Below are 72,089 nucleotides of genomic sequence, written 5' to 3' on the forward strand. Positions count from 1 at the left end.
GGTTGCTTGTTTGCTTTCTTCAAGAGGGGTTGTTGTGACCTTTGGAGAGTAGTGGTTTCAACTTCCATGAACCTTTGTATTTAGATGTGGTGTCGGTTCTTCCTTGAGGTCGAGAGTGTTAGTAGATGGAAATTGATGAGAGGGGGAGAGAAAGAATAGTTAGTAAATTTATTATCAATATTAACACTGTGTGATTCATCTTTCTTAGTATGATACAAAATTAGATGTTAGAGGGCATTTTTTTGATGGGATATGTTAGCTTGTCTTCCATGTTTCTCCTTTCTACATCATCATTCTTATGATCTGGTGGAGGTGAGGGTTTAGAGGGAGAGATAAAGAATAGTTAGTAAATTTATTTTATCAATTTTGACATTGTGTGATTCATCTTTTTTAGTATGATACAAAAATGGATGTTGATGGGATATATTAGCTTGTCTTCCCTCTCTCATTTCAACATCATCATTCTTATGATCTGGTAGAGGTGGGGGTTTAGTAGGATCAAAGAGTATACATACTACACTTGCTTCTCTTCTTTTTATAGTCTAGATAATACGTGCTCACTAGAGAAGTCTATTGAGAAATATGGTGCCATGGAGCAAAAGTCTGGGTAGGGAGTGGGAGTCAAACACCTAGCATGCTACCACATGGCAAGTAAGAACAAATCCCACATGAGCAAGCAAAGCCAAGTTGTACTCACCTCATATAAAAGGGGGTCATTTCAAGCAATGAGCAATGAAGCACATCTCAAGTTTCTTTATGAGTACAAATCTCAATCTTGTAACCTACTTGACTTAAGTTCATTTCAATTTAGCGCACGCACACACACACACACACACACACTCATGAGATGAGTTTGCTTCATTTCTACACACCTTAGATTAGTCGCGTTAAAACAAGTTCGTTAAATCAAGTTGAATTAATTTAGATTAATGTCATCATTAGATAGGATTAGTGCTTAATTATGTAGTTATCTTATTAGTAGGATTAGTGTTTAATTTGACAGTTATCTTATCAAGTAGGAGACTTCAATCCGTGTTTTTTTGACTTGGTATCAGAGCATAGGCAAGCTAGGGCATAGCAGTTCTTAGGGCATTCACTTAGTATTCATCTAAGCATTGTATATTTTATAAAACTTTGTTTAGTCGAGCTTTATTTAGTTTTAATTTGTTATTTCTTAATCTCTCTCACCATCATCAAGTGTTAAAGCTGCGAATAAAGAGCTGTGAGCTACATCAAAGGACACCTTCATAGAGCTAGAGCATTGGGCACTTTAAGTCCTGAAGCACAAGAGCTTGGCAAGGGGTCGTGGAGCAAAGATAACCATATGCACCAACATCAAACTATAAGCATGGGTGAGAAAGAAGCAGAGACATAGGAGAAAGGAGAGGAAGAAATTTGCAACATAACCATGCATGATCTTACATCAAGCTTGTGGAAGTATAGCACACCAGGCCAAGAAGGTGCAACCTGCAAGATAGCCTTCTTGCACTAGATGAGAAGAGATGTTGAAGTGCTACACCAAGCAGCCTAAGAGGAGGCAAGAAAAAGCAAGAAGGTGTAAAGCAGCAATGTCCCAACTGTTCCGCACACACAAGCTTGAGTACCAAGAGGCAAGTGTGGCATAGCCAGTTGTTGGAGAAGCAAAAACCGGAGACAAGTGTGCATAGTAATAGCAGCGTATAGATTAGAGAGGAGCATCACAATCACAAGAGATCACGCCCGACCCTAAGCTCGAGAAGCCATAGCCACGACTATGTTTAAAAGGGAGAAAGACAAGGCGTGAGGAGCAAACCCCATTGCATAAGAGCAGAGGAAGTGCAATAGGAAGAGAAGTAGTGCATATCTCATAGCAATAATAGGCCTCTTATAAGAGAGAGGCAAAGCTCAAGAAAGCACAAAGGGTAGTGCTATATAGCCACCAAAACTCTTATCTCAAAAGGTTTTTTTTTATAAATATAGGTTTGGTTTTTAAGGGGGCATTTATATGCAGAGCAAGGGAAAAGCATCAAACATCAGTGGAAACAATGATGAGGTCCTCATCAACGACAACATCAAGAAGAAGACAAAGGCAAACATTGGACACTCCATTGACACAAAGCTAGGAGAAGAAGAAGATTGCACAAGCTTGGATAAACATCAAAGAAGAAGCATGAAGCCAACACCATCAACAAGCAAGGAGAACTCTAGTGACTCACTTCACTAAAGTAAACAACCTACATCAACAAACCTCACTACCCAAGCCGTAGAAAATCAAGGACCCAGGAGGGGTATTGGAGTTGTATACTCACATCCCACCACCTTGTAGTAGCCTAAGAATATAGCACCAAGGAGGGGTGTTGACAAATATAGTGCCATGGAGCACAAGTCTTGGTAGGGAGTGAGATTCAAACCCCTAGCATGCTGCCCACATGGCAAGCAAGAACAAATCCCACATGAGAAAGTAAATCCAAGTTGTATTCACTTCATATAAAAGAGGGTCATTTCAAACAATAAGCAATGAAGCACATCTCAAGTTTCTTTATGAGAGTACGAGTCTCAATCTTGTAACCTATTATTTCTACCCACCTTAGATTAGTCACGTTAAATTAGTTTAGATTAGTGTTATTATTAGAGTAAGAATAGTGTTTGATTAGTTTAGATTAGTGTTATCATTAGAGTATGATTAGTGTTTGATTAGGTAGTCATCTTCTCACTAGGAGATCTCGATCCGTTAAATTAGTTTAGATTAGTGTTATCATTATAGTAGAATTAGTGTTTGATTAGTCAATCATCTTATTACTAGGAGAGCTAGATCTGTGTTTTTTAACTACGTCTAGATTATATGTGCTCACTAGAGAAGTCTAAATTATGTGCTCACTAGAGAAGTCATATACTTTTCTAAATGAGTATAAATATTATAGCATAAGACTAGAATACCCAGTGAGATAATATAATGAATTGTTAGGTAGCAGTAAATGATGATGGGTGTCATGAACTTCTATCCATCCCCTGTTTTGAACCAGTCAAAACTGTGCTATAGATTCTCAAGGGATGCTAATGTTGACAAAATGTTAGGCATCTGGAGCTCAAACATATCATCCTATCATCAAAGATGGTGGAGTTTTAGATAACTCGACACCATGACCTAAAACTTAACACTAGAAAGCATAGGAGATAAGTATATATAGTAGTAGTGTTAGAAAGCTCTATATATATATATATCAATAGCATCAATGAGCTCTATATCATGAAATATAGACATTATGACGGTGGGATCAGCTTACATATGGGTGTTCTGTTTAATGTTTTCTAGATCCCCTAATGCTTCTGGCTCCATAATGTCAATGTTAAATTCAATGAGCAAGAGGGTTGGTGTAGAAAAAATAAGGAAAATGTTTTAGGAGAGACTCAAGATGTCACCAACAACACAGCCTATGTCAATGCTCTTCGTATGAGCTGCTTTAATCTTTCATCATCCTCTTGCTCTTATGCTTCAAACCTTCCATTATAGTTAGAATACCTTAGGGGTAGCTTACGAGTTCTAAACTTCAATCATGATCTATAATTGCAGTGACAGATTCTCATCCTTGTAATTGATATATACTTGTGCGCTAAGCGCTTCAACATGGAATCATGATATGCAATGGTGTATGAAATCTAAAGGCAATTAAGTTGTTTGTGTCATGTTTTATAGTAAATCTTCTTTTTTTCATTCTATGTAATGTCTTCATTTTTTGAATCTAGTACATGTTTGTTCTATAATACTTTTGACTACTATATCGGCACATCTGGCAGCAACACTTTGGTGATCATGTAACTTGCATTCGATATTGCTCATACATCGATAAAATTCAAAATCTCAATGCTGAATACAAGATTACATGTTGTTTTAGACTTGGGAGATCTCAGTATCTCTTCCCTCTTATTGATGTTTTTGCATTTCATACTTGTGTGTGCTTTCTTATACTCTCATGTGTTCCTAATACTTGTGACTTACATTGTTGCTCTTGTGTCTATTGTATGTGCTTGAAGAAAGTGGTACCAGCTAAAGATAGAGACTTATGAGAGTGTGGGAAGATCATGAGTAGGCGATCACCTTCTAGGGACAAAATCTACACTAGACTGAAGTGAACCTAGTGGTGAGGATTGAATAAATCTTGAGAGATGTGAGGAAATGATCCATAAGAGAAAAAGAGAGGAAAACAAAAGAAGGTTTAGAGAAGGAAAACATACTTGGGAAATGATCAATAAGAGAGAAGAAGAGGCAAACAAAAGAAGGTGTAGAGAAGAACATACTCGGGAAAAGGGCTTGTAAGAGCTCATTAAGGGAGATTAGTTTGTTTTTTGTGGATCTCAGAGAAGGAGAAAATAAAAGGAACAATAGTCCTCACAAAGAAAAGGAGGGAGGAGAGAGTGGAGTGGGCTTGACTTACTCACCACACAAAGATGCAATTGTAGCCCAAGAATGCTTCCATATCCTTGATTTTCTTAATTCACACTAGCTAAGACAAGAGGCTAGCAAGTATTTTGTATTTCAACATCGGATTCTCCTTAGCATGGACTACTTATATGCTAAAAGACTCCATGATAATGGACTAGCTTAAAATAGATAGGAATAGAGAGCAATTGTAGGAGTATGATAAGTAGATTCTTGGTAGAGGCACAAATATCTTGTAAGTAGCCCAAGTATACACCCATGTGCACAGCTAGACATAATGAGCTTTGATGTTGCAACACGTTCAGAACCCCGAGGACTACTGTCAAGGGCGTACGATGAGACACTCCTACAAAGCTTTGATGTTGCAACACGCTTAGAACCCCGAGGACTACCGTCGAGGGCGTACAACGAGACACTCCTACAAAGAATACATTTTGTAAGTGCATGCACTCCACATATACATTACATTATCATTACTAATGAGTAAAATCATACTTGATAAATTCATTTGGATTGGTGTCAGAATACCTATTATGTCGCAATGGTGCATTTGGCACTTCACCTCTTGCCAAGCTTATCTGGATCCATAACTTATTCATCTACGTTAGTATTCCAACCCTATAAAATAATCAAACCCCTCACCTCTTGACAAGCATCTCTATGGACGTATAACTAAATCATGTACATTAGTATCCAAACTATTTAATAATAAAACTAATGAATCAAGAGTAAAAGAGTGTCATGCTTTGTTTTGCTACATAACCGACTTTGTCAACTTTTAGGGCTACCTCGATCCTTGAGTGCTATCCTCAAAATTGCTTTCGTCATACTCCGATGTAGAGACATCATAGTCATCTTCTTCCCCTCATGTCTTTGCTTTTTTCTCTTCCTTTGTGGCATCCTTCTTTGGCACTTTTGCCCCTTCATCATCATCATTCTCTTCATCTTCATCAGCCCCTTCATCTTTCATAAGACTTTTATTCCTTGTCTTAAACATGTGATTGGTCACGTAGAATTCTAATCTTCATAATAGAAATCACAATTTGAAAAGATATAAGAAACAATATTAAAAAAGAACTGAAACATCTAATTGTAAAGTACATACCATCTTTGATTGCTTTGATTTACAAGCCCGCGTATATATCTCCTTCTCGCTCTTAGAAAATTTTTCATTTAGAAAGTCAAAGAATAATGGACATCTCTTGTATATCCATGCATCCCAAAGGTCTCGAATTTGATGTCGTGTATACATCGTGCACTCATGTCATGGATCGCGCCAATAATTTATGATGGCACGCACAGCTACAATATATTTCTCGGCATGGCACTTACGAATCCATCTACACATAATTATTTCCGTTCAGTTTACAAATATAAGAGCACAATAAAGTAGTAAGTAGGCTTTCTAGAATGTTACGTACGTAAACACAGCATGCTTAGTAGCTTTAATGATATTAGAGTTTGAAGCTACCATGCCTTGTTTTTCTCGGGACTCCATCATTTCCTCAAATAGCTTCCCAAAATACAGTCTCTTGAGATCGGCGAGGTCCTCCCTTGAAATGTATCTGGAAAAATTATTTTGTACTTATCTGTTATTTCTACAAGTACGGCCACACCTTGTGCTCTAATCTCATGCTTTATGACTTCTCTTCTTAGCCAATCCCTAAATAAACTTGCATTTTTTGCATTGCCATTGAAATTGTTATTCATACAAAATATAGTGCTTTATATATATCAAGAAAATAGAGGAAGTAATTATTACTTACTTTTAGGGATTTGTAATTCCTTGAGCCTTCGTAAATTTCCATCAATCAAAATATCTAAAATCATTACTTTTTGTTCATTTGGCAATGAGCCAGATACTAAGCTATACAATCTATCCTCCATTAAACAATCTGGTTTCTCATCCCAATTTACTTGCACTAGTCATCTATAACACAACACCAAAATTAAACCGCAACATTAAAACCATAATATGTCATTGCCTACTAAAAATACAAAGAGAGAAGAGTGTAAGCTTTCTTACTCAAAGAAACCTTCTCCTTATGCAAGGTTTGCAATCACCGCCAGTCGTCTAGTAGCATCCTCCACTTTCTCTCATCTTTATAAAGTGCAGTTCTCCATTTGTCTTCAAACTCATTTGCAAGCAAGCTATCTACTAGGGGATCAATATCTCGGATGGCTACTACGAGGGGCTCATCCTATTATTCACAGGTTATTACACTAGTTTGACAATATGTAAATGCTAGTCATATATTGCAAGCTATCTACTAAGGGATCAATATCTCGGATGGCTGCAAGAGACTCATCCTATTATTCACAGGTTACTACATTAGTTTGACAATATGTAAATGTTAATCATATATTGCAAGTGTTAGAAGATAGAAGATTGTACCTGGAATACTATTTGGGATAGTTCTGAAAGCTCAGAGTTGTACCAGGATGGGTCGACCCTTTTTTCTTGCATCGAGGCATGCCTTGTTCATCGATCTTGTGTGCTTCATAAATATTTCTTTATTTGCTAATCCAAGTGCCCTAATGAGGCACACTCTGTCCACAAGAGACAACAAAAGATAGCCCACTTCATTCATCCTATGGTAAAAAAAATATAAGTTATGAAGAAAAATAACTGCACTTGTACCTTCCCAAGTCAAAGAGATTAAAGACATATATTCTCGTAATATGTACGTTCCCTTACCTCTTTAAGTGAGTTGTAATTGTGAGGACCTCCCCTTCACTATCCTCATTGAACTCAATAAGGAGATAACACCAACACATGGATATCTTGATACAACATTCTTGATTGAACGCTACATTCAGTGTAAATCTAATTAGTCCCAAAACTATTTTAAAAAACTTAACACCACGTTCAAAAAGTTAGCAATTTAAGATGACTTACATTTACTAATCTCCTCCATCCATGCCACAATGTGATGATTGCCGTCCCACATAAAACATCTTATTGGTCATAAAGGCACACTTCGTGTCTTTGATCACATTCTCGAACTCCTCATTTTTCACTCCCCATATGTCATCCCATGCACTAACATCATGTTGCGATACTTCTCTAACAGGATTGTGGGATGAGGAGATAGAGAAAATGAACTTGCATCGATCGGCAACATAGCCATTTGTGTAGAATTCCCTTGCCAGCTTCTTGTACCTAAATTGCACTCTTCATATAGAGGGGTTAGGCATAAAGTCTACACAAGGGAATAGGTGGCAAAGAAGGGGATTTCTTCACTTGCAATGTACACAACACAAAGGTTGTGCTTGCTAGTCATAAAAATACCTTATGCAAGATTACTTAAAAATTGGATAACAATTACCTTTACTCTATTTAGATTGTCCTACAGGAGTTCTAATCAAAAAAGAGTTGTATGTGTGACCATGTAGTGGTCTTCATTCTCACCTTCTTTTTCAGTTCCTTCTTCCACCTCTCCTACTTCCCTTGTTTCTTTCATGGATTTCAAAGAAGCACCTTTTTTGTAGACTTAGAAGATTGACTTGAATTTCTTCGTGGAGGAGCCCAATCTTCATCATCATCTTCTTGCACTGCTTTTCTCTTCTTCGTACTTGTTACTTCTTGGCTTGCTTGTCTGGCAGAGGTGTGCTCTTTAAGCATTGTGCACACCTTGGAGATTTAATTACAAGATGGGTTTCCATTGAATGTGGATCAATCTAAACACATCGACCTATACAAGACAAATTACTCTCAGTAAAACCACAACAAAAGAACATAATTGCAAAGGTAATAATACCTATAATAACACTTACGCAATCTCTTCCTGGCTATACAATGATGTAGCCTTTACTTTGATTTAAGGTGAGGATACGACCATCTTCAAGGAAAAAAAGGAAGGGATACTTCTCCCACTTTGACATCTTCAATAATCGACACGCAACTATACCCAAGCGGCAAAAGAATTCCATGGATGGTATCAACAGTGAGGTTTACATGCAACACAGTGCCAGCAACTACTTTCATACCGTTGAACGTTAAAAACACCTGTGTCCTTTTTTGTGTTGGAGAGGTGTTAAAAACACCCATGTCCCTTTTTTGAGTTGTGGAGATACCATGTAGAAAAGTGAACAAGCAAGAGACGAGATATAAAAGAGATTGCTAAATAAGATCGAAAAAAAGGAGATTGAAAGAGGAAAGAAAGAGAACAAGCAAAAAAAAAAGTAAACAATGATAGAGAGATCGAAAAAGAAAGAGAAGATAAACAAAAAGAAAAAAGAAAGATATAACAAAACAAACTTTTAAGATAAAAAGAGATTAAAAAAGAAAGAAAAAAAGAAACAAATTTTTAGGGTTTGGATAAAAATAGAGAGAAAGAGACAAGAATTAGAAAAGAGCTGAGAAGAAAAAGAAAAAGAAAACAAGAAAAAAAGAAGAGAGAAAAAGAGAGTAGAGCAAGCATTAGAGAGAGAGAGAGAGAGAGAGAGAGAGAGAGAGAGAGAGAGCAAAGGCTCAAAGAGAGAGAGAGAGAGAGAAGGAAGAGGTTGAGAGAGAGAGAAAGAGAAGAGACGAAATAGGGGAAGAAAAAGAGAGGCATTCGAGAAAGAGGAGAGAAGCGTTTGAGAGAGAGAGAGAGAGAGAGAGAGAGAGAGAGAGAGAGAGAGAGAAAAGGCAGAGAAGAGGAGAGATTATGCATAGAGAGAGAGAGAGAGAGAGAGAGAGAGAGGGACGTAGAGATTATGCATAGAGAGAGGAAGAGACAAAGAGAAAAGGAGAGGAGAGACTATATATAGGAAGGGACAGGGAGAGAGAAAGAGAGGGAAGGAGAGATTATGCATAGAGAGAGGGAGAGACAGAGGAGAGAGGAGAAGAGAGATTATGCATAGGGAGAGAGAGAGAGAGAGAGAGCGAGAGACAAGAGGTTGAAAAAGAGATAAGAGGAAAGGAGAGACGGAAGGATAGAAAGTGAGAGGGAGAGTGGATATAAGGAAGAAAGAGTGAAGAGAGGGAAGAGGGTGGGAGATAAAGAGAGAGAGAGAGAGAGAGAGAGAGAGAGAGAGAGAAGGGAGAAGCTAAGTTAGACTGAAGGAGAGAAAGTGGGTTGGGCTGAGAGGTGGTGGTGGAGGTTGTAGGAGATAGTGGTAGGCTGTGGGCTGGAGGTAATGGTGAAAGAACTAGAGAGAGAATGTCTACATTTTTAAGAGAAGAGTTGCCATTAAAAACTCCCTCCACTAAGCTCTCTCAAAAACACTCATTGTTGAGGGGCAAAGTTTGGATTGTCAAATAAATTAGGACTTAAATGGGAACAATGAAGTCAACCTATTATATTTGCATCTTTCAAGGAAATCTAGGTGATGGATCATACCATAGACCAAGCTTTCGCCCACCTCCTCTCTAGATATATACCTAGGACATCAATGGTGAGGCTATGGTGCATGCAAACCTTACATTTATTGTTTGCCAATGGTGAATAGGTACTTATGGTCGTACTCAAAAAATAGTTACTACAATAGCTAGCACTTACTGTGATGCATGCAAACCTTGCAGTTACTTTTCGCTAGTTACTACAATTAGCACTTACTATGGTATATTCAAACCTTGCATTTTCTTTATAATAGTGGTGAATAGGTATCTATGGTTACAACACAATTATTACTGCAATAGTTAGCCAAAAAACTTACCCATTGATATAGTTAAGTATTGAAGGTTTACGTGCTTTATAGATTGTTGATGAGGATATGAACAACGGCTATGTGGGAGGTTTTTGTGGGATTCTACCCTTTTTTTAGACAAACTATTCTTGTGGCTTCCTTGTTACCTTGCCTCCTTGTGAGCAACAAGTTCTTGTGTCCACCCTCCTTTTGGAGAGGGCATGTTCTTGTGTCTATTGAAGATCTTCTGCAACTACCAAAAAGCGGGTTGTTGTACATTATGTACTTAGACAACTTTGTTGTGGATGTGAGCAAGGATGTTGAGAAACTTAGAGAGTTGCAACTCTTTAAATGTAGAGGCAATAGGTGAGGTTTCATGTTGCTTGCACTTGTTAATTGTAGTGTAAGCAGGTTTGTGTGGCTTCTCCATCTTGTGGTGAGGGTTTTCCATTTTGGGGTCTACTTAAGCTGCTTTGGGTGCCACACCATTTGAGAATTTGGTGTGCTCCTTATAACTAAGGTTGGTGGTGAGGCTCTTCTCTCTCTAACTTCCTTAGGCACCCATATGATGTTATTTCCATCACACTGTCCTCCTTGAGAATGGAGTAGGCACCCATCATTTTTGAACTTTTTGGATTTGGGATTGGTGCTCGTTTCTAAACTTTTTGGATTTGGGATTGATGCCTTAGCTATTCTTATGTGCCTGCTTAGGGGTCTTGTGGGTTTCTTTGAAATCCACACTTTAGAATTATCTTATCTTCATAGTAGCGGTGACCTTACATAAGTTCTTTGGAACCCACAATTTTTAAGTTGGCAGATGTTTTTTTCGGACTTGTATAGGTTTTGGCGGAAGAGGTGTAGGGTGCCCTGTTTCCAAACTTCTAAGATTTGTGTTGTTGTTAGGGTGGCCTGGGTTGCCAAGGTAGTCAAATTAGATTGCTACCCTCATGGTAGTCCTAATCTACAAGAAGCAACTATTTTTCCATCCATCTTTTGATAGCTTGAAAATGGCCTACATGGTGGGTGTACCTTCTTTGGTGGGGCTAAAGGAAGTTTGATACCCTTTTTGGCATCAACCCATATCAATGGATTTATCTTAGTCAGTTTGCAATGAGTAAGATTGCACGTCCATCCTTGATGGCACCAGAGGCCTGGATGGCCTCTGTTGACAGGCCAGAGGCCAGGGTGGTTGTGTACCCAGCCTAAGATAACCATGGAGAGGCCATCACTGCAACTTTAACTTGATTTCATTAAATTTCACTAGTTCACTTCCACACTCTGAAAACAAAACACATGCTTTACAAGGTATACACAGGAGCTTCCCTCATTGTAATATATGACAAATCTCTTTAGCCACCTTTTTACAAAATCAACACATCACATACACCCATAAAGACCATCCCTCCTACTTTAATACAATGCCTCTTACTATGGATACTGAAACACCATTGCCTCTGCTATACTTACAGCCCTCTCCTCCCCAAAATACTTCTCAACTATGGAGAGTGCGAACTCCATGGCCGTTCCTGGGCCTCGACTTGTGATGCTAAGCCCATCCATCACAACCCGTGTCTCCGCTACACTCTGATCCGAAAGCTTTCCAACAAAAGAAGGATGGCAAGTGGCTTTCTTTTCCTGCCCACATGAGTTCAAAACATGAAACCAATGAAATCTGCAAGATGTTTTGTACTACTAGTAGCAATGATGGAGCAGGTGAAGTGCTGAAGCACAGTAAAGGCATTGGGCAGGAGAAAACCTTCAAGAGTCCATAGGCTTCAAGTACGACGGCTGGCGCTGCACAAATGGCACCAAACACTCTCTTCTCTTCTGCTTGTTTCTTCAGCAAGCCTTTCAATGCCTCGCAATCCCGCAGTCTTTCAGCTCCTGGCATCCCTCCCTGTAAATTTATAACATAGTTATACATCATGCTAATAACAGGCTTGAACTATTAACATGCACTAATTCCACTTACCAACCAGCTGCAAAGCTGCCATTCAACATTAAATACAAATCATGTAAATACAGAAGGATTTCCTAGTGTGTAAATACAGCTATGAGCCAATAATCATTCCTTGTGTGGGTTACAGCTGTCCAAGAGGTACCATAGAAGGTGCAGGAATACCTACCTTATTCCTTACACCGTACAATGTGCCGTGTGCAAGAAAACGTATCTGCTAGCCAAAGCTGGAGCTGCCTCCCCAATCTCACTATTTTGTCAAAAAAGGGGAGCCCTTGGTCAACTTTGTCTTCATTTGCCAATGCTACTTCTCTAGCTTGGTGTACTCACCAGAATTGTGCCTTGGTCAACTTTGTCTTCGTTTGCCAATCCTACTTCTCTAGCTTGAATCTCTCCAACATTCTGCAAGTCAATTCTCCCAATACTTCCAAAAATAATCATCCCTCTTGAATCCTCGCTACCTATTTGGCGAATCCAAGAGATCTTAAACTTGATCAATTACTCCGAGTACAACTAAAACTCAGCAGGTCTCCAACGTGAGACCATCTACCATGCCTGCTGTAACAAAAAACGCAAATTTCTCCCAAAAGAGAAAAAAGTAGATCTTGTTGCCTATTACCTAGACTTAGACTCTCCCTAGCACCTATAGAAGAAAACCTGAGCTGTATGCATAACCCCTCAGATCAAACCTAAACTCTGATACCATTGTTGCATGCTAATACAGAAGGGTGTTTCTTATCCACTAATTAAGGTGCACAACTGAATACACACATAGAGACAAGGAGAAGATTCAAAATCTACTAAATGTATTAACTACATGGATATCATAAATATTTACAATGATAACTCACTTCACAACTTGAGCTGGACTCCTAACTGACTTGCATTAAGCTACCAATGCATTGAAAGAAAATACAACTTGTGCGACGGATCACAACACAAAGAACTTAATGCAAGAGGATTGGACAATAATACTGAATTAAGCCAAAGTTATGAACTGATGGCATCAACCCACCCGTGCGCTTCGGCAAGGAGCTTTGTGTTGGGATTCGGAGTCTCGTGTGTGTGTGTGTGTGTGTGTGTGTGAACAGCCCCTAAAAGGGTCATTATCCTAGCAGTGTGCATTATCCTAGCAGTATGTGAACACACTCTTATAAGTGGATAAGATAAGTGTGCCACGTGCCATACACTTGTAAGTGTGTGATACTTGTATGGGTCAAAAGATAAGGCTGCAAGCCTACAAAAGTATTGTACTTGGTGAGTGAACAACACTTCCATCACATCAATAGAATCATCATTGAGTTGTGCAACACTGAGCATTCTCTCTCTCTCTCTCTCTCTCTCTCTCTCTCTCTCTCTCTCTCTCTCTCTCTCTCGCGGGCAGAGATTACCAAACTTATCAGGCAGGACTTGACTCAGCTGGACACTAGGAGGACATGGATACAGCCGACACACGAGCTTGGTGTACGAAGATGGCTTTCTATAGAGATCATCTTCTCCGGCTCACAGAGGATGGGTTTGTGATTAGACCCAGCTACATGGATACTCATCTTTCTCATGGGGTACGGTGTGCTATTGGTCAGATGCGCACATCCTCACACCAGCTAGAGATTGAGACTGGCAGATTCAGAGGAGTACCAGCTGAGGCCAAGATTTGTCAATTGTGCCAGATGGAGCCAGAGACAGAGTTACATTACATATGTCACTGTCCAGTATATTATGAGATACGAGGCCATTTTCACTACCTGTTCAGAGAGGGTTTCGGACCACTTTCCATAGTCATGAGATACCAGGATCAGAGATGCCTCGGATTATACATGCTAGAGCTGCGTAGACATAGAGAGGGTCTCTTGAGAGGGAGGGGATCAGAGAGGGAGAGACACCTACAGAGGTAGATTACAGACTTCTTTCGACCAGAGATTGAGCAGTCAGGCCAGCAGGCATTGCAGCTAGCCCCAGAGTATAGGCGCACCAGAGGTACACTGATTGATCGGGCTATAGAGCTGGGGCGGTCCAGGCGCCCCAAGATGAGAGGCCCATCCCGACACTGGCGGAGACTACAACAGAGGATCAGGACCATACTAGCACGGCATGGGAGACGTCCAGTCAGAGTACTCACCATGGAGGAGATTGAGGATATCCGCCATCGACCGATGAGAGACATCTTTGGATAGTGATGTATATGATGCTTACCTTTGTTGCTGGAGTTTTCCTTCCCAGATGTTATCCATTAGGAGCTCCTAGTACCTTACTTTTCCTCATAGTTGTTGTTTCAGTTTCAGTTAGTTGTTTAGTTGTTTTAGCTTTTCTTACACAGACATTGTATCAGATCCACCAATTGTTGTAACCTTTTTGGTCTCATAGGTCATTTTGGCCTTTGAGGACGTTAATATATCATTTCATCTCTCTCTCTCTCTCTCTCTCTCTCTCTCTCTCTCTCTCTCTCATTGTGCACTCACACCATGGTCCACCTTAGGTGCACTTCTATAACCCTAAACCCAAGCCAACACTTTGATGGTGATCTAGGTAGACTGGACAGAGGATGTCATGCACAACAAGGGCACACAATGCAGTGAAGATAGATCTAATCACAATGATCTAATCAAAATGCAGTGAAGATAGATCTAATCACAATGATCTTAAAATGACTAAGGTGGCTGCCGAACCAGTCTATATATGTAGTACCAAGGATTGGTCGTATCATAGGTATATCAGCCACACTAGGATTGGTCCAGATGGACTGAACCGACCACATCGCCCAATTGGGACCATATTAGACTAAACAACAGATCCACCGTCTGGGCACTGCTTCCAAACCCATCTGAGGTCATCTAGGGTGCCTGTTTGGGCCCTGCAACCCGAGGAATAGGTGTCCCGAGAAGATCTCCTTCTACCCAAGCATGCAGTCGAGCGACCCACACTTACATGCATCCTACTTAGCATGGTGCCAAGTCAACATAAGCTGTCTCCTACCGATCCAGCTACATATGGCCAACATCCTGTGTCTAAACAGGGCGCCCAGTGCTCAACACAACGGCTACTCATATAGGGGCCCTTACAAAATAGAGCAACCCACCACCCACACAATGACAATGAAGAGGGTGGAGCATTGATTTCCAACATGCATAGACTTGTATTTGCTACTCCAGCGCTGCAATCTGATGTCTCAAAACTGCCGACTGCTGATTCAGGGCTTTTCTCTGCTGCACGGGGCTTTAGCATAGCAGATCTAGAACTGAATTCTTGTATCCAACCCTAGCCCTGCTATTATAGGAGAAAATCTGCATTCAGCTGGTCAGCCTGCTTTAGGGACAGGTCATGAGCTGGTCGACCAACAAAAGACCTAATTATATATTATTAAATGACCCAAACCTTGGGTGCCAGTTTTAAGCATGTGTCAACACCTACAAGGCAATCAACCTTCCCCAAATATACCCCTAAACTTATGTCCAAATGCACCAAGTTATTGGTGCATGTGACAATTGCTCCCAAGTTTTAGACAGCTTTCCAGCCTCTCTTAAACTCATCCACCACCCACCACTAATCATGGAGCTTGAAATCTGTATAAACATAGTTGGGGGCCACCACCAATCATGGAGCTTCTTCATTAAGCCTTTGGACAGATGTCAAAAGCTTAGGGATTTGAGAGAATTGAGGACTAACAATTTACTAAGCGCCTCTGTCAATGACTTCAAAAAATCGTTGATCTCTTGCAACCGTTGTTTAATCGCAGTTGTGCAAGTCTCTAACCTTAGGCACTTGGCATAAAGACAGCATAATCTTCATCATTCTCTTCCTCCTGTTCTGTATGGACTGATCCTTGTGAAACATCTGTCAAAATGGGCAGCGGAAATGAGACAAAGTATTGAGAACAGAAAGTACAGAAATGCAAGAGAGGAGAAGGTATAAACTCTGCTATATACACCAGAATCCGCTTCAAGATGATGTGGGGGGAAGAGTGGCTATATATACTAACTGGGGCTGCTCGTCAGCCAGTGGGAACTGGGCCGACAGCCCCTGAGAATGCCCACGACCAGGCCTGGCCCAGTCGGCCAGTAACAGGTATGGTCGGCTGGCCCACGACCAGTACCACCTGGTCGGCCAGCCCCTCAATGGGCCCCTCCTGGCCAGCCACAAACTACAGCCGACCAGAACAGCAGAAAGAAAATAGACGCCCCCCCACAGTCCTACAAAACTGGGAAAATGGACAATGAGGAAAAATGGAGAAACTCCTGAACGGGCAGGCACACCCACAACAATGGCCCTCACTCCCTACTGAATAATATGGTACAGACAGGAGATGACTACTAACACCCCCTCTCAGCTCCTAGATGTGGAACCAACCCCAGTGAGCTGGAGTGCTGATGGAGCATCTATTGAGGTAGAGGCTTCGTGAAGAGGCCCACCGCATTGTCCTCCATCAAACAAAAGATAAGCAAGATGTCACCAGCCAAAATCTTCTCACGAACAAAGTGATATTGTATCTCTATGTGCTTGGTCCAGGCATGGAAGACCAGGTTCCGAGCAATAGCCATACAAGTCTAGTTGTCGCACAGGATGACCGTGGGTTCCTTCTGTGGAAACCCAATCTCGACAAGTAACCTCCGCAACCACACCACCTCGCAAGCAGCACCACAGGCAGCTCGATACTGCCTCAATAGAAGACAAGGCAATAGTTGGTTGCCTCTTGTTGCTCCAAGAAATAGCTCTTGAGCCAAGGATAAAGCCGTATCCTGAAGTAGATCTCCTCATGTCTCGATCTCCTCCCCAATCAGAGCCACTCTAACCTCAGAGACTGACTCGATCCTTCGTTCCCCCTCCAGTGTTATAAAAGAGGCCAAGATCCTTCGTACCCTGCAAATACCGTAAGATCCACGATCCTACGTCCCAACGAGTCTTCAAAGGTGTCTATATAAATGAGCTCAACAACCCCACGGAAAAACTCAAGTCTAATTTGGTGTTCAGCAACCAAATCAATGAACCAACAAGCTTCCGATACAAGGAGGCATCAACCTACTCACAAGGATCATGTATTGTAAGTTTGGTATTCGGGTCCATCGGAGATGAAATAGGCTTGCAGTTCTCCATCCCAAAGGCCTCCAACAACTCATGAACATACCACTGTTGAGAAACAAAGAACCCCCTTTGGGTCTGTCAAATCTCCAATTCCAAAAAGAAATGAAGTGCGCCTAAATCCGTCATCTCAAACTCCTCTGACAAGGCAGCCTTCGTCACAGCTATGTGCTCCACACGACCGCCAGTAAGAATAAGATCATCCACATAGAGGATAATCAAGGTGACCATACCACGTTCCCGAAAGAGATGCAAGTTCGGATCTGCAACTAATCTCTGGAAACCCTTTCTAAGAAAAATAGAGAATCAATCTTCTGGTTCAAAGCCCTGGGAGCCTGTTTAAGACCATACAAGGCCTTCCGTAACCTGTAAACCATATCTTTTGATCCCGGAACCTCAAAGCCTGGAGGTTGCTCAACATACACCTCCTCTTGCAAGTCACCATTCAGGAACGCAGATTTCACATCCATCTCGGCCACTGCTGAGAAGAGGCAAGGGCAAGAACTGTCCGAATCATGGTCATCCTAGCTGTCGGTGCAAAAGTGTCCTCATAGTCAATGCCAGGTCGCCGAGCATAGCCCTTGGCCACATGTCTGGCCCTATGCTTGTCCACGGACCCATCGGATGTATACTTGGTCTTGTAAACCCACTTGACACCAATGACCGACCGTTTTGACAACCTCGAAACCAACTCCCAAGTTTTATTCTTCTCTATGGCTTAAGTTCCACTTGCATGGCTTTCCTCCAAGTCTCCTAGGGAAGAGCTTCCTTAACTGAAGTAGGCTCTTTGTCTCGAATAATACAAGACATCAAAGCATAGTTCACATATAAAAGCTCCTCTGATTGAGTTTTATCATGAACTCTATGCGACCTTCGAGGTCCATCCTTTGTGGTCCGCTCGGAGGGGTACTCCGTAACACTTGACTCCCGAATGGTGTCCAACAACCACTTTGGTACTCGAATAGAACGTGAAGCATCCTGCTGCTGCTATGGCTCATCTCCAACCTCAGGCTCAACCTCTACAACTGACTGAGGCTGGCTAGCTGGAATAATAGCCTAGGAATCATCATCATACTCATCTAGTTCTCCAAGAAGTGGTGGCTCCTCAACAGTGGAAGCTGGAACATGCTCATCAAAGACAGCAACTCTGCTGACAACATCCTCATTCCGCTCTAGGTCATATAACCTGTAGCCTTTGGAAAGAGAGTTATATCCCACAAAAACAAGCTTCTAGGACTTTGAGTCAAGCTTCCCCCTCTACTTCTTTGGTATGTGAACATAGGCATCACTCCCAAAAACACGAAAATGGGAGACATCTGGTTTCCTACTAAAATAAGCCTCAAATGGAGTCATCTTAGGTACTGAAGTCGTTGGAGATCGGTGGAGGGTATGGACAATCGTAGCCACAACCTCTCCCCAAAGTGGACGAGGAAGATTACAATGCTCCAACATCGCCCTCGCCATCTCCACCAGAGTCCTATTCTTTCATTCAACTACTCCATTCTTTGAAGGCAACCCTATATTGGCCATCTCCCGCTTGATACCATGCTGCGCATAAAACCACACAAAAGCATTAGAAGAAAACTCCCCTTCTTTGTCAACCCGAACAATCTTCACTTGCAATCCAGACTCCTTTTCCACCATAACATACCAATCCTTGAACTGAGCAAAGGCTTAGTCCTTATGTGAAAGAAAATACACCCATGTGAATCTGCTACAATCATCCACAAGCAGCATGAAATACAAGGAACCTCCCAAGGATGGGGTCTGCATAGATCCACACAAGTCAGTGTGTACCAACTCCAACGGTTTTGAAGTTCGCCTAGTAGCCTGCTTTGGAAAAGACTCCCTGTGCTGCTTCCCACGAATGCAAGAACTGCAATGTCCTGCTTGCTGCCAACATTTGGCAAGCCATCCACCATCTGGTCTCGGAATGCCCGCCGCAACGCATCCACATTCAAGTGGCCAAAACGGAAATGCTACAAATAACCGAGCTCATTACCTGTAGTAAGAGAGCTCACCACGGAAGCTGTGGAGGCGGCGGCGGCCTTTGGAGGCTTCTTCGGACAATCCCGAGAAGTATGTCCTTTTGTATGACAAAAGAAACATCTACCCTCCTTCTTGTACTGAGAAAGCTCCTCGACACTCAACTTGCCACCTGTCTTGCCTGCCTCCGCTTTTTGGTCTGGAGTAAGCTTAGACGCATTGTTCGAGTTCTTGGAGCCAGAGGCTCCCGGGCTCTGTCCTGGGGAAGACCCCGTCTGGTTCTGGCTTTTGCCCCCCGAGGTGTTAGCCCTGGGAGAAGCCGGCTGGGAAGTCTTGGGCTTGCCACCATTGTGTTTCATTTCTGCACTCTGCGCAAGCTAGAGTGCGTCCTCAAAGGTGGCTGGCCTAAACATACGCACCTCTCGTTGGATTTGCGTGTCCAGGCCATACAAAAACTACCCTTTCTTGTCCGTATCAGATAAGCCTAATTGCAGACATAAGGTCGAAATTTTATTGGCAATCTGAAGGACTGGTTGCACGTTCTGACGCGCTCCCTTGAACTCGTCTTCGAGTCGCTCAAGGTAGTGGGGCGGTAGAAACCGCTGCTTAAGGTCGCGGACGAACTCGTCCCACACATAAGCTGCCATACCTGCTCTGGTGTGGGCATGAGCCCACTGAGTCCACCAAGGAATGGCCTCACCTTCCAAGTACCAACTGGCTAAGATCACTCTGTCAGTATCTGTTTTCCTCACTGCGGCAAAGTAAGCTTCAAATTGATGTAACCATGAATAAAGAGTTGTGGGATCGAGTTTACCATTATACTTACTGAAATTCATTTTCTTGGGAAAATGATTCGAGGGCGCCGCCGGTGTCAATCTGGCGTCCAAAGCTCTGAGGTAACGCTCATGTTCCACGCGTCGCATGGCGTCGTCTTCTCGTTGTCGGATCTCCAATGCACGCATCTGCAACTCAAGCAAGGAGCTTGGCTGCGGCTGTGACCCCACGAGAGGGTCCCTGTGACGAGGATCTGGTATCTGGGATACGGAAGGAGAGAGAGGAGGAGAAGGAAAACGCGACGCTGGAGAGCGGGTACGCTCCTCCAGAGCCAAGATCTGCGCCTTCTGCTCATCCAACTTGGTGGTCTGTTCTGCGATTGCTCGCATCATCTGCTGGAACATGTCTGTGACACTCAAGCCTGGTGTCCTAGCTAGGCTGCCTGGTGCACTCTGGTCCCATGGTTCTTGGTCTCTCTCGTTGCCGAAGCTCGCCATAGCAGGAAAATGCAATTCTTTTCCGGAATGCAATCTGACCATCCACTATCTGTGTGGGAGACTTCCGGAGGCTAAAAACCAACCGTCCTTCGAGGGACAGGAGTCACTCCGAAAGGGGTAGTCCACCGGCGTCTAAAAACCAACCACACAAGCGAGAAAAAAATTCTGGTTTCTTTGTTGAATCTTTGTACTTGAAGTAGGCTCTGATACCACTGTAATATGCGGAAGCTTCGGAGAAAGATCGGTAACTTCAAAACTCAGAATTCAGCACTCTTTTCGCGACGGAAATTAACGCACAACACTTGAAAGGAGAGAGAGAGAGATGGAGAGGACACAGTATTGGGTCCCAATTACCCTCTGTAGGGCCCCCACCACGGATGGTGTACTTGCTTTATTAGAATGATGTGAAAAACTCAAAGAAAATACAGCAATCTTGGACCTTTTCTTGGCTGGGAATACCCTGCCCTTGACCTGAATCCTTCACCCCTTTGCGTTAGCAAGCCCTTGGCTGTCTTGGCCCCTTGGTTTGCTTGAGCACTTGGTGAAAAATGAGATGAATGATTGGGATTATGGCTTCCACTATTTATACTTCCCATCAGGAGCAGTCGGCTGGTTTACTATACCTCCACGACTGGTTTTAATACTATTAAATGCTGAAAGTGCCACATTTCACACTGGACTGCCCTGGCTGCCCCTGTGGGCTGCTGTCCAGTCCAGCGCAGGCTGCTGGGCAGCGCCTGGGCACTGGCCGCCTGCAGTCCAGGCTGCCCTAAGGGCTAGCCAACTGGCTGGGCTGGCCCAAGAGCCAGTCGGCTGCTTGGCCAAGGCCTCTTGGGCTGGCCGACAGCCTGCCCAGCCCCTCCTTGGGCTGGCCGACAGCCTGCCCAGCCCTTCCTTGGGCTGGTGGGCATGTCCTGGGGCTGTTTGGCCCCATTTTTGGGTGGCCCAAAGCCTTCCCTGTGTCCAGATCTGCTGCCTACCTACATCTACACAGCTGTCTGATATCTGGTGGCAGACCAAACATTCAGAACAACTGACATCATTCCAGAGGGAGACTCACAGCGCGGACTGGCACTGTTTCATGTGCAGGACCGTGCACACCTGACCTTGGACTCATGTGCAGGACAATGCACACCTGACCTCGGACGACTGAGATGGATCCCTAGCTGACTCGTCCCGAACTTACATAGGACCAGTTCACCATCCCAGGTCCTGCACCTTCTGTACAGAAATGTCTCCGTGGCATCCAAGTGCGGGATGCACGTGACACCTAGGGTGTCCAGCAGAAGGAGCATCGTGACACTCCTTAAGAATCTTGGACCTAATGTCCGGGATCTGTGGTACACAAATTTTGTCATTACGGAATAGTAAACCATTCCGCCTCCTACAGCCTGAATGGTAGGCTATTCAGTCATCCAGTCTTGGTCAATCAATGAGCTCCCGTCCTGGATCTTCTGCCAAAATGGACCAAAATAACTATCAGTCCTGCAAAGCCCTCTCAATGATTGAAATAAGTCAGTAGAAATCTCGGTGAACAACAAAGTATTCACCTCTCTAATTCGACTAAGCGCATCTGCAACACTATTCATAGACCCTTTCCGATATAACGAATCTCAAAATCAAAATCTTGCATTAACTCAGTCCAACGAGCTTTCCTTCCTCTCAATCATCCACATCACACACATACTTGATTGACTGATGATCAGTCAATGTTGTGATTCATGCTCTCAAGGTTTGGAGACATCATCAGTCAATACCACAAACTTGGAGCCATATAAATAATGTCTCCAAACCTTGAGAGCATGAATCACAAAGTTTATGGTATTGACTGATGATCAGTCAATACCACAAACTTGGAGCCATATAAATAATGTCTCCAAACCTTGAGAGCATGAATCACAACATAAAGCTCTTTCTCAAGGGTTGGCCAACGAGATTGAGTGTCGTCTAGCTTTTTACTTTCAAAAGCAACAGGTCTACCATCTTGAAATAGAGCAGCCCCGATGGCATAGTCACTGGCATCAGTTTCAAGAACATAAGGCCGACTAGGATCGGGTAATGCTAAGATAGGTGCTTCCTTGACTTTATCTTTCAAAAGTTTGAAGGCCATATCCAAATCGTTATTCCAAGTGATAGGCTGATTTGACTTACGTCCACGACCTTTCAACAAGTCGGTCATCAGTAGTGTGAGCTGAGAGTACTCCCGCACAGTTTTCCGAAGAAAAACAACAAAACCAAGAAAAGAATGAAGTTGTTTCACTGTTCTTGGTATAGGCCAGTCCAGAACCTTCTGAACTCGGTCATAGTCAATGCTCAATCCATCTCTAGTGATCTTGTGTCCAAAGTAAATGATGTCTGTCATAAAAAAACTCACATTTACTTAATTTAGCATATAGTCGATTCTGTCTTAAAATAGATAAGACAATCGTGAGGTGTCTAACATGATCCTCAAGAGTAATAACAAATGCAAAACTTTGGACGAAGCCATTCATTCAGCTCGTATCTATGATGATACAATGGTCTCTTCCAAGTCTAAATCCGTAACTGGCAGGGGAACAAGCACAAAAGAAAGTTCTTCGCACCAATGGCTAACACGACTGAAGGAAAGTCTTCGGACCAACCTTTGAAGAATTCAAGTTCGACACCAGCAAAGAAGAAACGACTCCTTAAGGCTTTGAAGCTCAAGAAGGAGGGACGTTGTTTCATCTACGAAGAAAAAGGACACATTCGTAACGACTGCCTGAAGCAAAAGGGTGCAAAGACCAATGTAGGACCCAAGTCAAAGGCAGCTAATCAGTTGTCTTTGACAGGTACGTCAGTTACTGTACTTTCTCGCCCTAGTACATGTTCTGATTGTTTGTTCAACTCTAAAGTTTTTGGCTTGCATAATCTTCTCCGAGTTTATGGAGAAGGGAATGGCCATAGAATCCACGTTCTTCTAGACCCTGGCAGCTCACACAATTTTGTTAACTACAAACTTGTGCAGAAATTGAGTCTTGATACGTCACCCAGCGATCATACCTATGAGGTATGCCTACTTGCGGATCGGCAAGTATGGGATCGAAAGGTGGAGATGCTACCAATCCAGATTCAGGACTACAAAGATACTCTGGAATGCTATATTATGCACCTAGAACATGTAGACTTGTTATTAGGGATTGAGTGGTTTAAGACTCTTCAAGTCCAGATAGATTGGTCTAGTCATATTTTTTCTTTTCAGCATAGGAACACCCAGTATAGTATTTTAGGTGATTGTATACATCCCTCTCAGGGACCTCTTGTTTTTTTAACTTGTAATCGGTATGAGTCTGGTAAACCAGCTACGAAGAACCCCAAAAGAGTTGTGGGATCCATCTTTATAGCTTTCATCTGCTGCAAGTCCCTAAACTTCTGGAGGTAGACCTCGTAAGTGAGGTGCTGCGAGGTCATGGTCAAAGCGATAAACCGTGTAACAACATCATAATCATCCTCTTTCTTAAGGAATTCCTTCTTGAAGACGTCTTCAAATTGTGCCCAAGTTGTTGGCTTAGGGTTGAGTTCCTTCCACCAAAGCAAAGCTTTGCCTGAGAGGACACCTGCTGCTAACTGGATCTTTTTTCTATCATCATATGGATGAAACTGAAAATGGACTTGCCACTTATGTAGCCAAGTGTCCACAATCTCCTTGGTGAACCCGCTAGGAGTGGCAAGACTACTGGTTGAGGTACCTAAATAACCATAATATCCCCCGATCCCGAAGCTACAGGCCGAACGTAGGGCGCGAAGCACTCTACTTTTGCTCGCCCCCGAACTGTTCCGCAGTAATGTTGGGACCTAAAGCAGAGGCCAAGGTATCCATACCCGAAAGAGTAGATAGAGTAGTGGTCAAAAGAGAGATGGAGTTCTGCAAAGCTTGCATCTAGGCGGCGATTTGTGCCTGACATTCCGAAGAAGAAGCTTCGAGAGCTACTTTGAACTCTTGGAAATCAGATTTGGACACATAATCGTCAAAAAGATCGGCATCGATATCTTCCGTAGCCGGCAAGCCTTCGCGTTCGACAAGGGGCTCCAACTCGGATTCTTGGGTCGACATCATGAAGAGGGCAAGTGGAGAGAAAATTCGATCTTGCACAAGAAAAGTGCGAGAGAACTTGAGAGCTCGAGAGCTTGAAAACTTGAGAGATGTTGGGCAAGAAGCCCACTTAAGGGGTTTATATAATCTTTCCCAAAAGCAACTTGAGCTTTTGCTTTTATGTTTATATATATATATATATATATATATATATATATATATATATATATATATATATATATATATATATATATTCTGTTTTCTTTATAAAAAAAACACCTTTAAACCTTAGGGGGGGTCTTTAAACTCTTAAAAAAAAGTGTAATCCAAAAAAAAAACGAAAACAATCCAAATCGACGTTCGATTGCTTTTACTGTTTTATTTTTTTTCTCCCCCCTCCTGGATTAGCGCCGCCGGCCTGTCTGCTACCGTCGCCAAACTTGCTGTCGGCGCATGCCTTGCTGCCGGGTGTCCATGGCTACCTGCGCCAACCTGTGCCTGGGCTTGGCCGCCTGCGTAGGCCTGGGCACCTGTGTAGGCCTGGCTACCTGTACGCCTGGCCGCCTGCACGCTTGTGCCTCCCACAACCGGTAGCCCACGACCAGAACGCGACCACGCATAGTCAATCGATCACTTCTCTCGCTCTCTCTCTCTCTCTCTCTCTCTCTCTCTCGTACAAAAGCGAACATGCTTTTTTTTTCTCACACAATTGTTCATGTGACTGCACAAACACAACCAGCCTCCTTCTTGCAAAGCAAACAACCCTGCTAAACCACCTACTCCCTCATCACGGGTTTCTTTGATGAAAAAGCAACATACTATCTGAAAAAACAGTAGTATGCATAAACAAAATAGTAAGCTTCTTGAACACATACCTTTCTTCAACCTCATCTTCTCTACCTACCGACTTGCTCGTTCACGAGGCATGCTCTGATACCAATGTCAAATCCCCAAAGGATCTCCTCGTGGAACGTTCCTGGTACGAGACTCGAAACCTGCAAACAAACCAAACAAACAAGAAGGGGGTGCAAGCTTGACTCACCTCCCAACCATGACAGCCGTGGGCAAGCCCACAAGACCTGGCTGTCCCCACCGAGCCACGAGCTGAGCTAACTAGATGGACGTACCGACCAATCTCTACCTCGCGACGTCCCATACCGCCACGAAGCTACCCTCGCGGACCTTGAGACTGTTGCCGGCCTCGGCTGCATAAAGCAAGTGCACGTCTGCACTAGATCCAGGCTCCAGACCATAGAGCTCTCACAAATCACGCGAGATTCTATATCACTAATGACTAACCTTGGCCACCCTTTTATAGGCTCTTGGTCGGTCATCGGGCGTCCACACTTGGGCGCCCGCTCGTCCATACTTGGGTGCCCGCCCGTTAGTCTATCCCTCACTCAGCTCGCCAATCAGCCTGCCTAGCTCCAAGCTTCCCCAAACCTCGAAGCTAGTCTTGTGTGCGTGTAGCACACGGTAGATACACACTGTGCACATGACATAAATCCCTCGAGCCAGCATCATGTGTTTGATGTGGTTGATCACTTGGGGTGTGCAATTAAGGAAGATGAAAGAACGCACGCAGGCATTGACACAATCCCATAACTGTGCCTGAGCCTCCCGCACTTTCCTAGTAGTGAAAGCTGCTCCTCCACCTCTGGCCTTGGAACTCCAACCATAATGAAATCAACCAAATCATAAGACTCCAAGATAGACTCCATCATTACCTTCCAGATGTCATAGTTGTTACCATCCAACTGTCGGTCCACCGGGAACGTTGAGAGGGCGGGGATCTTCACATGTTTCTCTGCCATCTCGAGCAAATCTGCCATCTCGGGGGTTTACTTGGTCTTGTGAAGGGAGGGTGGGTGGAAAAAAATATATGAAGAGGAGGCTGCAAGGTGGCTGTCCAACAGTGATGCCACCTTCTACCTTCTTCTCCACGTCCCAAACAGCCCAACAATACTCCAATCATCACCAAACGCGGCAGTCCCGAATGCTCTCACCGTCTCCAAAGGTTCAAGCCACCTGGGGCTCTGATACCATGTCAAAATGGGCAGCGGAAATGAGACAAAGTACTGAGAGCAGAAAGTACAGAAATGCAAGATTGATGAGAGGAGAAGGTGGTATAAACTCTGCTATATACACCAGAATCCGGTACAAGATGATGTGGGGGGGAAGAGTGGCTATATATTCTAATTGGGGCTGCTGGTCGGCCAGTGGGAACTGGGCCGACAGCCCTTGAGAATGCCCATGACCAGGCCTGACCCAGTCGGCCAGCAACAGGCCTGGTCGGCTGGCCCATGACCAGTACCACCTGGTCGGCCAGCCCCTCAATGGGCCCCTCCTGGCCAGCCACAAACTACAGCCGACCAGAACAGCAGAAAGAAAATAGACGCCTCCCCACAGTCCTAAAAAACTGGAAAATGGACAATGAGGAAAAATGAACTCCTACAAGAGCGGGCACACCCACAACAATGGCCCTCACTCCCTACTGAATAATATGGTACAGACAGGAGATGACTGCTAACAACATCCACATTTACTTCTCCCTTCCCCAATTTCCCTAATTTAATTTGTTTTTCTTGTCCTTGTTTTTTAACCTTTCCCACTAACAATCGTCTGCTTATACTGTGTATTTTCAACATCCAATTTTTATTTTCTAATTTTAAGAACAGTATTTAAATGAGGATTTGCTGAAAATAAACTAAGTACTTCCTCCGGATTTGCAAGTCAACAAATCTTCCCACAATTGAGTTTAGATCAATGGAATTGGCTACAAATCAGTGTCAGGGCTGATTGACTGTTAACATGTCAAGGTTGAGGCTGAGGTGAGCACTTTGATTTGCTAGATTAGGTCGAAATCAGTGTGCCCTATGTAGGTTGTCCGCACACGTTTACTTGCAAGCCAACATTATAGCCGTAATGGGCTAGTTAATCAAGCCTATAAACCTCCATAATCAGCCCTATTAAGCTTGCAGTTAACTCAGCATAAACAGAAAGAAGACAAGACAAAATCCCTTCACAAGGCAGAGAGCTCCGTCCAAGGGAGAATGGACTCCCAGTGTCCATTTTCTTATTCTTTCATTTCTTCTTGAATCCTTTCCTTTCCACTCTCTCTTCTCGTCCTCCCCAACTGGTATGTCCATTCTCTAATTCTTCCACTCTCAAATCCTCTCTTCTCCTCCTCCCCAACTGATATGTCCATTCTCTAATTCCTCAATTTCTCTCGAATCCCTTCTTTCCCTTCTTCTTCTCCTCCTTTCTTCTCCCCACCTGGTACCTCCATCCCTTATGTGGCATTTCCCTGTTTCGCCCCTCTCAAAAATGCCATTTCTATTTCATTTTCCCCATTTTCCAAAAATATGCTCAGAATGCATCCACATAACCGTACTGACTCTGGTCAGTAAAGAGACTCGTTCATGCTCAATTACAAGAACTTTTGAGATAGTGAGGACACTACACACCCATTTTGCAGGATGAATAATGATTTGCATTAGTTAAATAGACCATAGTCTGTATACCTCTTTGGTGTACCTCTTATTTTATGCCTCAATGAATCCACTGGGATTGGACTTAACACCCAAACCTTGGCCACATGTGCACACATTGGCAAGCCCTCTAGGTTTCCTAATTATGTAATCGCTTTGGGTCATTACAAGTTATGTAACTTCTTCTTTGGTGTACCTCTTATTTTATGCCTCAATTAATCCACTGGGATTGGACTTAACACCCAAACCTTGGCCACATGTGCACACATTGGCAAGCCCTCTAGGTTTCCTAATTATGTAATCGCTTTGGGTCATTACAAGCTATGTAACAGTCAACTTCTCATGTAAATGTCAAGTCCTAAAAGCTGATCTGTCAGCAGCAAATGTTCCCCTGTCTGTGCCACAGCCAGAAAGTTTGTCTCCCCGTGACTATGATGTTAGAGAACGGATGCTGAGAGTCCACTCTCCTCTTGGCCCCCACTGCTTTGTCCAAGGGAGAATGGACTTCCAGCGTCGATTTTCTTATTCTTCCATTTTTTCTTAAATCATTTCTTTTCCCCTCTCTCTTCTCCTCCTCCCCAACTGATATTTCATATTTCCATTCTCTAATTCTTCCATTTCTCTTAAATCCTCTCTCTTCTTCTCCTCCCCAGCTGGTATGTCTATTTTCTAATTCTTTTCCCCTCTCTCTTCTCCTCCTCCCCAACTGATATTTCATATTTCCATTCTCTAATTCTTCCATTTCTCTTAAATCCTCTCTCTTCTTCTCCTCCCCAGCTGGTATGTCTATTTTCTAATTCTTCCATTTTTCTCAAATCCCTTCCTTTCCCCTCTCTTCTTCTCCTCCATTCTTCTCCCCAACTGGTACCTCCCTCTCTTATGTGGAATTTCCCTGTTTCACCCCTCTCAAAGATACCATTTCTATTTTTGTTTCCCCGTTTTCCAAATATACACTCCTCATAACAGAGGTAACTCTGGTCAATAAAGAGACTCGCTCATGCTCAACTACAAGCTCTTTTGAGATAGTGAGGACACCACACCCATTTTTTAGAATGAGAATAACAATGTTTGTCTTAGTCAAAGAACAGAGAACTGACTTAAGAAGCAAAAAAGTGACAATCAGAGGTGTGTTGTCAACCAAAAAACTACCACACGGCACGACCCAGGCTTGAGGTATAAGCGAAGAATCTCACTGGCAAAACGATGAGATCAAACAACGAGCTTTGTACATCCTGAATAAGCTTATCCGCAACAATCTTTACTTTCCTTGAGGCCACAATCTGCAAATCATTCTCCACCGAAGCTACCACTACACTCATACCAGCTCTCCGAAGGATATCAATAGTTATAACAGCTTCCATTTCCTCTGAGCCATTAGCAATGGGAACCAGAACCTGAAATACAAATCATGATCAAAACCCCCAAAAAATGTCATGCATGTGAAAAGGAGTCCATGGACAACAAAACTTAAGGGTTAGCCAAAGTAGAGATCATTAGCATGGCACGCTTTTAAAAAACCACACAGATTAGCAGGACAATAATAAAATCTATCATGTTAACTCACTGTCTATCACATCAATCACACCCTTTTCCCTGTTCTTAAGACAACTCTACAGTATATGTGATCAAGAGCAGCATCTTGGGGTTAGAACCCTTTCTTCTTCCACTCCTATTAAGCTCCTTTCGCATCATCGCATTTCTGGTTGCGCTGACAACATTTGTACTGCATGAGGATATAAGCTTCTATGTGGTGTAGCAACTTAAATGTCACAAAAGGTGTTTCTACACACCATGCATAGCATAATAGTCTCACTAGATTCTCCAAAGCTCTCCACGTGTTACATCCCTAACTGGGCTAAGTCAGTATTAACCATGGGTCGAGGACCTAGGATTAAGGAGATGTACTAACCCAAAGCCAGCTAGGCTGAGCATTAGGGTTAGGGTTAGGGTTAAAAAGCTAACCAAAACTTAGGGGGTTTAGCTCGGATATGTCCTCATGGTATGAGACGCCAAGAAATATTGCATGTAAGGTCTCTTAATGCTTCTACATCTCTATACTACGGTGTCCTATCTCTCTATGGATAGCTAACCTCAAATGGCTCTTCGCATGATCCTAGTGTTGACACAATGATAGTACAATACCAAGTATATTATTGGAGTATTTTATTTGTACAATGTTCCACGGGCTATGATAGCCAAATTTGCCATAAACAAAGAAATGAATACAAATACCAAACAATGGTTATCAGAGAAGAATTCCGTCGAAGAAGACTTTCAACAATTCCCTATCCCTCACTTGAGACAAGCAAACACGTCCTTGGTGTTCCGGATTCACACACGACATTGTTGTGCTTGTACTAGCACCTAGCTTGCCCTCTCACAACGCGGGAATGCTGAAAATGGGAAACTTGCACCCATGGACATTCTCGGGCACGATTTCAAGCCGGCTGCAACAGTGACGTTGTTGATGAATTTATGTCGTGTAAACTTCAAACGGTTGGTCCTGGGCACCGCCCACAAGCACAAACAGGCAATAAGGACAAGGAAGATTGTTTTTTAATTTCACATGTTGGTGCTTCAAACGCAGCCAGACAGGAGTGGAAGAGGGCGCATCTAGGGGGTCCAACGGTGGGCACTCAAAGGCTAGATCTAGGACAGCATAAGGGCAGCCAGATTTTTTTTTTTAAACGCAGCCAACGCAGGCTGCAGGACAGCATACAGTAGGCAACCAAATTCAGCAAAAACGCAGCCTATTCATTCGGGCTGCAGGCATAGTCACAAGAAATGTTTCGAGGTTTTTTTCATTTCGAGGTTTTTGGGGTTTTGTTTCGAAAGGTTTCGTCCCTCGGCTAAGAAACCGCGAGGTTTCGAAAAATCAATAATCTCATAGAGTATAAATACTTAAAGAACTTATAGTAGCCATCTAAAAGCATAGTGTAATGATGAAAAATTTGTCTCTTCTCACACATCTCGGGGAACCATTGTTATTTTGGTGAGGTATTATGGCAATTTTACTTGATTAGATGCCACAAGTGGTTCAATCAAGGACTCTTAAGAAATTGAAGAAGAGAAGGTAGAAATTGGGAAAGATTTAAGACATTGAAGGAAGAAAAAGGGGAAATAAGAGAGGAGAAGAAGAGAAAAGGAGAAGAAGAGCAAGGGAGAAGAAGAGGAGAGAAGAAGAGAAAGGAAGAAGAAGAGGAGAGAAGAAGAGAATGAAGGAAGGAGGAGTAGAGGTGAAAGAAGTAGCAGATGATGGAAAAGGGGCAACAGAACTTCAGAAGGCGCCTCAAAGGGGGTGCTACAGGCCAGCTAGTTCTTGGAGGGAGGGGGCAAATAGGGCAGCACTTTATACATCTGGGTATATGTGGCTTGCTTGCCCAAGCCAATTGGGTGCACCCACCCTTCCTCCATCACACAAGGATGAAACCTTCACCCAATCCTTGACAACAAATGTGTGTTTGTTTTCTTGAAGTACATCTTCGACAGCTACAGATGGGAGAAAGCATGGTCCACCAACTTCTCTACAAGAGCATAAGGGCACCATATAGGATAGAGGGGAGTGAGGAGAGTATCCAGCTGTGGGAGAGCCAATTGGAAAGTTGCCAACAAGAGATCCAAACAAGAAGGTAGCACATACAATGGTAAGTCCATCCATAGATGAAGCTCAACAGGAGGACGCGTCCAAGGATGCTGGAAAGCTTTCAAGAGAGGAAGTGGTATCAATGACAGAGTCCCCAAGAAAGGAGCAGATTCTAGTGGATAAGTTGTTGCATGTGCGGAAGCCTTGCTGTACTGATCCACAGCCCTAAGCTTGATTAAGAACAGTGATGCTAATTACTGAGGTAATTAAGACAGAGGAGAGAGAAGAAGAGAGATTGTTGTTAGGGTTTTCTTTATTTCATATGGTACAAAAAGGTTGCTTTGGCCTTGGTCGGTCCCGTAGGGGTGACCCTGGCCCCTTTCTACATGGGAACTGATGATGAATGAATGACTGAAATGACTTGATCCTTTGATGAATTATGAGGACTGCTTATATATGCTGAGAGGGGCTGGTCCGCCAGCTTAGGCTGCTGTCGGCATGCTTCTAGACAAAGAATTCATGGAATAATTGCTAAAATGCTGCGCTTATCATTAATGCTGCCCATACTGCGACCCGACCTGTGAGCTGATTAGATGCTCCAAAAGGCTGTCGACTACATTGCAGGCTACCGACTGAGCATCCATGCCCTCTACACTGCTAGGGTTGATGATGATGATGATGCTTATGTTACTGATGATGATGTGGCTACTGATGAGGATGATTCTAATGATGACTAACTACTGACTAATGAGGGATTAAGAATGTTCAACCGAAGATTAGCCATGGCACGGGCACGCACGTGACATTCCCTTCTGCTAAACTTGATGTCAGGGTGGATACTCTATCATCCTTCCTCCGTAGACTACGACGACTGACTTTGACTTGACTGATCTTTTCGTCTGAACACCTTGACTCTTGATCTCCACTTCCAAGTCTTGCTGAAGAAGAACTGAGCATATGTTCACTGTTGTCCCCATACCTGCTTTCCCTTACCCTTAACACAACATCGAGTGACCTGCTGAAACTGATCATGCATGTTGCTAGGCCTTTGGACTAATCTGAGAGCTTAATGATGTAGTGGTTCCCATGCGGCAACATCCCATGATGCTTCACAAGAAGACGTCACGCGACACGTAGGGCATAAAAGATTTCTTGCAGATTTAGATGCAAGAGCGACACCAGCCAGGCGACACGTGGAGCATGAAAGATTTCTTGTGGCTTTAGACACAATAGAGCGACACCAACTACTTCCTGGAGTCATCCTCCCGAGAGGATGAACTTCAGTAAGTATAATGGTAAACTCGTCCCCACAACGTTTATTCCTAGTTGCATCAATTTGAAGCTTAGTTCACTGCTGTTAGAAAAAATGATCCTGAGAGAGTGATCTTGGCTAGTTGGTATTTAGAAGGCGAGGCCATTCTAGGTGGACCCAGTAAGCTTATGCCCACACCAAATTAGGTATGGCAGCTTATGTCTCGGATGAGTTTGTCCTCAATCTTAAGCGGCGGTTTCTACCACCCCATTACCTTGAGCAACTCGAAGACGAGTTCAGGGGGCACGTCAAAATGTGCAACCAGTCCTACAATTTGCCGATAAAATTTCGAACTTATGTTTGCAATTGGGCATATCTGATAAGGACAAGAAAGGGCAATTCCTTTATGGCCTTAACACGCAAATCCAGTGGGAAGTGCGTATGTTTCAACTAGCCACCTTCGAGGATGCACTCTCGCTTGTGCAGAGTACTGAAATGAGTACAATGGCGGAAAGCGCAAGACTTCCCAACCTTCCACTCCCAAGACACCTGCCTCAAGGGGAAAAAGGCCTGAACAAGATAAGGCCTTCCCTAGGACAGAGCACGGGAGCCTCTGGCTCCAAGATCTCAACTAATGCACCCAAACTTACTCCAGACCAGAAAGCTCAAGCAAGCAAGATCGGTGGAAAACCAAGTGCCGAAGAGGAAGCTCAGTACAAGAAGGAAGGTAGGTGTTTCTTTTGTCACACAAAAGGACACAGTTCTAAGGATTGTCCAAAGAAGACTACCACCCCAGCCTCCACAACTTCCATGGTGAGCCCTGTCCCCAGACATACCACAGCGGCCGTCCCTAGTTCTTTGGACCCTAGTTCTTCGGTTGGTGCAATCGTTAGCCAGAAGCTCGAAGATAAGCAGACTAGCGCCCACGACCAGGAGTATAAGTGCAACGAACTGCTCAAGACCTTTGGCTACATAGGTGGCCAGAGCATTGTCTTGTTTGGCAGCAGCAACATGGAGGATGTGGTTTTTGGAACAGGCCGCTCGGCGAGCCCATTTCTTGCTGACTTTGGTGTTTTATAACAATGAACATCAACATTGTTGAGGGTTTTAGCACATACATGACGATGAGCATCAACTTTGAAGCTCAAGGTGCCAAGCTAGTGATTCAAGGCATAGAGTTTCTGCGAGACTTTATGGTTGCCCCTCTAGACATAATTCTAGGAATTCAATGGTTTCACAAGTTCCAGCCAGCAGACATTGATTGGGATAGGCACACTTTTCACATTACCTGGAATGTGTCCAAAGCCCTAGTGACCATTAAGTGTGAGCCAGGGATCCCGAGCTTTCCTCTCATAAGCCACTTATAGGCTAAGCAAGAAATACGGAAAGGTGCACATTGTGCCATGATTTATATCCAGACTGCCCAAACGGTGGCCAGTGCTTCCGGGAAGTACCAGGTTCTCCATGACAAGTTCCAACACATTTTTCTTTGGAACAATCTCCCTCCCCAGCTTCCCCCGTCTAGACGGAGGACCACAAGATAGACCTCCTCCCAAGCTTGGATCCCCCAAGCAAATTTCCATACCGCCAATCCAAGGCAATGGAATCAAAGTTGGACCGCCAACTCCAAGAACTGCTGCAATCTGGCTTTATACGCCCTAGTGTGTCACCATTTGCAGCCCCGATCCTGTTCATCAAGAAAAAAGATGGTTCTTCTCGATTGTGTTTCGATTATCGTGCACTCAATAAGCTGAATATCAAGAGCAAGTTCCCGATGCCTCAAATAGATTACATTCTCGAGAGGCTGAATGGAGCCAAGGTGTTCTCGAAACTGGATTTGAAGAGTGGGTACCACAAAGTTAAGATTGTTTGAGAGGGACATCCCCAAGATACCCTTTCGAACGGAATGGGCTCACTATGAATTTGTGGTCATGCCTTTTGGCTTGACAAGTGTCCTAGGCTCCCAACCACATTCAACCGCATGATGATGCAGATATTCAAGGACTGGATTGGAAAGTGTGTTCATATTTTTGGGACGACATATTGGTATTTTTAGCTACGGTTGAGCAACATGACATTGATGTGGAGAAAGTTTTGAAGTTGTTGGAAAGCAACGAGCTCTATGTCAATGAGAAGAAGTCGGAATTTTGTCTGTTCGAGGTTGTAGCATGCGCGGAGCTAGGACCGTGTGAAACAACGAAGCCTTTCTTTAAACCTAAGTTTAGTGAATCTTTAGCAATCCTTTAAAACAACATACATGAATCTAAAAGAGATGTAGTAGAGACAACACCAGATGGGGTCCCGAATTGCCCATTGAAGGGCCCCCCCTGCAAGCAGGAGTATTTGCTTTATTTCTTCTTCTAGAGAACTGTAAACAAGCTGAACTATGTCCACAAGACTGAGCGTACAAACTGACTGACTGACCGCCAAACGCAACGACAAAGCGAACAAACACTGGGCAGAACTGTGCATAAGCTTTAGGCGTCTATGAAGGTATCTTCGAGAGTAATACACCGGCCCGAGACTAAGGGAAGGTGTGCTGGAAACTCCTAAAGAAGTTTGTCACGTGCATGCACATGTACATGCTAATCTCAGGACTAATCCTAGCGTGCAGCCAGATAAAGAAGGATTAAAGAACCACATAGAACCAGGATTTTGGAGCATTGATGTGCAGGTTATGGCAAGGGATGGACTGGAGTGGACAAGCAGACCTGTCGACTAAGTGGAATACATGAAGAGGCTGTCGGCTGCAGTAAAATAGGTTGAGTACTTCCATGATGAAAAAGATGTCCAAGCGGCTAGCCGACGCAGTCGGCCAGTTACTCTAGTTGGTCCAAGGCCCATAAAAGGCTCTTTTGCTCATCGTTTTTTATCATTCAGCCCCTTGTTGGCTGGGTCATAGAACTAGGAGTTTGTTTAGGTATTTTACTACCTTTTCAAGGCAACCCATGGCTACAAGGATTTATGTACCTTTTTGTACCATATGATATACTGAATTTCCAGCTCTCTCTCTCTCTCTACTCTCCCTTCTGTTTGCGTTTTTGCATCAGCATGTTGTAGATGGTGTTTACGGCTGAAAGAAGACTCTCACGCCTTCCGCATGTAACATTGGTATCAAAGCATCAGGCTCAGCAAGGCTAATCACTGATTCAGTCCCATATGAAGGTGTACAAGTCCAAGGTACAGGAAAGTGCACAAGTATGAGGCCCAAGGCAAGGAACACAAGACCGGGAAGAACTCCCAGGAGGTTGGTTGGTGGTGTTCCACAAAGCCCAAAGGGGATGGCAGTCATGTGAGTCAGGAAAGGCTTTCGGGCAATGGTTCCAAGGGAGGATGATCCTCCAAGGGGTGGAGTGAGAGTGCCAGACTCATTTCTCAAGAATGAAGACCAAGACGATGTTCAAAGACAGGGTAAGAACGGAATGGGAGCTGGATGGAACAAATGCATAGATCTTCTTCAGAGTTAGAGTGGATTTGGAGACCGGCGGGCCGGGTATTCAGTGAAAAGGTTGCCAGGGCAGGAAGGATGACAGAGGGACTCCAGAAATAGAATGGGATGATGACAATCATCCAAGAAGCAAATTGAAATCCTGTCATTAAGTTTAGCAAAGGGGGATGTCATGTGCATGCACATGTACATGCTAGTCTCAAGACTAATCCTAGAGTGCAGCCAGATAAAGAAGGATTAAAGAACCACATAGAACCAGGATTTTGGATAATTGATGTGCAGGTTATGGGAAGGGATGGACTGGAGTGGACAAGCAGACCTGTCGACTGAGTGGAATACATGAAGAGGCTGTCAGCTGCAGTAAACCAGCTCGGGTACTTCCATGATGAAAAAGATGTCCAGGCGGCTGGCTGAACAGCAATCTGCCAGTTACTCTAGTTGGTCCAAGGCCTATAAAAGGCTCTTTTGCTCATCGTTTTTGATCATTCAGCCCCTTGTTGGCTCGGTCATAGAACTAGGAGATTGTTTAGGTATTTTACTACCTTTTCAAGGCAGCCCATGGCTGCAAGGATTTATGTACCTTTTTGTACCATATGATATACTGAATTTCCAGCTCTCTCTCTCTCTCTCTCTCTCTACTCCCCCTTCTATTTGCATTTTTGCATCAGCATGTTCTAGATGCTGTTTAGGGCTGAAAGAAGACTGTCAGGCCTTCCGCATGTAACAAGGTTGAGCTTCTTTGCCTTGGGCTGAGAGCACAAGTAGGCTGAAAGTATGCACAAACACAAGCCTAAGCATACATGCTTGAGTGCTGATGTTGATCTCTGATTTTATGACTCATGTTTTTGGGACTGAACTGCTCTTGCCTTTTTATATGGTCTATGGGGGCTGGTCAGCTGCCTGAAGAGGCTGGGGCTGTCGGCTGCTCTTGCCTTTTTATATGGTCTATGGGGGCTGGTCAGCTGCCTGAAGAGGCTGGGGCTGTCGGCCTGCAAGAGATGCTCACGACTGGCTGAAGATGGCATTAAATGCCTTATTTGCACAGTCGGCTGGTGCAAGACTTCGTCGGGCTGCTAGGGCTGGTCGGGCTGCTGGCCGACACGGTCGGGCCTAGCTGACAAGCTGTCTGGCCTGGCCGACACCAAGCCCATAAGGGGCTGCCGATAGGTCTTATGTGGCATGACAAGGGGCTTGGCTACCCCTTGCAAGGCTAGCCACCACTTGGGGCTGCCTTGGGGCTGGCCCCTTCTACGTGTGCAGTGTTGCCAGGCGTTTCTGAAACGGCACGGGTTTCATACGTTTTGAAACGTTTCATAAAAGGTAAGAAACGGGCACAAAAAGGTTTCATACAAAATAGAAAAAACATGTATATTTTTAACTTGAAATATACAAAAGAAAAAACTGTTGACATAACTTATAAGAGACCACATTGAATTCATTTCAATAAAAACAAAATACATGTAAGATATGATGATATCACAAATCACGTGGGTGATCACTGATGACTAAACAGAAATCAAAAGGATCACCACGTGGGTGATGACTCATGAGTCATGACTCAAAATCCAAGATCAAAATAAATAACATGTCCAAAGTTCAACCTAAATAACATGTCCAAATAAAATGATACTGGCAGAGCTGCTAGCTACTATCTGCATCCTCATGCTCATCCTCATCTGCATCTTCTGCCTCTGCAGCCTCACTCCAAGGTCACAGCTGGTAGCGGAGTCCTCAAATGCCTCATCCTCTAGAGGTGCAGGTGCACCACTAGTACTAGCCTCTCAAGAAGATCGTGTAGTGCGAGCCGGAGCCATGATCTCCTCATAGGGGGATACCCAGCTGCATGGCCTTCCAAGCCTTGAGGATATCATAGATTTCTTGTGGCACATGCTTACATGGCCCAATGCCAAAACCCTTTGTTTGTGACAAATGTGCCTTCAGCCTGGTGACACTGCCATGGTGCTTATCAGCACAAAAGTTGCATTTCCACTTTCTGGAGCCCGAGCCACCATATCTAGACTCGAAGGTGACATTGTTCCAAAGAGAATCACCTGTTCGAGGCATCCTACAAGGCGGGGATAAATGCAGATTGTTGGCCCTGCAAGTGCGACACAGAACATAAACTAATCTCATTATATGATTCATGATTTTAACTGAAGGTAGATAGCCTTAGAAGTCAGGCCTCAATAGAGCAAGGGTGGACCGTGGAAGATATGCCATAAATATTGATGGAAGAGAAAAAAGTGTGCTGCTTTGTGAGTTGTGCAGAGAAAACCAACATAAAGCAAAACATGACATTACCCCTTTGGAAGACCTCCACAAGGCCCAAGGACACCAAGGAGCAGGCGGGCTGACACGAGTGATGGAAGGCTGGCACACAAATCGGCAAAGTCACAGGCGGCCGCCACTGGGAAACATGAACGAAGTGCGCCGTACGATTCACGAAACGATTCGTTTTTTTAGGTTTTTAAAATATGCATGATGAAAAAAACGCGTTTCGTACAGGACGAAACGTTTCGTACGTTTCGAACCTGTACGAAACGCGTTTCTATGCAACTGTGTACATGTGATGCAACTTATATGCCTAACATGCAACTACTGCTACGGCTGACCTCCACATGCTTCTGAATGATGAACACTTGCTGAATTCTCCACAATGGGTTAAGAGGACTGACCTGACACTCTAAGGCTAGGAGACTGACCTATGTAGCTCGTGCCTGACATGTCCTAGACTGGGCTCACAAAGGGGTCACGGCGTACGACAAATAAATCATAAAAGGTACTACTTCTGTACATGATTCTTGCTTTGTTGATGAGCCAGGTTGTCACCATGTACCACAGTGCATGGGTGCAAGTGGCATTCCCTCCTCTTTAGCTTAGTGGCAGGTTCATAGCTTCGAGGTAGTCCACCAATGACTGTGGATACTCGAGGAAGAATTCTTCATCTAGCCAAACGGCTTCATGGGTCCCTCGATCTTTGAACTTTCCATAAAATTGGCAAAGACATCGTCCCAAACCATGCTTCCAGCGATGTAGAAGGATCTGCTCAGGCTCTATCACCTCTGCTTCATCAACCATTTCTGGCTGCTGCTCTTTTGGAACATTCTGCAATGAAGGTCCAATATAAAGCTTTAACCAAGAGATGTGGAAGATGTTGTGCATCATCCAACTGTCTGGCAATCTGAGTTGTATGGCAATGTCGCTTATCTTCTTTATGATGGGAAAAGAACCAAAACTCCTAAATGACAACTTTGGACAGCGCTTGCCTACTTGCTTGAGTCTTAGCTTCATGATTCATTCACCTTCTTTGAAATTGACGTCTCTCCGTGACTTGTTTGCCTATGTGGTGTAAGCCTTTTAAGCTTTGGTAAGACGCTCTTTGACGGACTCAATGATGGCTGAAAAAGTTTGTTGTCTTGTTGGCTTCCAAGGAAGGAGAGATTATCCTCGTGAAAAGGGATGAAAAACTTCAACCAAAGGCTGCCTTGTACGGAGTTCTGCCAACATTGGATGAGTGAGTGTCATTGGGAATCGCCTGTACCAATGGGAGATGAAGCTCCCACTTCGACTCCTGATCATGGCAGTACACTTTAAGCACATCGAAAGCCAATTGATTATAAATCTCAATTTGGCCATCGGTCTGGGGATGGAATGCATTGGACAATTGCAATTTGGTACCAAAGTTGTCAAATAGAGTTCGCCAGAAGTGAGATGTAAACTTTGGGTCCCGATCTGAAGTAATGGTCCGTGGCAAACCACAAACTGGATACCAATGTCGGAGAAAGAGCCGAGCTATATCTTCTATTGTGGCCGTTTGTTTGCATGGTATAAGCATACAAAATTTACTGAACCTGTCAACTATCGTCATACACTAAGTATTCCGAGATCTAGTAGATGCGGGAAGGGGTCCAACAAAATCCATCGAAATGTCGTGAAACGAACCCTCAGGAACGAGAAATGGTTGACGCAACCCTGCCTGTTTGGTATGAGGTACTTTCACTTTTTGACATATGGGACACTGAGAAACATAGTTGTACACATCCCTGCACATCTTCGGCCAATAAAACGATCTTCCTAACTTCACCAATGTACTTTGATCCCGCGATGACCACCAACAAGTGAGTCATGGGCATCATGGAGGAGTGCCGGTCTTTTCTCCTCGAGAACACATAGTCGACCCTTGTAAAAGAGCCAACTGTCCTGAATGGTGTAATGACCCGGTTCTTTCTGAAACAAAGAGACCACCCATTGCTAATGCAGACTCTCCACGATGTATATTCAAAGCTTGGCTGGAACTAGCCCTTGTTCTACCTGTGAATGGAGCTGCAAGTTTGCTTTCTTGCAAAGTTTTCAGCAACCATCTTGGCACTAACTTGGCTGTGTCTATGGCTGTTTGCTCTTCCCTGACAAGATCTTCCACTTCTTCCATAGAGGGGGGCTGAATGGCTGGCTGTTCCACATGTTCTACATGAGGATTTTCTTGTGTAGGGGCTGGCTGATCTTAACCCCCCCTAATTGCAATGGATAAAAGTCCATCAAACATGTCCTGCATGCTGTATCATTGCTTTTATACAAGCTGTACATGGGCTGTTCTGAATTTTCAGCAAATACCACATCTCTACTCACAAAAATCCTTCGTGTAGTTGGATTATAAAGACGGTAACCTTTGCTCTCATTGCTGTAGCCCACAAAAATGCATTTCATTGCTTTGTCATCTAGCTTTGTTCGGAGTTGTTCTGGCACATGTGCATATGCCAAACACCCAAATGTACGCATATAATCCACTGTTGGCTTTCGGCTATACCAAGCCTCAAATGGTGTTATGGTTTTCAAAGCTTTTGTTGGACACCTATTCAACACATGAGTTGCACACATTATAGCTTCCATCCAAAATTTGTGAGGCAACTTTTGTGCTTTCACCATGCATCTTGCCATCTCCATGAGAGATCTATTTTTCCTTTCAGCTACACCATTCTGCTGCGGTGTATAAGGCACAGTACATTGGTGTTTGATGCCCTTTTGAAGCATATAATCCTTGAATGCATTTGACATATATTCTCCACCTCTATCTGAGCGGAGTGTTTGGACTTTACATCCACACATATTTTCAGCCATTGCTACAAAGTGTCGAAAGCATGTAAACACATCTGCTTTCGCTTTCAAGGGGTAAGCCCAAGCAAACCTGGAGTAGTCATCAATGAATGTGACGAAGTAAAGATGCCCCCCTATGGATGGTGTCCACATTGGACCACATACATCACTATGTATAAGCTGTAATTTACTTTCAGCTCTAGCAGCTCCATCTTTGGGGAATGGTTTTCGTTGCATCTTTCCCAAAATATACCCCTCACATACATGTCTTGGTGGAGACTCAAGAGGCGGCATATTATCAACCATATGATGCTTCTGCAAAAGCATCAAACTCTGAAAATTTACATGCCCAAAACAAGCATGCCATAGCTCTGCATCATGCATAGCAGGAGTGTGGGCAGCCACTGTATTTGCATCATAAGTACGCTTGTCATAGCTGTCCAGCTTATACAAGCCTTTGTATCGTGTCCCAGAAGTGACTATTTCATAACCCTTTGATGGGTCTTTTACCAAACACTTCCCATCTTCAAATTCAACCTTTAAACCTTGGTCGTTTATGGCTGAGACGGAGAGCAGATTTTTCTTTATCCCTGGAACATACAATACATTTTTCATACATATATTGGCACCATTGGCTGCAATAAGTATGACATTGCCAATTCCCTTTACTGGATATATGGTATGATCTGCACATGATACAATGCGGCCATTTGAAGCATAGACCAAGTGCTGAAATACATCTTTGCATGAAGTGATGTGGCTCGAAGCACCACTATCAAAATACCATGATGCATTCTGTCTGTCAGATGCAATGCAAGACATATCAGTGTCTGAAGCACTTGGTGTGCCACTAGTGCATGTGACCAAAAAAGTGTACTCTTCCTGGATTACATTAGCTGATTGCTGTGCTTTGTCATCAGAAGAGTCTGCTACTGCATTGCCTGCTTCTTTCCTTTTCTCTTTTGCAATCCGCTTCCTACATTCACCGATGTAGTGTCCAGGCTTATGGCAGTAGTGACATTTGCCCTTCTTTTTGGGCTTGTTTGCATCCCCTTTGTCAGACTTTTCACCACCAGAAGAGGGCTGTCCATGACCAGCCTTGCTAGACTGTTGTCCCCCATGCTTAAAGCTCTTTGCTTTACCCTTATCCTTGGCTGTAAATGCCTCGTCTCCACCACGGTTGCTCGATAAGTTTGCTCTTGTTTGCTCTTCCTGCAAGAGTAAACCCACCAGCTCTTCAAAAGTGACGGGATCACCACCTCCTCTCATTGAGAGGTTGAGAGAGGTGTGAAAGCCCAAGTAGGAAGGTGGTAAAGAATGAAGAGTGTTGGTGACCATCTGTTTGTCTGGGATAACCTCATCAATGTTGAGCAATTGTTCCTGCAAATCTTTCACTTTGGTGAGATGATCTGCCATGGAGTCACCCTCATCCATAGAAAGAAGATCCAATTGCCTCTTCAAGTAGGCAACTCTTGCCTCGTTGCGTACCTGATACATTGCTTTCAAGGTGTCCCATGCAAGCTTTGATGTCTTGCAAGAACGAATTGCCTCTTCAAGTAGGCAACTCTTGTCTCGTTGCGTACCTGATACATTGCTTCCAATGTGTCCCATGCAAGCTTCGATGTCTTGCAAGAACGAATGTGCGGAATAATAGTCCTTTTCACTGAAAGGGCTATCAATGACATGGCCTGTGCATCTCTAGAGTCCCATCTCTTGTGCTCTTGTGTGGGAGCAGGTTCTACATCAGGAGCTCTTTGAGCACCTCCCCTTTGAGGCGTGGCTGGCTGTATGGTAAGTGGGCGTGTGTCATCACCACACACGATGCCCCAAAGCCCTTTGGCTACCAGCAAATTACGGATCATGAAACTCCAAAGGGAGTAGTTAGATCCATCCAACTTGTCCTCCTGGGTGAGCACACCAAATACATCTGTAGCATTATGTGCCATGTCAACAAAATATACCTGCAAGCAAACCAAGCACCTATGTGCACTGCCAGGCAACCAAATGTCTTGTGCAAATGTATGCCTGCAAACCAAAGCAAGTGTAAACCTGCACCAAATTGTCCAATTACACACAATGTGTATACATACGTGACAAATCACAGCTGTAATGCCCAATTACATGCTCCAATCTGAAAATCCCCAATTACACACAATGTGTATACATACGTGACAAATCACAACTGTAATGCCCAATTACATGCTCCAATCTGAAAATCCCCAATTTTTTTGCACTCCAATCGCTTCAATGTGCATTTAATTGGCCAATTTTCACAAAAGCCCCAAATTTCTGCAACTGAAAGAGGTTCAATTTGCTGATTTTGACCTCAATTTTGAAAACCCCCAAATTCCAAACCAAACAAATTGAATGGCACCACCTGCAATTTTTCTGGTAGAGGGCAACTTCTGGCAATTCCCCAGAATTTTGTTTGAATCTAACCTGCCCTGAAATGGCTGCAAAAATTGTATTTGTGTTTGAACAAAAATGTGTACAGAGAATACCTTTAGGCAAGGGCACCACGTGTGAAGCAGGTGGTAGGCGGGGAGCATACAGGCGCAAATGTTGACCGGACAGCAGCGAGGCGAAGGCGTGCAGAGGGTGAAGATGGAGCGAGGGAGCCGCCGGAGCTGCAGGTCGATGAGGAGCTGGCGCGCAGGGTCGACGGCGGCACACAGAGCTGACACGACAGGCGGAGGCGGGGCGGCGCCACGGACCCGGCGTCGGCGGAGGGCTGCCCGCTATCGCAGCCGGCCGGGCTGGGCGGAGGCGGGTCTCTACGCACTATGAGCGCCGGCGTGGCTGGGCGTTGGTGGCTCGCTGCGCAGTAGAAGCGCCGGCGCGGCTGGGTGGTGGCGGCGAGCGCAGCACCGGAAGCCAGCGGGGCTGAGCGGCGGCGGCGGGACGCGCGGTGAAAACCAGGAAACGCCCCAAAGGTTAGTTTTCCACCACGGAATTTCGCCGGGTTTGCTGCAGAATCTCCACGGGGAGAATTCCAGGGCCAGCTCCCAGCTCTGATACCAATTGTTGGTGTTGGACTCACACATTCACACACACAAACCTGCACATTAGGGTTAGGTGCAGGATGGAGAAGCTCACACACAGAAAAGAGAGAGAGAGAGAGAGAGAGAGAGAGAGAGAGAGAGAGAGAGAGAGCCAAAAGTGTGGTATCCACAAAATGCAAGTCAACCCTTGCATGTGTGCCACACCATATAATATAGAAGTACAAAATATTATATGTTAAGAGTGTCCTTTCACACTTGATATCCAAGGGGAAAAACCACATGGGAAAAAGTGCCCTTGGTTAAGCCCTGTTCACACATAGCACTACCATAAGTGAGCGTATGCCTACATTCTTCCCGGGCCACTGTTTTATGTTTGCTATTTTCAAGTTCATGTGAAAACTTGGTGATCCTTTGGGACACCCCAGTGCTTGTACTAGAAACTCCTGAGTAATCATTACTTAAGGGGGCTGGCCATTCCAGTCCAGTGTGGTGTCTATATCTCATTATGTTGTTTCTTTCTTGATCTATGAGTGAATGAATGGTTTATAAATTTGTCATTTCCACTTAATTCCTTGTTTAATAGCGGAGTTAAATTCCTTAAATCCCCTACCCGGGCTACAAATGGAGGTCTGAGAAGCATCCCAGTGGCTGCGACCCCCTAGTGGCATCTGAGAAGGGCTTCTTGATATGAGGACGCAGCTCTAGTGGATACACATCTAAGCGTCGTTGATCTGCATACTGCTTAATCCGTGAGAAAGGACCGAATCCATCTCAAAAAAGACAGCAGATCTCCCATGAATCTCAAAATAGGGTGGGCATCTACATAAAAAGTACTCCTCTGTCTCTACTTCCCTGGTTGTGCATACCCTACATATCTGTCCCTCTCCGGGGATGCCCTCTGCTCTGCCAGACTCAACACGTAGACAGTGTTATGATACTCTCAGCTGGCCAATGGCAATACCCATGGGAGGAGAGAGAGAGAGAGAGAGAGATTTTTAGAGAAATCTCCTCTATATTTATTGATGCTTCTTATGTATTTTCAACTATGCTGGTGTTATTTTTTAAGCCTTTACCTTAGTCTCCACCGAGAATATTCTCTACTTTGTATTGGACTGAACCATTTAAATCATCGTACCACCCATAATCAGTCGAACATACGGATAAATAGATCAAGCCAGTCACCTAAGAATCTCATGAGAAATTGAGTAGTTGTGAATCTTGTGATCTGAAATGAGGTGCCTTCAGTTGATCACAAGGATGTACATCGATAAACAATCAAGGTGGAAGTCAAGGTTACCTCTGCAATACACCTTGACAGGACCTTGAGCAGCTCTAGGAAACTATATAAGCTCAAAGATGTACAAAAATCTCCTCTTATATGTTCGGTAAGCTAGAAAGAGTGATGAATCAAAGGATTAGAAAGTGACTTCAAGTATCACCAGGTGCGTGTTAGGCCTGATGATGTACCTACCTACAACACTTGTAATGGACATTGTCAGATATTGTCAACTCCCACAGAAGATGTACGATGGCCTTCAAAGGCCCCCTGAGGCCTGACCAGGAAAGGCTTACTGTAGGTCTTAGCAGAGGTTAAAAGAGGATTTTACAGGTAGTCTCTGCCATCTTCTAGCCTTTATAAAGCATATCAAAAAGAAACTTTTAAAAAGCATGGGAGTTCAAAGAGCAGTACACGAGGAGCTCCACTTGCTTTCCAGTCTTGGGGGTTGAAATTCTCCTTTGACAGTTCGCTCCCAGTTTTTGATCTAAGCACCTGTAAGAAGCCCCCTACTTGGTATCAATAAACCCATGCACATCTACACAAAGCCATTACTAAGATCCTAGAAGAAACAAACTCGTCAAAAAGAAGGACAAAGTCTCCATAGTTGTCAAAAACTGCATGACTGCAAGAACATTACCAAGGGATTAAAAACTTCATCATACTTCTCTTTCCCATATAGTTGTTCTACTAATGCTAGGGCAAAGTCCATAGCCGTGCCCGGCCCCCGACTGGTGGTTATATGGCCATCCTTCTGAACCCTTGAGCCCACTGTTAAAGAGGAGTTCAATTTGTCGATAAAAAAGGGGTGGCAAGTTGCCTGCAAATATAAAGAGGCACAAAGACGGAACAGGATAGGTGAGATGATGCAAACACAAAACACATAGCTCTACACCCTACAATTTGCAAAAAGAGAAAACAGAGAGGAAAACACCTATTTGAAAAATGAAAATGTCAGGAAACCCATAGTGTGCGGGTGAGAAGTAAAGGAAGGACCAGCTTAAGAAAAAGCCCACATAGTCGGTTTATGATTCACACCTTGCGTCCTTCCAAAAGGCCCCATTCTTGCAACACCACCGCCGGAGCGGCACAAATGGCACCCACGAGCCTTCCTTGGTCGGCTTGAGCAATGGTCAATTTTTTCAATTGGACACAGTCTCGCAACCGTGATGAGCCCGGCATACCTCCCTGAGTAAGGCAACCGAAGTTTCTTTAAAAATCATCCCTCATCAAAGCCACAAAGTCCACTAAAAGAGGTTCGCAAGCGTACTGGCAATGCTATCAGATCGAATGTTTTGCCATCACAAGACTCTATCTTGTCGTCTGCCACCAGCTTCACACGCCTCGAAGCCTCAATTTGAAGGTCTTGCTCTACAGATGCTACCAGAACATCAGCTCCAGCTCTCCTCAAAATGTCCACAATCACGACTGCTTCAATTTCCTCAGTGCCAAAACCGACCGGCACAAGTACCTGCAAAAACCAATGGTGGAAAAATAACTGTGTAATTAGAACGCACCTACTGAAAGGACGGTAGAATAGAATCTATTGCCACTGCGCATGCATTGAAAATGATTTGTACTTCCATAAGTCAACTAAATCGAATGGTAAAGAGGGCACGGATCTAACCACCATTGGTTGAACAATAAGTACATTCAAACATAACATTCAACGAGAGGAGAAAAGAAAGAGGGGAGAGGAGTTAAGACAAAATGTCCATTGGACCTCATGAACACCGCTAAACCTACCTCCCTAAACACACCTGCCTACCTCCCTACACACTTTTTCTTGAAGAACACACACACAAGTTAAAAACAATGAAAAAAGAAAACCAACTGGCCATCATCAATCTGATGCAGATGGATGATGGCCTGTCTTTGTTTGACAGCCTACCACCCTACACACGCACGCACAAAAGCATGCATACATACAAACATGTGTGTGTGTAATATATACAGGTTAGGTTTGCCTTAGGATAAGCTACAGCATGCATGCACACACAAAGTCCTGCAGTTACACAAAGAAGCGTGAAGAAGATAATGAGTGGTGCCAAGCACAAGGGATAAAATACGCCCAAATACGAGTTGTTCCCATGCTAGGGGGAAAAACCACCTAGTGAGGGAAAAAGTGGCCTGCTCTTAGGTATTCAAACTACATCAATACCATAATGATAGATAGCTACAAATCCCCCCTAAGTGATGATGTGAACATGTACAAGGATATGGCTGATCAATCGCCAAAAAGGCAATAAGCTCAAAGTTTTGCGAAAACAACTTTTCACAAGGAAAAGCCTTCGTAAATAAATTTCTCATGTTGTCATGTGTAGACACATGGTTGATCTCTCTTGCAAACAAGTCTCTCCCTGACAACATAATGATAGTGCACCTCACTGTGCTTAGTGCGAGCAAGAAACACAAGGCTCCTATATAAATTGGTTGGGGTGATTAATGTTAAAAATTACGATAACAGTTTTTACAATTTAATGTTCACATAGTATACTAGATGTTTGTTTTTCTGCAGTATATGAGTCATACATTGAATTCAAGCATTGAAACGTCACAGAAAATATAATTGCAAATATACATTAAAATTAGCTGCATCCTAGCGCAAATTTACGCATAAGTCAAAATATTAAAACATAATAAAGTGGTTAGAAATGTCACAGAAAAGACTAATTCAAAGCAAAGGTAAATCTTTTGCTAACCTTCTTCTGGCTAACCGGAGAAGATGCTGCTGCTGCAGAAGACGCCATTGAAGCTGAAGAGGAAGAAGCTCCGAGGATGATGGGGCGATGGAAGGCGCGGAGGAAGGGTGCGCGGGAGATCGAACAAAAAGAATAAGGAGATGAGAATGGAAGTCTGGCTGCTGCCAAAGCTTTCACGGCCATAATTCATGTGTGAAGCTGAACTTTGATATTCCATAGTATAGTTACATATGTATATGTAGCTTGTATACATAAAGTTACATATGTATATGTGTGTACATCCATACATGTGTTTTTTTTTTAAAACCAACAAGCGCAAGATTTAATTAAGAAAGACAAAAATTACAAAGTCTGGCTGGGAAACAGCACCACAATCATAACAATTACAACTCTCAAAATTCCTTATCGTATAGCTTCAATTCTGGATTGCAGAAGAGATACAAAACGGATGGCCTCCTCCGTCTTCATTTGGAGCGCAAGCTGCTGTGCCTGGACCCGATTGCTTGGATGAAATGGAGGTTCTCGAAGTACTGCATCTTGCGTGGAATACAGTCTCATCTGTACCAAGTGGAAGTCATAAATCTGCACATGAAAATCAGCAAATAGAGTTCTCAGATTTGGAACCTGGTAAGCAGCCTCAAAAGCAGTCGCACATCTATCTTTCCAAATCAACCAAAGGAATTCAGCTCTGACTCTGGCCCAACACCGTGAGAGTACCCCAACCGTATCCCCTAGAAGTAGTTGTTTAGTAGAGGGCAGGCAGCCCAGAGCAAACCAAACCGGTGACAGTATGTCAACAGATCTCTGACAATTTCTGAACAAATGCCCAATATCTTCAATGCTAAGTTTACATCTAGCACATACCCCATCTGAGAGCCCACATTTCCTACACTTGTCACTTGTCCAAATGGCTTTATGCATAATCAACCACAATAACACAGATTTCTTAGGCTGAATCTCTTTAGACCAAATTGAGCGGAATTTGAAGTTCCATTGGCGTCTGTCATAAAGGACTGACCATCTCTTGTTGAGAGCCACATGTACAGGGGTAGACGGTACTGCTTGCACACGAGGGGGGTGAACGAAAGCTGTGCCTCCTCTCCAGCATAAACCTTTGAGGGAAACGGGCTCGGAGACTGATATCTGCCATGCCTCATTTTCAGGAAAGATGTTGATACGATCCCGCACCAGCTTCACTTCCCAAGGAAGGAGCGAGAATTTTAACAGCAGTTCATCATTGGTCATCCACCTATGGGAGGGAGATTGCCACACATCTGCCCATACTCTGATGCCCTTCTTGTGAATACGTAGAGCAGTATGCATTGAAATGCTGGGCATCGGAGGAACTGGACTAAGAGGAAACCACAGAGAGTCCGAAGCTCTGATAGAGTAGCTGTGTCTGCTTTCCCACACAACCCCTACCTTGTCACGATATTTGTTCCAGGCTTTCCATAAAGAGCAAAGAAGCTCAGACCCTTTAGGTTTGATAATTTCATGTCCTAGCAAAATAGTAATCCAAGGCAGATCCTTCCAACCTGAGAAGTTTTCAAAGGAGAATTGGTCAAAGTTTCTGAATAGCAGAAGGGAAGAGCATTCCTCAGGGTGAGAGATAGCTCTAATAATGGTTTTAACAGCAAGACGGTCAGCCCAAGCGAGAATATCTACTACCCCCAATCCCCCTTTGTCCCTGGGAAGGCAGCAGAATTCCCATCTAACTTTGGCAGCTCCTCTCCTGAAAGGGTCTCCTGACCAAAGGAAGTTCCTACATAATTTTTCAATTTCCTTTAGATGAGTGTCTGGGGGTCTCCAACAGGTAAGGAAGAAAAGGACGTAAGCAGCTAAAAAATGATTGATTACTAGCACTCTGCCCGCTAACGATAGCTGCATACCCATCCATCTATTCAGCTTGCCCCTGAATTTATCAACTACCCATTCCCACCTTTGCTTCAAGGTAACTCCGAAACCCATCGGAATGCCTAGCAACCGAAATATTTCACTAGCCCGAATACTCTGACATCCCTGCTGAACCAGCCAAATGGGGAGATTTCCTTCAACAGAGAACACTCCCGTTTTTGTGTGATTGACCCTAGAGCCAGATGCTAAAGCCCGAATACTCTGACATCCCTGCTGAACCAGCCAAATGGGGAGATTTCCTTCAACAGAGAACACTCCCGTTTTTGTGTGATTGACCCTAGAGCCAGATGCTAAACAAAAGGTGTCCAGCACCTTCCAGAAGGTCAGGAGAGAATTCTGATCATTGATGAGCAAAGCATTGGTGTCGTCCGCAAACTGAGACAGAATCTGAACACCATTTGAGCTAGGTAAGGGAATACCTTTAATTAGCCCCAAACTCTGGGATCTTTGCACCATACAATTCAAACTATCCACAGATAACACAAACAACAGAGGAGCAAGAGGACAACCCTGTCTGACCGACCTGGCCAGGGGAAAAACATCTGACATTGAGTTATTTAGCGCCACTCTAGCTGAAGCATTGTCGAAGAGGGTTTTAACAAACTGGATCAAGCTCGGGCCAAACCCCATCTTCTCCAAACTGAGTAATACAAAACTCCACTCCAGCCTGTCATCATAGGCTTTGTCAAAATCAACTTTGGCAAAAATAAAGTCAATCCCTTTCTCCTAAGCATACTCTACTCCTTCCCAAATTGTAATTACAGCTTCAATGAGTCTTCTTCCATGAATGAATCCTTTCTGCTCTGCTGAGATGTGTCTCATTAAGCTGGGAGTGATCCTGCAGGCTATTACTTTGGCGAGCACTTTGTATACAGAATTCAGCATAGTCAGAGGCCTCCAGTTCTCTAGGAGATCCTTAGGCCCTCGTTTGTGGATAAGTTTTATCACTCCCGTATTGATAATAGTGGGCAAAGCAGAGTACTTCACCGATTCTTCCCAAACCCTCTATATGAAAGGGGCAATCCAATCTTTAAAGGCAAGGAAAAACTCACCCGGCATTCCATCCAATCCGGGAGTTTTGTTTGGTTTCAAACTCTCTATGGCCATCTTAATTTCTGAGATTGAAATAGGTACATCAAGTTGACTTGCCAGCTCTGCAGAGATGACATTATATCTAGCCTCCCAGACTGAATCGCGGGCCTTAGCCTTCAGCTCACTAAACTGTTCAGGTGTACTAAAGAGCTTTTGAAAGTGATTGTGGACCAGCACACAGTTCTCCTCCTCAGTCCTGGCCGTGCCATCATTGGTGGTCAGCAAAGGTACAAGATCCCTCACTTGTTTCTTTCTCAGGATCTTGAACATTTCTTTAGACGGGCAATCGATCATGCCAGCCCACCACTCTCTGAAGAAAACCGTAGCATGCTTGAAGGCCAGCTCCTCCTCAGATCTAATATGGGCCCTTAGCTTGGTGATCTCTTCTTGGTCCTTAGCTACAGCATTGTTCTTGGCTTCAAGTTCCATAAGATAGCTTCTCTCCTTTTCCTTCTTATGATAGTAACCTCTTTCCTAAAACCAGTGAGAGCTTTTTGGGACTCCCTCAGAGCTTGAGACCAGGCCGCGGCAGGGGAGTGCGCTTTACTGAATGCATTCACCCAGATCTTCTTGAGTTCTTTTTGCACCACCTTAAGCTGAAAGAGGGAAGCGTCAGTGTGAAACCAAGAGTTTCTAACTTTGGTGGCTTTGTCATCCAAGGTGACTACCAGAGGATAATGATCCGACAAGCAAGAGGAGTATTTAGGTTTTGACTTGACCCTGGAATAGATATTGGCTAATTCCGAAGAAATGTAACATCTGTCTAATCTAGCCTTCTTGGCGTTATCGCCAGAGGAGTAGTTCTGCCAAGTGAACTCAGCTTCTTCTCCTACATCCCACAAAGAAAAGAGCTCTTTGACTTGGACCCAACTCTCTTTCTCTAATCCTTTGATTACCTGGCCCAGGCCTTTGTATCTATCCGCTAAGGACTCCACCATGTTGAAATCTCCTACAATGACTACTGGGCCATCCATCTCCTTGAGCTCACTCCACAGGTTGGCTCTGTCAGCAGCAACACCCCCTGCATAGACGGAGCAAATCTGCATCTTGACTGGTTTATCTACCTTGGCTGAAATCCAGTTGAAGCCCCCAACAACCGAGTTAGGGGAGACATCCCATTTAACAGGCACTCCCAGGACAGCACCTCCAGAGCCTCTAGAATGAGACGAAGAGAACCATCTATGATCCTCAGAGACCTCCTTAAGATGGCTAAAAAGATCGTTGCCATTTGTTTTGACCTCCTGAAGAGCTATTATCTCCGAATTGTTAGTGCGGAACCACTGTTTCAGCTTCCTGGCCTTGATGGGGTCTGACAGCCCCTTGATGTTCCAAGAAACAATCCTCATTTATGGGACTTCTTATTGGATTTCTTGGACTGAACTCTGATGGGCGATGCTTGTGAAGCAGCTTGCATAGGTCTTTTGTGGTCTTTGTGGATCTCCATAGGAGTGGAAAGCCCATCCCCCTCCACCTGTACTTCCTTGCCTTTATAAGCAGAGGTGTCTCCCGCCAGAACATTAACATTCAGTTCTCACATTGCAGATTGATCATTTTCGTTAACCTGATCTTCCAGCGATTTACCCACCTCTGCTTCTTCATCAGATCCCGAGAGAAGAGACTCTTCAACCTCAGAGTCAACCCACTCTGGCAAGGAAGCTAGGAGGGCAAACTTGTTAACAGATTTAGCCTTGGTCTTAGAAGCATCCTGCCAGGTATCTTTGGTCGCCCTCTTAGGGGGGGTGACTCTAGCTGCTTTAGGGGCTTGCTGAAGAGGGGTGGCATCTGGAGAAGCTGGGGAAGGGGCGTTGACCGAGGTAAGTCGAGGACAGTTTCTGACGAAGTGCCCATTGGCACCATAGTGAAAACAGGCGGATGGGAGGTACTTGTACACTATGGCTTGCTCAAAGTGTTCACCATCGTCGGCGGTGAAGATATCAATAGCTGAGGGGAGATCCAATGAAATGTCCATTTCTATGAGAACTTGAGGGTGCCATGAAGGCACATAATCCGAGCGGGGTTTTCCTCCCAGAACTTTCCCCAGGTTAGAACCAATGACTCCTAGGTGATTATGGTAGTGGAGGGGCAGATTAGGAAACTCTACCTAGACAGGGTAGTTAACCAAGGCAGAGGCTTCACGATTGAAATCTTTGTTCCAGCGAAAAAGGCTGAGGGGGGAATTACAGATGAGCCACTGACCTCTGCTGAGGATATCAAACGCTATTTGCGGGAGCTGAAAACAAACAGATAGTGGTTTTTAGGAAGGGCCTGGATGGTCTCCACTTCAGCACCAATCGCACCCCACTGGAGTCGAATCCAGCTTCTGATAGACTCTGCTGGGGGTCTAGGACCCGCCAGCAATCCGATAAGAGCTCTATTCTCCAGATCATGCTGTATTCTTCGAATTTGAGAAGAAGGAAGAGTGACTGAGGGCTTACCTCCAATATGTGCGTCCCCTGTGCCTACTCCAGCAGCATCAATGCCCCCGCTAACAGAGACGATCAGAGGATGAAGGACCGTGGGCATCTGCCAGCGAAGGAGGGAGATTCAGGGCTAGGCCGGAGACAGCACCATGTGACTTGAGAGCAGCTTCCATGGGCAGGCCATGGAAGGCTTCGTGAACTGCCTGAGGAGGAGACGGGAAGCACGAAGGAGAAGGAGCAGCACCGATGTGGTCGACCGGACGAGACGGCGCATTGAACTGGAGTAACGAGGGTGCATGCAACTGCCACGCGTTAGGCTGAGGAAAGCCTGACGCGGCGGCCATGCAGACTGCCCTGGCCCTGACGGAGCGCTCGAAGTGACTGATGGTTGAGGATACATCGAGGATTAGCAGAGGTTAATCAAAAGATACGCAGAGCAGAGCTCTCTCCTTGTTTGGTCTCTGGCTTTGCTCGATGTGTGTATTTTTTTTGTAAGTAAGTTTTTGTTTTATCCATACATGTGTTGCATGTGTATGTGTCATTGCATGCATTTAATGTAAATCAATGTGGCAACAGGGCACATGGATTAGCTTCTATTTCTTGTTTGCTCCTCTAATACACATCCGCATGGACCTAGAGAGATTTTGGCATGCTCAGGGATTTCCTCCCCACTCTACCTAACGAGCCCTCTTGTCTTTCCAAGCTTGGGGGAGCTTAAGATAGAAGATATCCCTTTGGACTATATATACCCTTTCATTTTCCACATTGTCTTTGCATGTGGGATTACTTGGTTTCCCTTTTCCCATCTTGAAATCCCTACTACCTATGTTAGATTTACACCTCCAACACCCCCTTCCAACCCAATCGAGCACAAAGAGAAGTGGCCCGAGACATTGAACTGGGGCTATGATACCATCTTGGAAACCAAGAATTGCCACGTCGTCCATGATGTGTCATGGTTCTCACATCAAGATCAAGATTAACACCTAGCCAACATATGTGCCCAACATGCTTTCTAGAGCCGCTAACACCCCTAGAGACAAACACATCATGGCATGCTTAGGTAGGTCCCCACTCTACCTAACCAACCCTTCAATCTTCCACAAAAAGACTAGCTCGGAGGAGTTGAAGATAGGAGTGGTCTCTTTGGATTGTATATATCCTTTCATCTTCCACACTATGTTTTCATGTGGGATTACTTGGCATCCCTTGCAGTCCCCACTACCCATGTGGGATTAATTGGCATCACGCTCCAAAAGGCATACGGTATTGGAACTCAGATGTGTTTTTAAAATGTTTTTCCACTAAGATTTAGATTAATTTAGTTTTCAAGTTTTGCAAAGGATGAAAACCTTAGCTTTCTTAGCCATTTCCTTGGTTTCCTTAGTTGATATGCTTGGATTTCATGATATTAAGTTGAGGAATTGCTTGGCAAAAGGCATTAAAAAACCATCCAAAAAATAGCCATTAAGCATTTATTTCCTTGCACAAATCCCTTCACTAGGTTTAGAACTAAACCCTTAAACACTCCCTAAATAGTCCAAATTTTTTATTTTTATTTTTAAGCAAGTACATAGATTAAGCTCTTAAGAAGCAAATGCGAGTGCACATGTTTTCTCACATCATGAGCCAAACTTGAACCCATTGTGATCACACTCCAAAAAGCATACGATATTGGAACTTATATGTGTTTTTTAAAATGTCTTTACACTAAGATTTAGATTAGTTTAGTTTGCAAGTTTTGGAAGGATGAAAACCTTAGCTTTCTTAACCATTTCCTTGGTTTCCTAAGTTGGTTGAAGGGCTTGGATTTCATGACATTAAGTTGAGGAATTGCTTGATCTAGGTGATTAGGAGCAATAGGGACTTTAAGACCCTAGTTAGAAGCTCCAAAGTTGTGGATTGAAGTGTTGAAAGCTGTGGTCGTCAATTCTTGCATTGCACATTAGGAAGGCAAAAGGCATTAAAAAATCATCCAAAAAAATAACCATTAAGCATTTATTTTCTTGCACAAATCCCTTCACTAGGTTTAGGACTAAACTCTTAAACACTCCCTAAATAGTCCAAAAAAATATTTAAAAAATAAAAAAGCAAGCACATAGATTAAGCTCTTGAGAAGCAAATGTGAGTGCACATGTTTTCTCACGTCATGAGCCAAACTTGAACCCATCGTGATCCAAAGATTATAAACCATTATGAGCCAAGATTGAAACCAATATGAGCATACTCCCTCACATGGTGCGCCCACTTTTGAACTAGGTAGTGAAGGTCATTTCACATTGTGTACAATTTTCACTATTTTCAAGCCAAAATTCCATCATGGTTCTCATTTCTCTTTATCCTGCTAATTAAAGCCAATAGTTCAAGTCAAGAGCTTACCTTAACCTTACTGTATCATGTGGCATTAGGCCTGCCTTAGAGCCGCAATTGCAACTTCCTGATGTGGGTGTGCTAGCTCATCCGTTGCATCCTCACTCCGTTGTCACACCGGACTATTTCTTGCCAATGGGATGAAAAGAAGAGCTCTCTATGCCTAGATGGAGGCAAATAAAGATTCATCTTCACAAGATGGTTCTTTCTCACAAAAGGCGAGGGAAGAAGAAGAAGCTAATGCAAGAGGGAAACCTACATGCAAGCAAGAATAGAGAAGAATGGGAGCTCACAAGTATTCTATTGCAAGGGAATGATTAACCTTTGCTTAGTGTCAAAATGACATATATAAGTGACTAGTTTTCACACCACGTTGGCCAAACTTAAAAATTCTATGACCTCTATTACGAGTCTTAAGCAGGTAGGTACATGGACTTTACCTATTTGACAATAAGCTCAAGGTAAGGCCACTTTATATGTTCTAGTATTATCATATTAAAGGTAAGTGCCCGTTTGAGTAGGTAAGATGGCAAAGCACCTTATGGTAGGTTAGACAGGTGAGACCATGTTAACCTATGAGGTGGTTAACATAGCCCCCTTCCTAATGGTGTGAGCATGTCCTCGCATCACCTTATGGTAGGTTGGACAGGTGAGACCATGTTAACCTACGAGGTGGTTAACATAGCCCCCTTCCTAATTGTGTGAGTGCACCCTCGTGTCATCCACGTCGGTGGTGAAGCTATTACTAAGGTAAAAAGGTGTGGATGGTACATGGTACACCCTAAAAGTGGGCAACTGAGGTTAAGTAGTATGGTTCAGTACCGATCCACGCGAGATGATGCAAGGCATGTTGGTGATAAGTGTTGGGTAGTCGTGGTGGAAGGTAACTCATCAAAACAGCATGGAAGGTGATAATAAGTGTGATGGAGATGTTCTCATGAGGCCTCCTTTGATTGTGGAAGAGGTATGGACCCTTCAAAATCAGATAGTTGGTAGAAGTGGTCCACACCCTATGATTGGTAAAATGAGTGCCAAGACCACCATGGAATGATTTGCACGAGTAGATGGTAGTCCGCTTCTTCTTGGCACACAATATGATATTATGCCCTATTCTCATAGCACGATGCTTAAATATTAGGCCTCATCATGGTGAATACGTCGACCATGGCTAATGTGGGTGTGTGGGAATGAAGTCTAAGCAAAGGTTGTATGCATGGAAGTGCTTTGGGGAGGGACTTGCAAAATTAAGGGTTTCCAAGTGATGGTCCCCCCATCGTGAAATGGTCCTAGATGGCTATGGTGAGGCTTAATATAGGTGGTGGTGAGATTTTGGCATGCTAAGGCATGTCCTCCCAACTCTACCTAACCAACCCTCTAATCTTTCCACAAAAGACAAGCTTGGGGGAGCTAAAGATAGAAGGTATCCCTTTGGACTATATATACCCTTTCATCTTCCACATTGTCTTTACATGTGGGATTACTTGGTACCCCTTTTCCCATCTTGCAATCCCCACTACCCATGTGAGATTTACACCTCCAACACCCCCTTCCAATCCAGTCGAGCATGGAGAGAAGTGGCCTAAGACCATGAACTGGGACTATGATACCATCTTGGAAACCAAGAATTACCACGTCATCCATGATGTGTCATGGTTCTCACATCAAGATCAAGATCAACGCCTGGCCAAAATATGTGTCCACCAATATGCTTTCTAAAGTTGCTCTAGCACCCCTAGAGACACACACACATCCTTGTTTGCCTACGGAGGTTGTATATATCCTTTTATCTTCCACACTATCTTTGCATGTGGGATAGCATCCCACATGGGGATTACAATGGATGATGCCATCCCTTGCAATCCTCACTACTCGTGGGATTAATTGGCATCACACTCCAAAAGGCATACGATATTGGAGACTCAGGTGTGTTTTTTTAAATTGTTTTTCAATCTTGTTTTCGTATTAAGATTTATATTAATTTAGTTTACAAGCTCTAGAAGGATGAAAACCTTAGATTTCTTAGTCATTTCCTTGGTTTCCTTTGTCAAAATGCTTAGAATTCATTACATTAAGTTGAGGAATTTCTTGATCTAGGTGATTAGGAACGATAGGGACTTTAAAGACCCTAGTTAGAAGCTCCAAACTCATGGATTGAAGTGTTGAAAGCTGTGGTTTTTTGTTCATGCATTGTAGTGCATATTAGGAAGACAAAAATCATTTAAAAAAACATCCAGAAATAACCATTAAGCATTTATTTCCTTGCACAAATCCCTTTAGTAGGTTTAGGACTAAACTCTTAAACACTCTTTAAATAGTCCAAAAAATATTTTAAAATTGAAAGAATCAAGTGTAAGCACATAAATTAAGCTCTTAGGGAGCAAATGTGAGTGCACATGTTTACTCACAACATGAGCCAAACTTGAATCGACCAGGATCCAAGATCATAAACCGTCTTGAGCCAAGATTGAAACCATTATGAGCATACTCACTCACATGGTTGGTATGCCAACTTTTGTCCTAAGCAGTGAAGGTCGTTTCACATTGTGTACAATTTTCACTAACCCATGTCTTGGAAGATATTTTCAAGCCAAAAATCCATTATTACACCAAATTTTATCCTGCTAATTAAAGATAATTGTTCAAGTCAAGAGCTTAGCTTAACCTTGCCAAATCATGTGACATTGGGCCTTACCTTAGAGCCACAATCGCAACTTATTGATGTGGGTGCGCTAGCTCGTCCCGTCACATCCCCACTCTGTTGTCACACCGGACTACTTCTTGCCAATGGGGTGAAAGGAAGAGCTCTCTTTGCTAGATGGAGGCAAATAGAGATTCGTCTTCACAAGATGGTTCTTTCTCATAAAAGGCGGGGGGGAGGGGGGGAGAAGAAGAAGCTAATGCAAGAGGGAAGCCAACAAACAAACCTATCTAGTATACAATAGCATACATGCAAGCAAGAATAGAGAAGAAGAGGAGCTCACAAGTATTTTCTATTTCAAGGGAATTATTAACCTTTGTTTAGTGTCAAAAATGACTTATATACAAGTGACTAGTTTCACACTAGGTCAGCCAAACTTAAAAATGGTCTGACCTCTATTACTAGCCTTAAAAATGGTCTGACCTCTATTACTAGCCTTAAGCAAGTAGGTACATTGACTCCTTAGACTTTACCTATTTGATAATAAGCTCAAGGTAAGGCCACTTTACATGTTCTAGTGTCATCTTACAAAAGATAAGTGCCCATTCAAGCAACTAAGATGATAAATCTATTTAACAATAAGCTCAAGGTAAGGCCACTTTATATGTTCTAGTGTCATCTTACAAAAGATTAGTGCTCGTTTGAGTAGGTAAGACGGCATAGCACTTTACAATAGGTCAGACGGGTGAGACCATGTTAACCTACAAGGTGGGCCCCTTCATAATGGTGTGACCATGTCCTCGCATTACCCAAGTTGGGTCACCCAAGTTAGTGGTGGTGAAGTTGTTTGCTGAGGTAAAAAGGTGTGGATGGTCCATGATACGCCCTAAAGTTGGTGGCTGAGGTTAAGTAGTGTGGTTCGAGACCGATCCATCTAGATGCAAGGCATGTTGGTGGATAAGTGAGTAGACATGGTGAAAGGCAACGCATCAAAATGGCATGTTGGGGTGATAAGTGTCAGGTAGCCCTGGTGGAAGGCAACTCATCAAAATGGCATGGACGGTGATAAGCAATGGAGATGTTCTCATGTGAGGCCTCCTTTGGTTGTGGAAGAGGCATGGACCCTTCAAAATTAGGTAGTTAGTAGAAGCGATCCGCACCTTGTGATTGGTGAAATGAGTGCCAAGAATACTATGGAATGATTTTCATGGGTAGATGGTGGTTCGGTTCTTCTTGGAATGCGAAATGATATTATGACCTAACCTCAGAGCGTGATGCTTAAAGATTAGGCCTCATCGTCGTGGGTGAATATGTCAGCCATGGCTAATGTGGGTGTGTGGGAATAAAGTCAAAGCAAAGGTTGTATGCATGGAAGGGCTTTGGAGGGACCTACAAAGTTGAGTGTTTCTAAGCAATGGGTCATATCATGGGCTAGGCTTGTTCTCACCATGGTCCCCCCATCGAGAGATGTACCTAGAGGATTCGCATTGACAAGTTTAGTTGCAAGTGTATGTGTTTGTTTTTATGCTGTGAATTGTGAGATGTGAAAAAAATATGATGCCCATAGTGAAATATGCAAGTAACGTGCATGGGCAATTGGAAGAAGGTGTGCCCTTGTGTCTGTATACTCCTCCAGCTTAAAGATTTATCTAACTCAACTTCTTTCTCTTGATTCTCTTTGCTCCTTTTTTTGATATCGACATCCCTTTTTTGAGGAGTCAAGACCATTAGATTCTTAATGCATGGCAGATGGCTCTTGTTGGAATCCATGGATCAAGCTCTCCTACTAGCAAAACATCTACCTAATCAAGCCTAATCCTACACTAATTAAACATGATTAATGTGATTAAACTAAGATGGATGTAATTTAATGTGATTAAACTAAGATGGATGTAATTTAAGTTTACTCTCATGAGATGATGAGTGTGTGCAATAGAGATAATGAGTTTACTCATGAGATGATGAGTGTGTGCAATAGACTCAAGCACAATTAGGTTACAAGATTAAGGCTTGTACTCATAGAGAGGCTTGAGATGTATGCAGTTTAAGTTTACTCATGAGATGATGAGTGTGTGCAATAGACTCAAACACAATTAGGTTACAAGATTAAGTTTTGTACTCATAGAGAGGTTTGAGATGATGAGTGTGTGCAATAGACTCAAGCACAATTAGGTTACAAGATTAAGGCTTGTACTCATAGGGAGGCTTGAGATGTATGCAAGTGATATGATTTCATTTCTTGAAATGGATCCCTTTTATATGAGGAGGTACCCCCGTGGGCTTGTACATCAATGTGGGATATATCCCTTTGCTCATGTGGCTGCATGCTATGCTTTGCACTTTCTTGGCTTACTCAACTTACTTCCTACCTCTTCCTTGTGCTCTTTGGCACCACATTTCTCAACACCTCCCCTTAGTGCCATATCTCTGGGCTACTCAAGGTGGTAAGATGTGAGTTATAATAATAGTCATTACCGCCCCTAGGTGCTCAACTGGCTACTCTCAGGTGGTCGGGTAGATACACACAACAAACAAAATGATAAGATGGGTGTCTACTCATATGGTATCCCCTCTGTTACAACAGATGGTTAGGGTAGTGGTGGTAGCTTGATGTTACTTAGTTATGTTGCTGGCTTGAGATCTTCTTGCTTTTGCTTGATGAAGATCCCTTGTTGTTTCCTTTGTTCTTCATGTTAATGTTGTGTCCTTCTTCACCTTGCCGACTTTTTCTTGGCTCCTGGTCTTTGCTCTTTGGCTTGACTCTTGGCTCTTTATAACAGCTTCTTTGGTGTGGACGATGCTCTTTTTACTGCCACATACTTGGTGTTTTGATGCTTTTAGTGTTGATGCCATGCTATGTGCTATGGTCATCTCATGTACTTATTCTTTGGACATGCTTAGGATTGTGCTTTGTGCATTCATGTTTTGCTTTGTGAGGTGCTTAATTTGCCCAAGGATATGTGACCCTTTGCCGCCAATGAACTTCCCAATGTTTGATGCCATGAGAGGGTCTTACCATGAGCTTGTGATGACAAGTCTCTATAGCAGTGTTTGTACTCTCTTACAAGATTCAGCTCTAATTTTTCGTGTAATGACTAATTACAAGATGATGCAGGTAATAAGATGCAAGCTTATGTTTTAAAAATGAAATGAATGTAGTGAAATCTGCTCAAATTGATCAATGCAAATAGATGTGATGAAGTTGGATGCAAGAGAGAGATTCCCACAATAGATTTACACCCTATTTTTCAATTTTGAACTTTATACGACTCAATTTTTGCTAATACAACACTAATGCTGGTGATTAGTGCTAACAAAATGTGGAGGATGGAATTGAGCTTGTAGATGCAACCATTGAAGGGAATTTTTGCTTAGCACTCTTTCCTTTGATGAGAACAATTGGATTATGCTGAAAAAACTAGCTCAAAACCCACAAAACGAGCGGATCTACGCCTCTCTTAACGATTGGTTTTTTGCTTGGTTCTCGACGACGTGTGCTCTATTTGCTCCAATTTTCAAGCTATAGAGACCTTTTAGGGTAAGCAACAAGCCTACTTAAGGTCTTAGGCCAATTTGGTGCACATATGGTGATTGAGTTAAATAACCAGTCACCAGTAATTCGGCAAATGCGGGCTGTAGTGCGTGATTCATTGTGAATGATTGGAGCTGTGACTTCCCCTAGAAGTGGATAATGTGTCGCTAAGAGGGTTTCTCCAATGTTTGTGAGTACAAGGAGAATCAAGCAAATGAATTTTTGGCCACAAGGAGGTAATGAGGATAAGATGATGATTAATGAACTTGATGATGAGATTAGTACTAATTATGTAGAGATTAGCTAATGAGACTTTATGGGGAGAGAGGGATGGCTCTAATATCATGTTGGAATCCATGGATCAAGCTCTCCTACTAGTAAAACATCTACTTAATCAAGCCTAAACCTACACTAATTAAACATGATTTTTGTCATTAAACTAAGGTGGATGTAATCTAAGTGTACTCATGATTTTTGTCATTAAACTAAGGTGGATGTAATCTAAGTGTACTCATGATGATGAGTGTATGCAATAGACTCAATCACAATTAGGTTACAAGATTAAGACTTGTACTCATAGAGAGGCTTGAGATGTGTGCAAGTGATATGATTTCATTGCTTGAAATGACCCCCTTTTATATGAGAAGGTACACCCTTGGGCTTGTACATCAATGTGGGACATATCCCTTTGCTCATGTGGTTGCATGCTATGCTTTACACTTTCTTGGCTTACTCAACTCACTCCCTACCTCTTTCTTGTGTTCTTTGGCACCACATTTCTCAACAGCTTTACCCATAGGCAATGAAGCTAGGTTGCCTATGTGGCTTCAGGGATTTGGAGTTAGCAAGCACTAGGGATAGAGGCAAGGTGGAACAAGAGTTGGTGTGGTCGAAGATGAGGCCACATGAAGTTCTTGATGGCTAGACTTACACCCCGCCATGGTCCCTCCATCATGAAATATACCTAGATGGCTATGGTGAGTCTTAATATGGGTGGTGGTGCCTATATGTCTATTAAGTGTAGAGCCCGTGTGTATATTACAAATGTCGTACATGAGCATGGGGGCTAAAGGTGTGCCCGTGTATACATCTATTAAATGTAGAGACCGTGTATATTACAAGTGTTATGCATGGGCATGGTGCTAAAGGTGTGAAAACTCCAACACGTTACTTTCTTTGGCTATTTTACGTATGCTTTATTCAACCTTTATTCACGTAGTTTGTGTGCAACATCCCAAGACAAGGGTTTTTTAACCAAATTTAGGCTCAAGGAATTTGAAAAGTAATAGATGGGGCCCGGCATGGGTTGAGGCTCACCAGCCCACATGGTTTTGAATATACCACCCATCTCATAGAAAGGTGTGAGATAAAGGACTTGCGAGAAAGCCAATGACCAGATTGGTACATAGTCTCAAAGGGTTTCCAAAACCTAATATATCTGGCATGTCTTCAAAAGTAACCAATATGTGGCCATGGAAATATTTGACCATGCCATAAAGATCCACTTGTTGGAGAAGTTGGGACCTTCATTATTGATGTCAAAGACTAGCTACTCTCTCCACTGGTTCTTGGGGACATCCTCAAGGATCTACTTGTTGGCAGAAGTTGGGACCTTCATCGAGGTCAAAGACCACCCGCTCTATCTTTAAAAGTGACCAATCTATGGCCATGGAAATATTTTGACCATGCCATAAAGACCTACTTGATGGCAACAGTTCAGACCTTCATTAAGGTCAAAAACCAGTTGCTCTCCACTAGTTCATGGCACATCCTCAAGGATGAGGATGATGAGTTGGAAGAACTGCTAAGTAGCTGCTATAGCGAGGTCGGCCTTAGTGTAGTAGATGCCATTAAAGTTCTTCTTTCGGAGCCAAGAACATCTTGGAGTTGTAGCTCCATTCCCATAGCTTGGAAGACAATCGAGATAATGTCATGCCAAAAACACCAACTGCTTCCACAAAGGGTACTCCCTCACCACTAAAAACTGGTAAGTCTTCCACTGCCCCCACACTACCACCACTAGAACTAAACCCACCAAGAATATGGATTGGACTTGTGACTAAGAATGGTCTACAATAGTGACAAGCCCACATATATCCCATGGCCCACACCAATCTCATGTTCTTAGAGGCATGGAAAACTCTTAGAAAACCCACACTTACACAAGAAAACACTTACATTCAAATTTCACATGCAAGTCCTTTCAACCAAAAGATCCTCATCCATGATGCTCCACCCCGCCCCTTGACTGCATTCACCAACCCAAGGGGGCAGTGCCAAAAATGTCAAAGCTGATCCAACTACTCAAAGATAACTGCAAGGGTAAGCTCACAAATCTAGCCAAATGGGCTAATCAGTTCTTCAAAACCCTCTTTTGGGGTGCTGAACAATAAACACATGTAAGTCCTCACCCCCATGAGAGCCAAAAAAAGGCCTCTAGGTGGTTAGGAATATCTAGGTGATTAGGACCATGGGCACACCTTTTTCCCTTGCTCATGCACAACACCTGCAATTCTCACTGGGCTTCATCAATGTGCACACATTGCACAAAGCTTCATCATCCATCTAGGTACATCTCTGAAAGCCAATTTCTCTTATTTGTAAGTCATTCTCCCATTTGTACAATAGAAGTGGAGTGTTCTCTCTCTCGCAACTCTAATCTAGCATATGTGGTGTGCTTAGGGTTAGGGTTTGGGAGTGATTAGTGATAATCACTTGTTCTCTCTTGCTTCTTCTCTCCATCTTGCTTGAGTGATTAGGCTATCACCGTGATCGTCTTCCATGGAGATCCCACTTGATCTTTGCGAGAGAGGTTGCACCACCTCCATTGGATTAGCAACCGCCTCAGTGTGACAACAAGTGTGGGAGGATAGCCATGACAAGCGGCTACAGTGGAGCTCTTGAGCATAGCTCGAGCTCGGTGGATCGGTAACTTCTCATGACATGTTAGGGTGAGCTTAACACTTCGCAAGTGGCCCCTTTAGTCATGGGTTGGTGTTAGGGGTTAACTTTACCTAAGTGGGAATATCCGAATTCTATATATGTGAATGATCCTTTTGGGTAGTTGCTTAGGGATTCGTGAGAAAGAAGAGATATGAAGAGATGTAGTTAGTTGACAATGAAAAGGCGCATAACTGATTTTCAGAATTGTAGGAGATGAGGAAGCGGAAATGTAATCCCTTGCATGATTATGATATCAATGAATTCTGATCATCTGTTCAGGATTACTGTGTGTAGTGGATTTTCTGCATGATGTTTCGTATTCCGTTTTACTGTTATGATTTTCTGCTAAAGGGAATGTCTTTGAGTTAGGGTTTGTTCTTTTTATGATATTTCCATTACCAAGTATCAGGCATTTAGTGCCCAGATACACATTGGCGATCCTGCGGTGTTCGCATACTCAGCATTGTCTTGTTCTGTTGGGTATGGGGTTGTTTTGCGCTGTGCTGTTTGTGTCTCGCCTGAATGTCAGATCGGGAGCGGCAAACTAGTCCCATTCATTTCACGAGGGCACAAGCCAGGAAGCGCAGATATGACAGGTCGGAAGCTTCTAGCAGTGGAAGCGGTGATGCTGCGGAAGGGCCACCTGTGGCGGTTACGTCGGTTTCTGCTGGCGTAATTGAGGGCCAGTTGGCGCAGACCGGCGTGGACGCGGCGGACGCTGTCAAGCATACGACACCACTTCCAGAAGGGCCGGGGCAGAATGTCGCTAGCCCGGAGCAAGCTCGGCGTCATTTGCATCAATTTGTTGGTGCCCTATTTCTGTCCAGACCGCCTGTTCGGAGTCAGAGACGGTTGCAATTTGATCCATTGAAAAATCTGCCACCAGCGAATCCACTACCAGGAGTTGTGAACATGGCTGCACCACCACCCAATCCAACGGTTAAGGCGGCCAAATTTAAGGCAAAGCCTAAGGAAGACCCAGACTGTCACGTGGCTCAATTCGAGACCCGATGGCAAGCCAGTGGGTACCCTGCCCATTTTGGAGATCCGGTGAAATTGCAGCAGTTTGCCGCAACCCTGGAGGGGGTAGCAATGAGTTGGTTTAGCCAATATGGCTTGGCCCACTTTGCAGATTTCAATGCTTTGAAGGATGCGTTTTTGGCCCGGTTCAGGAAGGAGAAAACTCCTACTGATATCGTCAAAAAGATCAAGGCCATGGAACAGAAGCATCTGTTAGTGGAGGATTATGCTCAGAAGTTTCGGGGATTGGCTGCCAGACTGCAGGGTAATGAAAGACCCTCGGATGAAATGCTTGCCAGTTACTTTGTCAAAGGATTGCGGAGGAACTTGAAGAGTGCTGTCGCAAATGTGGATATTGCCGGCGGCTTTGATAACCTCGTGACAGCTGCCTCTCGGGTGGAAAAGCGCCTGGGCATTCAGAAGGACAAACGGAAGGGCAGGAAGCAGGATGGCTCAGAGTCGGATAGTTCGACTGAGTCAGACTCGGATAGTGAGGCCGAGTCGGCATGCTCATCTGATGAATCGGAGGATGAGGGGCAAAGTGAGAAGAAAAAGGCCTCAAGGAAGGCTAAGCTGAAAAAAGATAAAGAGAAACAGGTTAGGGCGGAGAAGGAGAAAAAGCTTCTTCACAAACTTAAAGCCTTGGGGTATGCAGCTGTCTTGCCCAAGGAGAAACAGTACTGCCATATCTGTGAGAAGGACGGCCATCTTACGAGTGCCTGTTGGTACAACCCCAACTACAGAGGCAAGGTGCCACCCAATGTGGTTCAGCGAGCACCACCTCCGCAAGTTGCAGAGGCTAATCCGGTGGTTCCGACCGTTCCGCATGTTCCCTATAATCGGCCTCCAAGACCATATGCTCCAAGACCTAATTGGCAGGGGCAGCCAGGGTTTCAGAGGGGACCTCAGGGTGTGCCACTGTGTGATTACTGTGCAAAAGACGGGCATCGAATTGGTCCGGCCTGTGAATTATGGTGTAAGCATCGGGAGGAAAGAGGGAAACCTGTCATTCGATTCAATGAGGGGAATCGGGGTCAGGGACCTCCCCAGGACCAGCAGCAGCAGCGCCCTCCAGCTCAAGCAAATGCCATCCTGATAGAGATGGTGGGAGATCATGCAGGGGGGGCCAGCGCGGGGGTTTCCCATCTTCAGGGTGTGCCGCAGCAGTTCCACGTGCTGAACGCTTCTAGCTCTGTTGATGCGCAGGGGGAGTGCTCCACGGGTATGCCCGTTGGGGATTGTACGGGGCAAGATTTAGTGGACACTTTGGCTGTTACCCGTGCAAAGGGTAAGGGACCTATCAGTTGGGAGGACCAGGAGGTGGTTCGTAGAAAAGTTTCCAGTCAGGTTCAGAAACTCCAGCAGAAGCAGCTCCCGGTGGAACCAATGGAGCCACTGCTAAAGGCACAGTTGTCGGAGGAACCGATTCCAGCCCAGCCACCTTGTGATCCACTTCCAGGAAAGATTGCGGTGGTCCATTCCGATCCCGTTCCTAAGGTAACTGAAACAGTACCAGGTTCTGGGGATCTATTTGATGCACTCATGCATGCGCCTATTCAAATTTCCTTGGATCAGCTGTTGAGCATGGTTCCGGCTTTCCGGGAACAGCTGTTGGGGAAGCTGCAGGAGCCAGTTCCAGCCAAGATGGTGGAGGATCAAGCCCCGTTTGTGGGAGTTTCTCAAGCTGAGTCCGCAGATGTGGATTTTCAAGTCCCAGTGATTAAGGTGGCATTCCACGGGCACAAGTTTGAAGAGGTTTTACTGGACAGGGGTTCAGGAGTCAATATTCTACCGGAGACCGTTTACCTCCGTATGAAGTTGGGGGCGTTAGCACCAGCACCTTTTCAAGTACGGATGGCAGATCAGAGGCGACTTCAACCTTTGGGGATTCTTAAGAATCAATCTATTAAGGTGGGTGGTCTGTCGTTTCTTGTGAATTTTGTGGTGCTCCGGATGCAGGATAGCGGGTCTGCCTATGCCATGTTGCTAGGCCGCCCCTGGTTTAAAATTGCCCGTGTCAAGCAGGATTGGGAGGATAATACTGTGGTGATCAGGCAGGGCAAGAAGACAACTCGCTTGTCCATGTTATCCAAAGTTCTCTTGCCGCAGGGGCAGAAGCCTTTATGTGCTCAGGGCATTCATTTGGCCAGTGATGTAGGTGAAGATGAGGAGGAGGCATATATGCAAGCAAATCCAACGGTTGTACCGGTCTTTGATGTAAATGTGGAAGCTATTGTCACCCGATATCAGAATACTGGACAACCTGTCTCGGCAGTTCCGCATAGTGTGGAGGGGGAGGCACCATCATCGGATAGTCCGACTGACGACAGTGTGGTGCCCGAGCAGGAGATCCAGGTGGTTCCAGGCCAGATAATGGAAGGCAATATTTTACAGAGGGCTGTGGAAGAAGCTTTAGCTGCCAAGGCTCAGCAGGTGCATACTGTAACCGAGCAGGAAGCCATTATAGCAGCTGAACAGCAATATGAACGGCGTTTGCAGAAGTCCATCAGGGTGGAGGAAGATGAATTACAGGACATGAATTTAGGTACTGCATCCGATCCTAAGATGGTTCGAGTTAGTGTGCATGTTGAAGGTCAATTTAAGGAGGACTTGCAGAAACTGTTAGTGGAGTTTCGAGATGTGTTTGCTTGGGAGTATTCTGATATGAAGGGCATTGATCCAGCTTTACATCAGCACCGCATCAATTTGAAGAGTGATGCTGTTCCTGTTATCCAACAGCGGTATCGCATGAATCCAAATTTCGCCAAGCAGGTCAAGGAGGAGCTGGATAAGCTATTACGGGTAGGGTTTATCAAGCAGGTCAATGAGGTGACTTGGCTGTCTCCCATTGTGGTCGTGCCCAAGAAGAATGGCAAGATCAGGGTGTGTGTGGACTACAGGAAGTTGAATGCTGCCACAATTACTGACCCGTTTCCGTTACCGTTCTGTGATACCCTCCTTGATGCTGTGGCTGGTCATGAGATGTATAGTTTTTTGGATGGTTTCTCAGGGTATAATCAGATAAGGATGGCACCGGAGGATGTGGATAAGACGGCCTTTATCACTGAGTGGGGAGCATTTGCTTACACGGTGATGAGCTTTGGATTAAAGAATGGCCCACCATCATTTTCCTTTGTGGCTCAGAAGGCTTTTGAGCCATATCTGTTGGATTTTATGCGAGCCTTTCTTGATGATTTTAGTGTCTTTGGTCAAAAGGCTTTGCACTTACAGCACCTGAGGCTCTGTTTGGAGCGCTGTCGGATGTTCCGCATAGCTCTTAATCCCTTCAAGTGTGCTATTGCAGTAAGGCGTGGGATTCTCTTGGGCCATGTGGTGTCCCAGGAAGGCATCTTGATTGATGCAAAGAAGATTGAGGCCATTCAGAAGGCTTCCGCACCACGTAATCTTAAGGAATTAAGCAGGTTTTTGGGGCAGGTTAAGTGGCATAGTAGGTTTTTGCGATATCTTTCAGATGTGTGTGCACCCCTTACTCATTTGACCAAGAAGGGCGTGGATTTTGTGTGGTCTCCAGTTCAAGAAAAGGCATTTCAAATTCTGAAGAAGATGTTGGTGGTGGCACCGATAGTGCTACCTCCTGATTGGGGGTTACCATTTCATGTTTTTGTAGATGCTTCGGACATTGCCGTAGGGGCTGTACTCATGCAGGAGAAGGTTAAGGGTTGGTTTCGACCAGTGTACTATGCTAGCAAGATGTTGACAAGTGCTGAAAGGAATTATGCCGTTACGGAGAGGGAAGCTTTGGGGATGGTGTATTCTCTTCACAAGTTCCGGCATTATCTGTTGAGCAATAAGCTGGTTTTCCATGTAGATCATCAGGCCTTATTGTATCTGGTCAAGAAACCACACTTGACGGGTAGGTTAGCTCGGTGGATGCTTCTACTCCAGGAGTTTGACTTTCTGATCCTACATACCCCGGGAAAGGAGCATGCTGTAGCGGATTATTTGAGTAGGTTGGAGATTGGGGAAGTAGCTGAGGGGGTGGATGATAATTTACCTGATTCGGTTTTGTTTTCAGCTACTGTGGCGATATTGGATTCTTGGTATGATCAGATGTTGAGTTTCTTGACAGATGGCACCCTGCCAGTGGAATTTTCCACTGATCAACGGAGAAAGCTGGTACTCCGGAGTAAACCTTTTTTGGTGATTGCAGGTGCTCTGTACAAGAGGGGGATAGATCAGATTATCCGTCGCTGTGTCCCAGAATTTGAGCAATCAGCAGTTCTCCAAGAGGCTCATGGTGGCATTGCAGGTGGGCATTTTTCTGGAGACATTACCGGTAAGAAGATTCTTCAATCTGGGCTTTGGTGGCCTACCGTGCTGAAGGATGCACACAATTATGCTCGGAGTTGCTTGGTTTGTCAACAGTTGGGGCAGCCCGGAGCTTCAGACCGCATGGCGGATAATCCGATTCTGCCCTTAGATCCTTTTCAGAAGTGGGGTTTGGATTTTGTTGGGCCAATCAAGCCTAAGTCCAAGCGGACAGGTTGCCGTTATATCTTGGTGGCTACTGATTACTGTACGAAGTGGGTGGAAGCTGTTGCTTTGAAAGATAATACTGCCAACAGTGTGGCCAGGTTTCTCTATCACAACATTATGACCAGGTTTGGGTGCCCAGTGGAATTGGTTAGTGATCGGGGTACTCATTTTCTCAATGCTGTCATTGCTGAGTTGACCAAGACTCATTTGATTATGCATAAGAAGTCTACTGCCTATCATCCTCAAGCCAATGGTCAAGCAGAGAGCTCCAACAAGATCTTGGTGAAGATTTTGAAGAAGATAGTAGCAGAGAATCGGGATGACTGGGATGTGAAGCTTGATTCTGCTTTATGGTCATTCCGTACAGCTTTTAAAGTTACTACAGGTCTGACACCCTTCAAGCTGGTGTATGGTTTGGAGGCGGTGGTTCCGATGGAGTATGTAGTTCCTAGTTTGCGGGTGGCTATTGCTGATCGGTTATCACCGGAAGAATCTGTTCAGTTCCGACAGCAGATGCTGTGTCAGCTCGAAGAGGATAGGATTGTTAGTGGGTATATCACAGAGGTGATTCAGCAAAGGCGGAGGGCTTGGGTAAGTAGACAGATCAAATTCAAAGTTTTTCAGGTTGGGGATTGGGTTTTGCTGTATAATTCGAAGCTTGGTCCTCATCCGGGTAAATTAAAGCTGAGGTACATAGGGCCGTACAAAATCATGGAGGATTGTGGTCAGGGTACTTTCCGACTTGCTGATATGTTTGGGACTCTGGTTGAGAAACCGATTAATGGTTTCCGATTGAAGAAGTTTGTGGGTCAGCCACCAGTGGTCGGAGTAACCGCAGAGGTCGGAGTTTTAGCAGATGGAGGGATATCCGCATTAGTGAGCAACTTAGGTGACGGTGTAAGTGCGGATGTGTTCGAAAATTTGGGGATGTCCGCTAGTGTACAAGTGGAGGATCTTGATAGGAAGTCGGGCATGTGTGGTAGATTTGGCCGACTGGGTGACGTTGTGTTTTATATCACCACGTGTGGGGGTTTTGTCATGCACATTTCAATTTTGGCATGCTTGGAGGAGACCTTTTGCATGAATAACGCAGAGCGCTTAGCAAAGCTGAATTCCCTGCGTCAAGCGCTGGCTGAGATGGGGCGTTCGATGCCGCTTAAGGTGGTTCCTGTGGAGCGCTCTTCTCCCCGGCGACTGCGTCAACAACCCGCCGCCAGTAAGGAGCTTTCTGTTCGTGCGTCTGTGGAGGCTGATGAAGATTTCGAGCCTGAGGATGCGCTGTCTGCAGAGGTAGGGGGGTTGGAAGCTAATACTTTGCAGGCTTTAATGGATCCTTTCTTGGATTTTTCTGTTCATCTGGATTTGTCAGAGGAGGCGACTACTCAGTGGTTGCAGACCATTGGATTATGGGAGTTTGCATCTTTGCCGTGGGACAGATGGCGGGAGAATG

General features: G+C 44.1%; 1 protein-coding gene across 1 annotated transcript; it reads right to left on the reverse strand.

Annotated features, from left to right (window-relative positions):
- Positions 1 to 11,258: 11,258 nt before the first annotated feature.
- On the reverse strand, positions 11,259 to 48,430 carry LOC147616920 (protein DJ-1 homolog A-like). The gene is made up of 8 exons (XM_086776559.1): positions 48,214 to 48,430; positions 46,782 to 46,982; positions 46,550 to 46,699; positions 46,152 to 46,331; positions 45,926 to 46,006; positions 29,053 to 29,253; positions 11,787 to 11,927; positions 11,259 to 11,665 (listed from the first exon to the last, which is right to left on the reverse strand). Exons 1-8 carry the CDS (start codon positions 48,394 to 48,396, stop codon positions 11,459 to 11,461), a joined length of 1,344 nt encoding a protein of 447 aa, XP_086632685.1. The 5' UTR covers positions 48,397 to 48,430; the 3' UTR covers positions 11,259 to 11,458.
- Between the last annotated feature and the right edge of the window lie 23,659 nt (positions 48,431 to 72,089).

Source organism: Cibotium barometz, chromosome 37 (genome assembly GCF_041138505.1).
Source record: "Cibotium barometz isolate CiBa-2024 chromosome 37, ASM4113850v1, whole genome shotgun sequence".
Taxonomy (NCBI): domain Eukaryota; kingdom Viridiplantae; phylum Streptophyta; class Polypodiopsida; order Cyatheales; family Cibotiaceae; genus Cibotium; species Cibotium barometz.

What these genes read in the sequence shown, in the direction of transcription:
- LOC147616920 (XM_086776559.1), bottom strand. Translation starts at nt 48,396, where the DNA reads ATGGCCGTGAAAGCTTTGGCAGCAGCCAGACTTCCATTCTCATCTCCT. An exon ending in CTCCGGTTAGCCAGAAGAAG is followed by an intron (nt 46,983 to 48,213) that starts GTTAGCAAAAGA and finishes TGGTTTTTGCAG; the next exon opens with GTACTTGTGCCGGTCGGTTT. An exon ending in AAGCAAGTGGAGCTCCTCGT is followed by an intron (nt 29,254 to 45,925) that starts GTACTGCTCTTT and finishes TTTGTATTTCAG; the next exon opens with GTTCTGGTTCCCATTGCTAA.